Here is a 67,515-nt window from a genome sequence, read left to right as displayed (position 1 = left end):
AGGCGTTGTAGGTAAATTAAGGGAAGCAATCAGAGCTGTTTGAATGATCAGCACATGTAAGGAAGGCCCGTCTATAGAATTCATTTATGACATTATACAATTTAGGACTCTCAGCAGGACAAATTTAATACATAATATCTGAGCTAGGTTATCCCTAGTTTATAGAGAATATGAGGCACATGTGGGGCTATAGAAATACAGCAACATATGTTTGTTTTTTATAAAAACACTTTATTCACAAATTCCCCGAATAGTAAAAAATGTAACCTTTATTTAATTCTGTGTGGAAGACTGGATTGTACATTATCCACCAACGTACACTGTGGGCCTGTATAATAATAATAATAATAATAATAATTGATGAAAATACATGAACATATAATGTAAGTAATAATAACACAAGATTATATAAAACCAAAAGACAAACTGTGACCCTTTATTCTTAAGTATCCTGTTACGTATCCTATCACTCACCACACACACACACACACGATTTTATTTGGAAATTTCTAAAAAGATTCAAAAAACATATCTGGTGGGGACATATTTTATTTCTTCTTAAAAGGTATAATAATAATCTTAATGATCATATTGCCATGGACTGTTATGCCTGTGCGCTCAGCAGCAGTAGCAGCAGTAACGTCTTCTAACATCAGTCTGGATGAGACCCCATGAACGAGCCTCCGCATCCCACGCGCTCGTATTGGATAACATATCTGGAATAACCTATCCGTGCGCCTGACGTCAGCACGCAAACAATCACGTTCATTACCGGGGACAGTTTTGCGGCGCGCACCGGTGACTCTCGTCCGTGCGCACACGCTCTGCATTTCTGATGTTACGGAGCGAATTCAGAGGGTGTAACTCCGCACTGGGGTTGATGTTTGGCACACGGCCGTGCGCTCGGTTACGCACAGGGAGGAAGGAGACGTCGCAACACGTAAAACAACGTGACCCGCAGGAGCCCCGAGGAAGCGTGTGCGCGTGTTGGCGCTGCTGATGCTGCGGCAGCACCACCTCGCACACCACTGATGCTCTCACACCGCGGCTGCTCTCACACCGTCTCCAGCTCTCACACCGTCTCCAGCTCTCACACCGTCTCCAGCTCTCACACCGTCTCCAGCTCTCACACCGTCTCCAGCTCTCACACCGTCTCCAGCTCTCACACCGTCTCCAGCTCTCCTGCACCGCCTCTCTTTTACGCATCTCTCCTGCAGTCGAGCCTTATGGAAACTACAACATTTGAGTCTCTAGTCGGTGCTGGCTCGTGCCTCGGTCTGGCTCCGGCTCCTCCCGCGAGCTGGTCACACAGGTGCCTCGGTGAAGCAGAGGTGCACGTCTGGAGCTCACAGCTCAGTGTGGCTCCCTCTGCTGCCGGCTGACCGTGGGGAGACAGAGGGGCGATGGAGCAGGCGGAGGATGAGGAGTGAAGGTATCTTTTCTATGGCACCGCAGCACGCTGCCATGACGCGCGCTGACATCATATGGCGTCGAGCCTTTGAGCTGCCTGGTGGTGAATCTAAGTTTTTGGGTCTGCTGCGTCCGTCTCCCAAAGGAGCTCGGTGGTGCCCTCCTCCACCCTTCCTCAGCCACACCGGGCTGCGCAGCTCCCTCCACCCATCTCCATCAGATGCTGCCAGAATAGATGCTGAGGAAAAGAGGGAGACGCGTCATTCAAACCGAACAATAGGCACCGGTTCACAATGGTTAAATGTTTGGGCTTCTGTGCACGTCGTCCACAGAGCGTGTGTGTGGGTGTGTGCGTGTGGGTGTGCGTGTGTGCGTGAGAGAGAGAGAGAGAGAGAGAGAGAGAGAGAGAGAGAGAGAGAGAGAGAGAGAGAGAGAGAGAGAGAGAGAGAGAGAGAAGAGAGAGCAGGGGACCAGCGTCGCAGCAGCTCGGCGCACACTGTCATCCTGTGCTGCTGTGGAGGTGTGAGGATGCAGGAAGCTGGCAGCGGTCTCTCCTCGGCCTCGGCCGGTTTTTTGGTCAGTAGAGCAGGAGTAACAGCAGTGTTTTTTAAAAAACACACATGGATCAGAGAGAACTGTATAGTTTTTACTCTCAGACTGAAATAAGACTTGGCGTGACTGGCTCGCTGGCTTCCTCCCAGGACTTTGGGCTTTTTTTGTTTGGTAGAAAGTTGCGTAAAAATACTGAGTGGACTTGAACTGGAGATGTGGGATTTACTCGAAGTTTATGACCCGTAAGTATGTGTTTTTATTTGTATTAATAATTTATGGATTTGTTATGGTTTTAACCTTAACCTTAAGGCTATGAGAAATGTGAATCAGCTGCCATAGCGTATTTCCAAATATAATATAATATAATATAATATAATATAATATAATATAATATAATATAATATAATATAATATAATATAATATAATATAATATAATATAATATAATATAATATAGTATAATGTAATGTAATGTAATATGTTAATAAAAGTCTTGTAAAAGGAATAATATACATTTCAATTAAAGCTGACATAATGGTTCAAGTAAAATAGCAGTTAGACAGTGGCTGAGTGGCAGCAGGCTGCTCCATCCCACTCTGGAGCGTCCATTGAGGGAGGCGAGGCGGGCTGAGTGGCCCCAGAGCTGCGTTTAGAGAGCAAACAGTTGTGTGATTGTCAGCAGAGCCTGGGAAAATCTCCCCTCGGCTGGGAGGTGGAGGGACTTGACGCCAGAGCCTCTTGTTAAAAAGACTTGTGTGCTCCCAGACACCATTGTGATGCTAATGAGCACCAGCACGTTGTTGAACTTGATGTTGACTTTTTTTCTTTTCTTTTCTTTTCTTTTCTTTCTTTCTTTCTTTGGGCGTTTTTTTTCCTCTCACCCTCTCTCTCTCTCTCTCTCTCTCTCTCTCTCTCTCTCTCTCTCTCTCTCTCTCTCTCTCTCTCTCTCTCTTTAGTCACTTGTTTGTGGGAAAAACTTCTCCGGAGCTAGAGTGTGAAATTAATTAATCAGGCCCTTGCAGCTCGACACAATAGTTAGCTAACAAATTCTTGGAAACCTACAACTTTTATTCATCACTTCTATTCGTTTACTTTTGTACAAACCTGCTCTGAAGGCAGACAGACAACTTCTACTGGGATTATTTTGTAGGATTTACATTTACATGAATGAGAGATTATTTTTTTATCCACCGTCAAAAATACATTTTTGTATATGTTTTCTTTTTCAAAGTCTAATATTTAGAATTTAATATGATGGTAATATTGAGTTACATTATTATGATTTAGATTATTATTGATAAACAAAATAAATCCAACAAAGTTGCATTATAACTTTAAATAAATAGACTTTCTTTCTTTCTTTCTTTCTTTCTTTCTTTCTTTCTTTCTTTCTTTCTTTCTTACAGTGCAACAGGTGTAGGCCTACTGTAAATTGTACGTTATAATAAAAATACACAATTTCACATGTTATAAAAATCTAAAACATATTTGGCATTATATTCATTCTAGAGCCAATAAGCTGTATTTTAAAATGTAACTCACATCAACTTGAGTACACACATAGTTGTGTTATAAATATAACTAATGTCAGAATGATAAAATAATAGAATTTGATTTAAAAAAAACTGGGCTGATTTAATGTAATATTTACATTAATATTATAGAATGTTTTATGTATCTGTTTATTGTCCCAGTTATGGGGGAAAAAACACCTTTACTTCTTGAAGTCTATTGGATGGTCACTCACACTGTGGTTTATTTTATTACTTCAGTAAAAGTAACATGTAGGTTCTGCTTCACGCGCTCTGTTAAATTTTGGCAACTTCTCTTACAGAATATGAAAATGACTTTATCAAGGTTTAAGGCTTTTAAATCAGGTTTAATTTCCCATTGCGATTCAATACATTGTATAAGACTTTAGTGGAATTAGATTGACCTGAACAAACTATATACTCTATAAAAGCGTTTCTCTTGACGCCCTTTAACTTCAAACCAGCGCTGTGGATTCAGCACCAAGGACAGAGACCGTGCTTTTCACTGCAAGTGCTGAACTTCCGTCTCCGCCGCTGGTTCTCACACGAATCAAATATACAAACAGAATCTAATATAACTGCTTCTTAATGTATAATTATAGTTCTTCAGACTGAAGAAGTTATAAAACAAATCTTTAGTCTCTGCACGTGGGTATCATCTTAGTTTGGATTTTACTTTGACTTAAACAAAAGTGACCGGAATTTGAATTTGAATACACCCTTGATTTCCTCTGATCCCCACAGTGAATCACAGTATTTAGCAAACAATATCAATAAAACAGGGCGGCTGGTGAAAGAATCATAAGGTGGCTGACATTTTATTTCTGAGATGTGAATGAACAGTCATTTATCCTAAGAAGCAAAAGGGAAGTAAACCGGAATGAACGAGAACAGAACAGAACAGAACAGAATGTTGAGCTCGTTATTGTCACTGCTCACCTCAGTAGCTACTGTACGTCTGACAGGACGTGACGCAGCCAGGGGGCGTGTTCGCATGAATACACGTGAGGCTGATGAGAGGACCCAGAGTCAATCAGCATTAATGTACATACAGTACAATTATTTTACACGCGCTCACATGCATGCACCCACACACACACACACATATATTTGACCTTTACAAATATTCAAAGAAACGTCTTTACATCTAATGATTTTTCTTTTTCTACTTAAGAAGAGACATTTATAAATTATTATATTTTTTAAATGTTTTCTACCTCAGTTAATCGCTGTTTTCTACAAAATAAAAGCAATGTCAGTATCATGCAGTGAGAGCATTTAATGGAAGTCCAGCAGTTTGAAAATTGTATGAAACGAAAATGAAAAATGTTTAGCCTTTATTTTCTAAAATAAGACTCCTGAAGACTTTAAAATAATGGATTTAGGGATAATTTTCCTTGTGCCTAAGTTTGGAGTTTGAGGCAATAATTTCTCAATAATATTCCCTCCTCATTGCAAAAACCTTCCTTTGTATCCAGACCTCCTACAGTAAACCTGCAGAACTGATTAAAATTCTAATGGGTAAAAAAAGTACCAGACGGACGCACACACACACACACACACAGTGGAAATAGAGAGACTCGTCATTTCGTATAAAATCCACGATGGACAATAAAATTGTAGCACACAGTGTGAACTTTATTCTACACGAGCAGCTAAAGATGACGAGTTAACACACCTAAGGCTTTTTCGAATGCATGAAGTGCTGCAGGCTAATTCTTTCTAAATTATAATGTACATAAATAGTTGTAGCCATTGTGTACATTTTATTATTAAGACAATAAAAAACATATTTTATTAATAAGACTTGATAATCATCTCCCGGAAATTTCTATTATTAAAACACAAATAATATGCTTTTAGAAGACTTAAGAATAAAGCAGAAACATATTTACACCAAATAATGGGATAAATTGTTTTTTATTTATAATATATAATATATAAATAAATAAGATGGTTGATATTTTGAATAGTAAGTGTTCGTCATAAAACCAACCCTTACTGTTACTGTTGTAACCGGACCTGCAGTGCTGTCATTGTTCATTATTTGTTTCTTCAGGTCAACAAACTTTGTGTGCTTATTCATGCGGACAGGGTGTGGCTGAGAGACGTGTGGCTTATTGTCAGTAACTCCTTAAACATTGTGTGATGCATTAACAAAGGCCTGAATACACTCTGTATCTCCGCTTATAGCACCAAGTTAATGTGGTTATTGTTGATCTGAATATTATTAGGCCTATATCGTGGAGGCTATTGTACAGTGCTGGTGGTGATTAAGACGTGTTGGATGTTTTCTTGTGGATGGAGAAATTAAATTATTCTTCACCTTGTTGGATGACCTCTGGAGACCATGACAGTGGACCTAGAGGGGGCATGATACCTCACATCGGGTTCCAACAGGAACGTAGGAGATGTTTGTTTATGGTGGTGGATCCGTTTGTCACCTTTTAAAACCTTGTATCGTGACGTCTTTGTGGATCCATCATTAAGTCTCGAAATTGTTGCGCGTGTCCGTCATGTGGACCCATATCACATGTTCCGATCTGTGTGCCAATGAACATGCGTGATTCAGTGAGGGCACCGTGAGTTCCCCTCATCAGTGTGACCCCGAGGCCCCCGGGGCGGCCCTCCGCCTCCTGCGCCCCACATCTGACACTCGTGCAGCCCGACGCGCCTTCTCCTCACGCACATTTTCTCTTCCTCTGGCTTTGCTGCAGTGTCTGATGTTATTCCCGGCTTATTCCTCACGGATACGCGCACACACACACCGATATTGCTGTGCGTAAAAATGGGCTTTGTGTTCGCAATATGGTCGAGGACAGGGAGCACCACGCGCGGCTGGAGCGAGCCGGGGACAGAGGCTCCTAACCTGGACTGAGCCTGGAAGAATATGACAGTCCCGCTGGATAAAAACAAAATGATTTTGTCCCATTTAATATCGAAGCACAATCAGACTATGGGAACTGCAGTTTCTAAATAGACTGAACGTGTGAGTACACTGTATATTTATTCTAAATTCGTGTGTCCCAGTGGGTATTGAATAGAACATGTCGTTTTTAAGCAACATTTTTAGAACAATTATGAACTAAAAAAACATTGTATGTTAAGTAATCTGACTTAATTTGCTCTCAGCAACTCGTTAACATAGTAATTGTGCCAAAACAAATAATAGTTTAGAAAGATAAAAAATTACTTTATTCTTGAGCTGTATCTTTAATCTACAGCGTTTTAATGCTGCAAAGTTAAGATTCAAACGCTAAAAACATATTTTATGGAATGGAGCAATGACCATGTTTGAGATGATTACAGCGGATTGTAAAGGCCAGCTTGTCCTCCCTCAACTTTTCAGCTTGTCACCAACTAATCCAAAGTGCACAGTGACATCCAGGGAGGCTGGACTTGTTCCACTAGATCATGTCGTTGACATTTAGCCCTCCTGCTGCACTGTGCGACACATATAGGCTATATATAGGCCCGTGGTAGTTTGTCATGCTTTCAAACAATTCATGGATTAATTCACTCAACGCAGAAACAATGGGGTACGTTCCCGAAGTGGGTCGATGTAAGCTGGCATTTAAAACAACAGTGTCTGTGAGCAGCTGTATTGTTCTTTCAAGGAAACAGTGGAAGCAGCCATGACACTGTCTTTCCCCCTCAGCGTATGACTTATAATACGGTCCGTGATACAGTGTTATACATTAGATGCAGGCCATGTCAGGGTTGTTAGGGGCAGTGGGGCCTAGGTGAGCCTGTGAGTGGAGGACGGGTGGATGTGTCATCACTGCTCCTGCAGCTGGATGACTTCACCCTGCAGATGTTCCTGTTGGAGGGAAGTTCACAGGCTTTTTTTTTTATTTTTTAGAGATGATGGCGTGAATCCACATCTTCTCCATTACTGCTGTTTTTCATGCTCATGCTGATGGGTCCAGGCTATTGCACATCATTTTTTACACCACTGCCCATAGACTTCAATGCTGTTCTGATGACGTGGTTGGCATAAAAGACGCGTGCCAATGAAACCCTGTGCGTAAAAGACAACCATAAACAGGCTATTGCCTTGACTATGACGTTAACTAGAACCTGCTTCGTGCATGCGCGCGGTTACGTGTGTATATTGGAGGAGATAGAGACAGTGGGACAGGGAGAGAAGAAGAGAGAGAGCGGGAGAGGTAGAGGGAGGGAGAGGGAGAGGGAGGGAGAGAGAGGGAGAGAGAGAGAGAGAGAGAGAGAGAGAGAGAGAGAGAGAGAGAGAGAGAGAGAGAGAGAGAGAGGTGCGCATGCTGGCGGAGTGCAATGGCTCCATGTGACCACAACACCAGCTGCTCCAGCGGCGGCCCCTTTAAGAGACGTGGGTTAGTTTTTCTCTTTGGTTATCTAGCTGTATGAGTTTTGTAATATCATAAAGCTAGAGAACCGAATGTATAAACTAATTCTGCTACCATCGCGCCGGGGCTGAGCCGCCACACCGGGGACGGGCAGAGAAGGGGAGCCGCCGGAGCGGATGGATGGATGGACGCAGGCTGCGCGGAGAGAGGACCGGGAGCCCGCGGCGGCGTCCGCTGCATCGCACCGCGGAACCTTGGATGCAAAACGCTGCAGAAGAGATCCAACATGCGGATTCGTGCGTTTCTTCCACGGGGGATGCAAGGAGTGACAGCAGTTAGCAACCAGAGACAGGCTCCATTCATAGAGGGATGATGATGATGATGATGAGGAGGAGGAGGAGGAGGAGGAGGAGGGCCACTGGGTACTGGTGCCTCTGCTGTTTCTATTAATGGAACATAACCACCTCTCAGCTTAATATCTTCATATGTCAATGCTTTTCTGGTGATGGTGTAGTTACTTGGATGCTGGGAACGAGGAGGTGAGAGGAACATGGTGTGTAGCTGGAGGAGGCACCTGATTGGTCGACTCCAGGGAGTCACGTGTTCCCTCAGTAGCCCCCATATCAGCCTGCTTCTGGTCTGTGCATGCTATATATGAACAGGGGCTTAAACAGTCAAAGAAAAATGTATTTTAGCTTTAATTTGTATTTGCAAGCTGCTGCTCCTTTCCAGATTTATGCTGCTTTATTTTGTAAAAAGTTAGTGGGAGCTTTACTGCAGCAAACAGAACGAGTTTGTTCCCAGTAGGATCTGTTTTGATCATACTGTACTGAAGCTGGATGCAATGGAAAATAATCCTCCAATCCAGTGGATTCCCATGAGTTTATTTATCTGCGACTCCACTGCAAAGATCAGAATATGTCCAAGTTCATCGTAGGAAGATGTCACAGGTTACAGAGAGGAGAAAAGGGCGATATTGTGATTCAGTTCGTCATCTGGATCCTCTTAGATCCTTAGACTAGTTTGATCGATGCTCATATTAGCAGCAGCTTCAGGCCTCATGCACGTGGACGACAGAACAAATGGCTGAGACACAGATGTAGTCTATTCTTAACATTCACAGGATGATAATATAAAGCGTGTTAGGAGTTATACATAATAATGGTAGATATATTTAACTGATGCTGTCATGTTTACATACACATATTCTAGCCTACATTTCTTCAGTGTGTGTCCATTGTTGGCCCGAGCAGAGATTTTGTACGCAGCACTAAGGCCGGGTCTGCTGGGTCGTCCAGAAACCGTGGGCAGATTTTCAGGCTGGTTTTTTTGCGATGCTGTTTGGGGGCTGCTCTTCATCTCTTCTTTCCTCGCTCTACCTCTCCATCCGAGTCCGAGAGAAGCTCCTTTCCGGTGTCCTGGACTGCCTGAGTGATAGGTTGTACTCTGTGGTGGAGCCTGTTGAATTTTAAACAAGCCAGTCCTGTGTTAGCTGGTGTAGCTGCTCTGTGCGGTGGAGAAACGGCACAGAGCCTAGTGCTGCTGTTAGTACAGGCCCAGTGCTTACTGCGTCACAGAGCAGGGAAGGCTGGAGAAGGAGCTAGCTTTAGGAAATATGTCAGCTTTCCCATCAGGCTGTGCTGCATGTCATTGTGCCATATTGCTACATGTGTCATGGGCGCATGTGTGTGTGTGTGTGCCACACATGAGCAGGACAAATAACAATAGGCTGTAAACCTCAGTTGTATGAAGCTGTAATTATGATGGTATTAATATTTCCAGCTATTAATATGAGCTGTGCAGTTAAATAGAGCACAACACAAATGAATGTTTTCATTAGGAAAACACTGCAGGAGTGTCGGGATCCCCATGTCTCAGTTTTAATGTGACATCAAACAGTAAACTGTAATGTCCCATTGAGACAATAGATTTACGCAAAATCAAAAAACATTGAATATTCTGTGGGGTTTTTTTTGTCACAGTGTTGAGCCCATCAGCATAAAGGCAACTCCTGAAAATCTTCTATGATTTTAGTATAATGTGTTCCGAAATATTTTTGCAAATGCACGTCCCCATGCCGCATTAAGCCGTTTATATTACAGCACGTTCTCATAAAATTTGACAATGTCATTTGGGCCGTGCCAACACCACCCATCTTTTCCCCCAGCTGCAACAGAGAATTAATGCATTGCTGAGGGGTAATAAATGGAGGATATGGGGAAGGGCCCTTTGAGATTGAAATGCCGTCTGGCGAGTGAGTGAGGAGGCAGGCTAGACGTCGCCTTTTTCCCACATTAATATGTGTCTGTCTGGGCCCTCTCCACCATCAGGAGGAGGCCCTCAACACCAGATGGAGCCCAGTCTAGCCGGGGTCTAGCCAACCAGCACCTGCCATAAGGCTGCTGCATTACACTTCCTATTGTCTTGCTCAGTAATTTATGCATTTGTACATAAATTTGAACTACAACGGTTTCCCCGGCTCAAATGCACTCTACAGTTTCATTAGCGGAATTAACAAACAAATAAAACAAAAAGCAGGGGTAGGAATAGATAGAGTGCGACATGACGTAGGAGGAATGAGGAGAGAAGACAGGGGGAGCGGGAGAGCAGACGTGTTTTTACATGCACGCCATGCATTTCTAACCTGTCATGTCTGTAGCCTTTCCTGCGGAAGCCTAGATATGTCAGTATGTACCCCACCTCCCTCTGTTTCTTCCCTTACCACCCTCTCATTCTCTGCACTGCATTGATAATATTTCCATGGTTTAGTCCTGTGTGTTGCACAGGGCTGAGTGTTGCCTTTTGACAAAGATGTTTGAACAAAGCAGCCGCCCGACACACCGTCCCAAACACAGCAGAGCAGAGTGTTTTAGCTTCACAACCCTGCTGCATTTCCAGGCTATACCACCCTATAGATGTTATCTTGTTTGTGTCACACTTGGCCTCCAGATTGCAGAGCTCTTTGTGCACGAGTGTGTGTGTGTGTGTGCACATGTTATTGTTCATTTGTACATGTGTCTCCGTGCATGTGTTTACGTGTGTGCTTCAGCACGTTGTTATTGCACCCTTAGTGCCTCGTTTTTTTTCCCTCCACAGTTTACTATAAACACGACAACATGCTGTCGATTACAGAATAGATCTTTTTTCTACTGTGTGACATCAAGCTGCAAGGTTTTGTTTTTTTACTTTACCTCACCACTGTGCTCAGGATGCCGGCTTATGAATTGTATTTTTGCTGCTTCTGTCATTTCCAGCTTTATGTAGGAAATTACTGAATTTATGATTCAGAGTGGATGGTGGAAAGCTTTTCTTCTTTTTTTTAATAATGCTTGGAGATGCATCATTTCACATAACTGACAATGGATATTACTAAAATTGCTTTCTGATATGTAATGTACTCCTTATGTATATTACTTTTATTACTATTATTATTATTATTTTTATTGTTCAATTTTATATTTGACATAATTCATAATCCACAGTTTGGAGTCTATTTAATTCCATATCATAAAAAATCTGTACTCCAGTGTTGTCAGTGTTCTATTATAATTTACCTTCAATTTGCAATGGCCTACATAGACCTATTTTCTGAACTTAAGAATTCGGGTTTTGGTAGCCTAGCAACAGCCTCTGACCCATGTAAGAGAAAGAGAGAAAGAAAATTGGAAAGGCCGACATGCAGATGTTAAAGCCGTAAAGTAAGTCCGATTTCAGTGGATGTAATCTTTGGAGTATTTTGCGTAATTCCTTGTGTGTGTGTTTGTTTGTCTGTGTGTGTGAATGTGTGTGTGTGTGGAGGAGATGGGTTGTCATGCATGTACTGTAACTTTCTTTATGAATATTTTAGGTTACTGCAACTCTTATGTTATTTTCAAATATTACAACATGTAGTATTACCCTGTATAATGCAGGTTTTATTTTAATAACATGAAATGCACAATTATTTTAGATATTTTAAATTTAGCCATTTAGCTTGTTAATTGACTCTTTCAATATAAATTGTGAATCTTAATATTTGTCATGTAGTTTATTTAACAGGACCTGTGTCCACACAAGCCCTGAAAATAGAAAAAGTGACAAACAAAGTTCCGTTTCTAAAATGAACACATTATTTGTGATTCCAAATTTTATCAAATTTTAGTCAAGTCAAAAATGCAAAAGACCAGGATGTAAATATATACATGTAGGAATTATATCCCTTTATCAATATTTAACTTAAGGACAACATTTTTTCTCTAAACCAATGAAACATACCTTAAAGGGAACATTAGGATTTCGAGAGTGGCCCCAAAAACTTTATTGTGGTGAAATTCATATGTGCTCAGTGCTGCGGTGTAAGAGTGAATAAAGGGGCATCAGGCGCGTTGGGGGGGTGATGAGGGTTACGACCTGCTGCTGCAACGAACCCTCTCTTAACGGATTGATTTCTGTTTTTGCAGGAATGTGTGAAGTGCAGGCAGAAGCACAGTCACACACACACACACACACACACACACACACACACACACACACACATCCCATGTGTGTGAACCTGCAGGGCAACAGGTCAGCAGAGACACACACCTCTTCCTGCTCTGAAGGAACCATGAGTCAACGGCTGGGTCAGCGAGAAGCTTCATTACTCCACAGTTACAGGTGAGACTTTAAAATAACCCTCTTCAGTCGGTTTTCACACACTCACACTGCTATGCGAAGGATTTTTGTTGACGCCTGGACTTTATATGCTCTGCTTCAAAGTGATTATCCTTGAATAGATGTTATTCGTGAGGGCTGAAAAGTAACACAATTTGAAGCTTGCATTAAAAAGTTTTCCTCACCCTCTCATTCACTCGCCTCTCAATGCAACCTGAAGATGCCAGGTGACCACTGTATTGTCATCTATATTTAAACCAGTTTATTTCCCCATGCTTTTTATAAGGAAACAAGGGTTGGGAGTTGGGGGTGGTGGCTTTGGCCTTGCTTGTATGGGCATGTAGAAAGACTGATGGACTGGCAGTGTGGCTCTCCCTCACTCCTCCAATTCCCTCATTCTTTTAATTACATTTAGTAAAAGTACACAACAAGTAAAAGTATAAATAAAAGGACAAAAATGTGCTTAAGTAAAAGTACCACATTAACTTTTCTACTTGAGTAAAAGTACTTGGTTTTAGCATCCAAGTGTTGCTTAATTACCCAATGCAACAGTGTACTACATGATACTGGCTGAGTATTGGTGGAGGCCTCTCACCAGTGATGAAGGAGGCGGGGTTTAGTGTTACCAGCCCGTTCTGATTGGATCAGTGGACCAATTCTTTTATTTCCATATTATTGATTACCTTTAAATATATATATTTATATAAAACATTGTGAACATCTAACTCGTGGAGTAGAAAGTATCGATATTTGCTGATATATGTAGTGAAGTAAAGTAAAGTGCAATGATGAAAAATGTACTTTCATGTATAAAGTACAGTTACAAAGTAAATGTACTTGGTTACATCCCTCCACTGGTGAATGCGCTCTACTCTCTAATTTTCTTAGTGATTATTCTGAAGGCAGTGTCATCGTTAGCTTTTTTCAGAATGAGATACTCACCATCTCATCACTGCATGTTGTAAACTGGTATTCTTAAAGACGATTGTCTCGAGCCATCACAGCTACCACGCTGACTAGCTGGCAAAATCTAAAAGATTTTTATAGCGGTGATGGAGGTGCTGAAAAACCAGAAGCAGAAAGACTCACTCACTCTCCTCCCAGCATCCCTCTCAGTGTTGAGTGACATGACTAAAGATTAGCTTTCGCTACCCTAACAGCCGCCATAGCGGGGCTATCAAGGCCGAGGACGCCGCTCAGCTCGTGCATGTTCAACCTCCTGCGGAGAACAAAGTAAGACGGAGTGATGGAGGCAGTGTTGGGAAGTGGAAGAGAGGGAGATGAAGCCCCATCCACGGAGATTGAGGTCCGTCATCTGGGAGAAACAGTAGATGTGATTTTTTTCTTTCTGAATTTCCCTCCAGGGTTAGATGAGCGTTCTGTGACATTGGCCTAGTTCGATACCAGCACCCCCCACACCTCCAGAGAGGAGGTTGCGTTTGAGAATCAGACAAGGGAAGATCATAGGGGATTTCACAGCCTGTGGCTATCCTCCTCCATAGCGCTCGACCACCTCTTAAACCTCTTTCGCTTTGCTTCAACTCGTCGAGGGCCGCCGCTCTACTTAGTCAATATCATATCTACAAACTAGATAAATCGATGCAAACAAGCTTTGGTCGGACTTGGGCTTTAGAAGTGGAGGCATAGCTACGGGCTAAATTTGATGCAGAGACGCATCAATCCAGAAGTGACACTCCTCACGTCCTCTTTTTTTTATCCATAACAGCAATTAAGGCCTACAACACATGGGTCTGTACTCACGCCTTGTGTTGCCCTTACATCAGCCCTATATACAGTATGTGCACTTGCTACAATCGTTGGTATAGGGAGCCAGAGGATGTGTGATTTCACACGTTGGCAGCGTTGCTTGCACTGGCGAGCAGCTCTCATGTATATGGAAAGACTCGCGGAGAGGGAAGCAGTAAGCCGCTCATTTACTGTACCTCAGATCCTGTCTGTCTGCCACCTCTCTCTCTCTCTTTTATTCTCTCATACTCTCTCTCTCTTTCTCAAACACACAAACACACATACCTCAGTGTACCGTATCTCCTCCCTCCACAGCCCACCCCCCTCCACCCCCTCTCCATCCCCTATTCGGGCTCATCTCGCCATCACCTCTCCAGCTCCGCCACCCCGGAGAATCCAATTCAGCCTGCTGCTCCACACCGTCATGGCATGTTGGCCAAGGGAGATGGAGTCCTTTCAGGTTCTTGGCTTCAACCTCCCTGTTTTCTCCCCCTCCCCGTCTCTGCGCCCCTCGCCGCCTCTCAACATTTCCTCAACACGCCTGGTGTATCAGCAGGGGTGTAGCTTGACGGCCCGGTAGCACTGCTCCTGAGAGTCTCGTGTGGAGTTATTCTGCACGTTATGTGACCTTTGAAAGTTTTTGCTTTTTTTTTTTTTTTTACAAAATTGCATGTGGGAGTGTGAGTTTTTTGAGTTCACTCTCGGTGCCTTTGCTCGGTTGCACTGTCAGATTAGTGAGAGCATCGGAAACAAATGAAGCCTGCACCGTGAGTTTAAAGAGACTGATTGAAAAGTTTATCAGTAATGGGTTATATCTTTAATGGCACCCACCGCCCACCCGCGGCTTCTTCAAGTTGGCAATCTGCTTTTTAACAGCTCCCTGTTCGCTGTTTTTTTTTTTCTTTAACAGTCTTTCTGAATTTGTATGCGTAAACTGCGCAGCCTGGCTGTTCTTAAAAGTTGATTTAAAGTATAGCCCTCTGCATTATGCAGCTTGGTAGGAAATAAATCTCTTCAAATGAATACACTGGATGGAGGGAGGTTGTGAAAGGGGTTGAATGTGGGGGGGTGGACACTGAGCGTAGAGTGGTGGCGTATGTTAACATAAATTAAGTCTTTCTGCAGAGGCGCTCGGAGATGAAAACAGGGAGGAGGACGGGAAAGTGAGAAAATATAGAATTGAGCGTGAAGGATAAGAAGAGTTTTAAAAACAAGAGTTTGATTGTGTCAGTACAAACATAAGCAAATAAGTTGTGTTAACTAATTAAAATGCATTGGTGTTAGTTGCTTTATTTCAATAGCCGGTTAGCCGTGTTGTTTTTCTTCGCCTCCTTAAAGCACAAGAGGCCTTTTGGCATCTCAATGCACGCTGGCTGAATGGGCGAGGTGGCTGTATTAAAGGTTGGTGGTGGCAGTGATGGCGGGGTGACGAACAGAGCACGAGAGGGAGGGATTGTGTGGGGAGGGGGGTGTCCGCTGAAAGCCAGCAGGCTGCAGAGTGAATGGGAAACGGGGGAGGAAGGAGGGAGGGAGGGAGGGGGCATTAGCGGCAGAGGCAGGTTGGGGGTGTCGGTGGGGCGACCGCGGGGGCCTCCATTGGTTCAATGCAACGGCCGGAGCAGCTGTGAAAAGAGGTCTACCCTTTTTCCCACGCCCGACGCGACGCAGAAGCCCTGCCTCGGCTTGCCAGGGTCAAGTCACATTTCTAATATATACACCAGGCTGTGTGGACTCGCACAATGCATATGCACAACTCATTTGTTTTATGTATGCACACAGACAGACACACACACTTGTGCACACACAGCGGAGAAGACAGCCTCCCAGACAGAGACAGAGGAGGGGGCCGCTGCACAGAGAGAGACAAGAGTATTATGACACAGATTTCTATCCCATTGGCACCATTGTTCCGTCCGGGATCCTGCAAATTAACAAGGTGCAAGTGACGTGCACACACACACACACACACACACACACACACACACACACACACACACACACACACACACACACACACACACACACACACACACACACATGCACTCACACGTCTACATTTCACCACTATACCTGCCCTCTTCACAGTTTGAACTTCAGTTTTTCACTTGGTTAAAATATAGCATGAACATTTAAAATTTAGTGGAAAGTTTAAACAGCATTATGAAAATAAAATCTTCCACTTGATCGTGATTTTTTTCCCACCTTATGGTTGTTATAGTTACACTTTCATAAATATCCACAGTATTTGCTTGGACTAATATATCTTCACTGTACACACCAACAACTGTGTTGCGCACCAACCCACCCTCTGTACCCCAACCTCAGCCCCTTTCTTCTTCTTCTCCCATGTTTTACGTCTCTGCCACCATTTACAAACTATAATCATATTCCATGTGGGTGGGTGGGGGGTGTAAACGCTTTGTCCTGACAGACCCCTTCCCCTCTCCTCCACCCCCTCCTCAGTGCCAGATGCCCTGCTGTATTGTGTGGGTACTGGGGGGCAGACAGGCAGGCAGGCCCCTTCCTCGCTCTTTCTCCTTCTCTCTGTACGCACCATGATGTCACCCCACTTGTCTGTCTGTCTGTCTGTCAAGGCCGTGACAGGAACTTGAGTGTGGGAAGGAAAAAGCGTTGAGGATGGGAGGGGGGGAGGTGGTGGTGGTAGAGGTTCAAGGAGGGGTTGTGGGAGTGGGAGGGTGATTTTCTTTTTTTTTCTTTTTTGAGGAAGGGTGATTTTGGGGTTGGCTGTCTTGGCAGGAGAGTGTCTGAGAGGTCAGCGAGTGGACTTGAGCATGGAACAAGTATGCTTGTGTGTGTGTGTGTGTTGTGTAAGAAGGGTGGTGGGGGGGTGTCTCTCCTAGCAACTCTAAAGAGAGGTGGAATTTAGATGAGTCTGTTGGTCTATGTCGTCCAATAATTCAGTCCAAACTCCTCCGTTATCCTCACACAGAGCCAGAACAGAGAGAGCATAAAGAGGAGAGTGGAAACAAAAGCACCTGTTTTCACTTGGGTCGTGTCAAGTCGACAGTTAAGCACAGACGTAGTGAAGTCACATTTGAAGCAGGATTCAGGATATTATACTAAAAATAAGAGTGCAATCTGCTCTCCTTGAATGAATCTGGTAAAAAATTCTGATGTTTGTGAACCTGTGTAATAGATCGAGCCACAGCTCACTCTATGAAGTTACATTATTCAATTTTATTTTTCTTTTTATTGGGAGGTTATGTTTTCACATAAAACCTCCTCATAACCTCCTGCCAAGGAGGTTGTGTTTTCACCCCTGTGACTGTCCATGTGTTTTTGGTTGGTTTTATGTTTTGATGCAAGATGCAGTATGAGTCAGGCAAGAACCCATCACATTTTGGTGCTGATCCAGATCAGGGGGCAGATCCAGGAATATTTGTTATCACTTACTTTAACATGGTGAGACCAGGTGTGTTTTGGGACATTTTTACTAATTTACCGGGGAGAAATTCCTGGTTTCATCAGGTTTATTCAGTGGAATGATATGTGTGTGTGCAATATGGTGCAGCTTGACTGAATTGAAAGGGAAGTTCAAACTGGCTCAGGATTATGTCCTGTGGATTATAAAATGAATGTTGTTCTGATTTATATTGTGATTTACAAACTGTGCTGTAATAGTTCTCGAAAGACTGATCAAATATTCAGTAATAATCTAACCCGATATCATTTCCCCCCTAAAAAGTTCAATAATCTCATTCAAAATTTGTCATTTAATTTCTACTCTTTCACCCTCGTTTAAATAAAATCTAATGCAAATATAAGAAATTCAAAGAAATTAAATAACTCCATCACTACAAAGTAAAATAGTCACATCACACTTCTGTGATTAAAATATTGTACCGTGACCACCTTCTAAACTTATTGTGATGTCACAAATCTTTCATGAGTTTCAAAGAAACTTTCTCCTCTTAGCAGATAAATAAGAAAACATCCTTCTACGGTCAAAATTGGCACAAACATCACTTTGCAAAGACGTCCAAACTTTCAAGTGAAGTACAAATAGGGTAAATAAAGCAAACGCCCTTGGATCACATGGAACACAAAAATCTAATATCACACAATTGGGCAGCATGATGCCGGCTTAGATTTTTTCAGTGCAAACAAGCAAAGTCAGCATAATGACGGCTCTAATTACTGACAAAATGGCGGGATCTCTGTTGAAAAGATGCTTCACACAATTATCTAGTTTATTATCATTTGTTTCAAGGCTCATAGAGGCATCTAACATGATCTAACATCTGAAAATCATCTGAACAAATTTAAAACTTGTGTTATCATTTTTCAAAATAAGTCTGAACAACAAGGCCTCTTTTCTGATCCCTGAAATGACTTCATGCAGAATGAACATTTTCATCTGACAGTAGTAACAGCAAACACACACACACAGACACACACACACACACACACACACACACACACACACACACACACACACACACACACACACACACACACACACACACACACACACACACACACACACACACACACAGCTTCCTCTTTCAACTGGTAAACATTTACTAGGACACAGACACATGACTTTGTCATTCATCCTCTCTCTGTCTGGACTCCCGCCTTTGTATCTCTTCCACCTCTTGGCTCTTCCCATCTCTTGTTTTAATGCGTTCTCCCTCTGTGTGTCTCTTTTCTCTCTCTGGCTGTGTGAAGAGGTAATAGTATTGGGAGACAATGGGAAAGACTCACTTAATTAGCTGGATGAGAAGATGCATTGTGGCAATTACTGAGCACAAAGGGAGGGGAGAGTATGGGGCTCTGTAATGTGCTGCTGTGTGTATTTGCCTGCATGGCCGTCTTGTAGCCTGCAGGACAGGCAGGCCTTTATAGTGGAGAGTGAAAGCAGTAACAGACAGGATGTACTCCACATATAGAGCCATTTCCAGTCCTTTTACACACAGGGACAATGGCCACTACAGTCTCTTAAAGGCTGGAACTGCAGAAAGCATATTCTCTCTGCAGATGGATTATAGAGGGTAGAAATTACAGGTCTGGTGGTTTCGTGCAAAGTAACTTTTCTGTACGTACGTATGTACGTCTTTGTGTAGTTTTGTTGCACTTGCTAATAAGCCATTGTTTGTTAAGGTTTTATTAATCCTAACTAATGACTTATATCATAATATTAATCAGTATTTATCATCATGTAATACTAAAAACAGCTTGAATGCAGCTATCACTTCATAGGCAATGGGGAAAATCACATGTTCAAAAAGTCCCTCTCTCACTCAGCAACTGTCTAATCATAGCTTAGCAACAGTAACTAAATCAGGCCTGTGGAGCTTGGAATTTCTCCGTGTTGAAGCAGTGAGCGCGACGCTGAGATAAGAGCAATACAATACATTTAAAAGAAATAATGAATTAAATGATGAGTTATAAGCTTGATGATAAAATTAAAGAATTTAAAGAAAGTAAAAAAAGTTTTTCCTGGATCTGCCCCATGATCCGGATCTGCACCAAAATTTCAAGGGTTCGTTCATGCCCGACTAAATGCTTACAAGACAACCAACCAACCACCAACAAATGGACAGGGGTGAAAACATAAACCTCCTTGGTGGCGGTAATAAGCTGCGGACAACGTTTTCAAGCAACTCACAGATCAAACTGAAGCTCTACAAAAAACAACAACTGTATTACCAGGTTGTGAAAAGTCACTGGCTGGTGTTATTGCTCCTCCAGCATCACTTGCTGCGTCTTTTAAATGTGACAAATGATTTGTCAACCACTTTCCTTCTTGCAGAGGGCTGCAGTTTACTTGGCAACCCAAAGTTACTCTTATTAATGGCCTATACTGATCAATAAAGCTTAAGTAACTGAGAGCATCGGCACTTTTAAAGTCTTTATATAAATCATGGCTTCTAAGAAACAAGCGTGTTGGCTAACACGGGGACAAATTTTCTAATTTCCTCCATCTGTCCTCCTCATGTCTATTTTTGATTGTCCTGTTGCTGTGTACCACTCCGTGGACGTGCTACTTTCTATTTTTATTGCTTGGTGCCACTAGTGTATGTGTGTGTGTGTGTGTGTGTGTGTGTGTGTGTGCGCGATGCGGAGTTGGGTCTGGCAAGGAGCATCCTCCTCTAGTGGAGTGGCCTGAGGGGATTTCTTTCATGAAGTCAGATAACATCCAGATGACCCCCTCTTCCCTTTTTTATAAGAGTTCTTTAACCTTGATAAATGAAGTAGAGGCGGGAAGGAGCGAGGGAGGAAAAAGTTGTAGGGCTGTGTTTGGGGGATGAGGGTGTGATGCAGGGAGTAGATAGATAGATAGATAGAGAGAGAAGGGATAGAGCGGGAGAGACACCAATTCCCCGGCCGGCTTGCTCTCAGGATCAATAACGTTCGGAGAGCTGCTGAGCGCTCCTGTCTGGCAGCTCTACCATAGGGGATGGAAGGAACGGAGAAAGGGAGGGAGAGGGGGAGCAAGAAAAGGAGTGTTGACAAAGCCTCTCTATCTCCTTTTGTCACCCCTTTGCAAAGAGAGGGAATGCAGTCAGATGGCAATGTATAGATGGAAGGATAAACGGAGAGGCTTGGACCAACACACATATCCAGCTGCACCGTGCCACCCACCTGCCAGCCTGGGAGCAAAACACACACACACACACACACACACACACACACACACACACACACACACACACACACACACACACACACACACACACACACACACACACACACACACACACTCTGAGGTCTCCTTTTACGCAGCCACAAGGTTACAGAGTGTCGATACAAACGCGCACAACCCTCCGACAAATGGGATTTGGCATGTTCAATCAACAGTGCTGCCAAATCCCTGTTGTTAAGTGTTGCAGAGCCATATCTGTCTGCAGCGGGCCTGAGCTATGCTCCCCCGCTAACTGTCCCCTAAATATCCTCTATTCAAGTCCTCAGTAATAGAATTATCGCCTGCGTTCGTCATTGGATTTGAATAGGTGCGTGTGCCGAGGCATAAATAGGGAACAGAGTTTTCAAGTTGTGCACCTGTTAAAAAAAAAAGGCTGCGATTGACTCCCCCACTCGAGGTCATGGACACCACGGCTCTCTTCTCCTTCTCTTTCTTCCTCTTACTCCCCCGGCCTTTTTCCTGTTCTCCGTCAGGCCTGATCCTTTCATCTTCTCTCCCCTAATCCTGTGCGGGTGAAGCCTCTCTCCTCACCCCTCCTCTGCTTCCCATTGCTCTTTTTACAACTCCATGCCTCTTCTTATTTCAGCGTATCCCTCTGCTCCTTGTGCCACTTTTTTTCTCCTCCTCCCCTCTTTTTAGTCCTTATCCCCCCTTTTATCACCTCATCCTTTACCTCTCCCCAGCCTCTCTCTCTCTCTCTCTCTCTCTCTCTCTCTCTCTCTCTTTCTCTCTGCTCTCTCGCTCTCTCTCTCTCTCTCTCTCTCGCTCTCTCTCTCTCTCTCTCTCTCTCTCTCTCTCTCTCTCTCTCTCTCTGTCTTCTCCATCACCCTTTCCTGCTCCTGTCTCACTTGCCCCAGCCCTTAATTAAGTTTGTGATCAGTTGACTGCCCCTATCATTGGTAGAGAGCAGGTTGGTCCTCCCTTCTCAGGAGGGGGGCACATTGTCTGTGCTGGTTGACCGGTGTAATCCCCCCACCAGGGACAAAGGGCAGTACCCTCGCTGCCTCAGCCACCCCCGAACGGCATTAGCTCCATGACGAGAGCCGTGCCCTGGCCTGCCCCGGCCTGCCTGACAACCCAGCATCACACCACCGGCCCTTTCCTTATCTCAGGAGGTCAGTTTGACTCCAGACTGCTGAGAGTGAGTTCCGAGGACTATGTAGGGCTGCAAGTGCGTATATATGCATGTTAGTGTCTCCTTTAACCTGAGTTTAGATTAGATGTACCCATGCTGGATGCTTAGCGTTCTGCTTTTCGACATCAAAGAATCATGGTCCACACATATGAAGTTGTTTTTGCTGGAACCCGAGAATTAATGTGATCTCTTGATTCATGTTACTACACTCAAATACACACACTCCTACATGCACACACAGAGGCACATCTGTCGCAACAATATCACACCGTCCTACTGTAAACCTCCTCACAACCCCACATACCTCTCCGCTTTCTCTCTCACACATGCAGGGAAAGAGTACGGTTGCCATGGAAACGGCTGGTCAGAGTTTACCAGAGGGGAAACAAACAAAGTGTTCATGAGAGCAGGTTGAAGGAGCAGTGATACCTCTGCGTGTGCAAATGCGGGCTGTGTCACATGTAATATGAATCAGTGTATCCTGCATCCTTATATATCTTTTTCACTCTTGCTGCCTCATTGTAGATCACGGATCTGCTATCCTTTGCAGTGCCGTCATAAAATGTCTGAAGTCACCGCAGCTTCAAAAAGGAATTCAATGTGATGTCTGTGATGCAATACGACAGCATTATCAAGTTCATGCTGCTTTGCAACTTATGCTTATCATAATCAATTAATCTAGTGATTATTTTCTAAGTAAATCTATTAATATTTTTTTCTACATACACTCAACAGTTAAAAATGCCCGTCACAATTTCCTGGATTCCAGAAGAAGGCCATTAAAGATCCCAAACCCCAAAATACCCTTCAACTAAATGGAGAGATCTCTTTCTTTCTTTATTTCCTGTCTGTCTGTCGATTTTCTGAAGAATCCCTCACCGGATCAACTTCAAACGTGCGCTGTCACGGACCAGAGGAAGTGCAGTTCCAACTGTGAGGTGTTTTTCGACCAGTGGTTCTCTAGAAAATAAAAAAATGCAAACTCAAAATCATCTTTATTAACCCCACACAACCATATGACTGACGGAGAGTTTGACCGGAACTGGACCCATCATCTTCATCAGGCTGTGTTTGTAACAATGGCTCGCAGTGATGGAGGAGAAAAACACGGTTAATTATCACATCACAGACTTAAACAAAAGAATGTTTGGCCTGTTAACAACTTAGATGATGAATCCATTATGACAATAGTAAATTTCCTATTGATCAAGTTTCAATTTTCTACAGTTACGACTGTACTACACAGCCACTATGCTTCCTCTCTGGTATATTTCAGTCGACCGATGTGTCTGTTATCATAATAAGTCTGTAGCAGTTGTGGTTATGAATTTAAATCCAGCATTGCATGTTTCTTTAAAGGTAAAGTCTATTGATAAAACAATAGTAAAACATCATATGTGTATGGAGAAAGTAGGGAGACAGTTTTCTCAATGCACCAAAACAGAAAATATTCACATAACAGTAACTGTATTGATGGAAAGGAACACTGGCGCACATTTTCTTGTGCAAGTTTTCTGAAAATCCGATATGATTTGTTTTACATTAATATGGGGAAGTCCTCCTCTCCTCTCCTCTCCTCTCCTCTCTGGGAAACTGGGTCTTGTGGTATCTTGATGTCGAATCATCTACGTCATAAAAAGCAGCAGCCTCCACAGCTATTTTTTTTTACATCCCTCTTTCTCCAGTCTTCCCCGGTCTCCATCTTTTAGTGGCATATGAGTAAAAGGCATCTAAAGCACCATGCAAACCTGCCTCGTTTTTCCCCATAAAAAGCCAGAATGCCGTCCTCTCCCTTTCCTGCCTCTTCAGCCCTGCACTCGGCTGCTTGAGTAACATTTATGTTGTTCATATTATTCATCTCTTTAAGTCTCAGTTTCTCTTTTTACTTCCCCCCTGAAACAAACAAGTCCAATGTCATGGGGCAAGAATACCCCCAACGCCACTGCCTCTGCCAGCCCTCCCCGCCTCCTCCCCCCCCCCCCCCCCCCCCGTCTCCCCTCGTTCAGCAGTGACAGATAGACAAACGTGTACTTTTCTCTCTTTCTTTGCCTTTCACCTCTCAAACCTCCCTCCATCCATCCCGCTGGACGGGGCACAATGCAGGCGCTCTGTCCTGCGGCAGGGAGAATGCTGCCCTGAACTAACAATATCGCCAAGGCCCGCCTGAATGCCACCGAGTCCCATTGTGCTCTGTCAGAGGGGAGTTAACACCCATGTCTGAGCCCAATGAATAGTATTATTGTGTCTGAGACATGCACCGCACCCCCGGTCCCCATCCATGTCCTCCTAACTCAACTTTACCCCCCACCCACCCCTTCCAAACTTGCTTCTCTTGTCCCAACAGTGTAACCCCTCTACACACACACACACACACACACACACACACACACACACACACACACACACACACACACCACTCTCACCCCTCTCTCACTCTTTATTTAACAGACAGCTCTTACTTCCAAAGCCTTGCCGGCCCACCAACTCTAAACCGCTGCACTTTACTTCTCTATCCCCCTGGCAGTCGGCCCGTGGGTTTTAGTCTCTTTTTCAGAGGGCTGGAGAGAGCTGGATTCATCGGCTGTCAGAGCCGCTCCGCGGCGGCTGTGGCGAGGAAGGACGTTTTTTGGGGAGATTGTGCAGTTGGCGCGGTGCAATGTGGGGCGGTGGGGGTTGAATTTGGCCATGGCCCTTTCTCTGTTGAGGAACACAATGGGACCATGAAACCTCAAAGAAATGCCACGCTCGCCCCCCCCCCACAACTTCTTATTATCATAAGAACGGGGCTGCTGAGCCCATTTGAATAATTCGAGATGATACAAAAGCTGAGATGTTTTCTTTGACAAAGTTTCTATAGAGCACCACTGGTCTGGCCAAAACATTTCCATTCCTTCACACTGCTGCGAAGGGTGATGGAAGGGTAGTTTGAAACATCCCGTCAGTTTTAAACGTTGCTTTCTTTATTTATGACCATAAGGGGCAAAATACATATAAAACTCTGTACGCCTGTGCTGCTAAGGGAGAGCAATAGAGAGCGTTTCCCTGTAAATATTTTTAATGAATTCTGTTGACGCAGTGGTGATTTTTATAATGGGCCCACTCACGCTATATTTTGCCATCTGCAGCACATCAGAATCTAATAGCTGAGAGTACCTTTGGCAGGCAGTATCTCTCTGCCTGACACACTTAACTCTCAGGCCTCCAATCCCTGCAGTTTCTGCTCTCGGAGGTTAGTAGGTTCATATTACTGAGGGAGGATGCCAGAATCCTCACCCCTGACTCCTCGCTGATCAAAGAGCAGGACTGACATTCAGAGTGCGTGAAATTCTGAAAGTTGAGATTAACTTGTTTTTCTCTGTCTCTGTGTCTGTTTGTGTGCAGCAGGAAGAAGAAGAAGAAGAAGAGGAGGAGGCAGTGGAGGAGGAAGAAGAGAAGCAGAGTGGGTGGAAGGATGGAAGGAGAGAAGGATAGAAGCAGTTCGAGGAGGTGGTTCGAAGCGGGTGAACCCAGAGCAGGTGAACGCAGCTGCGGATCGCCATGGGCTCTCTGGCTGCCTTCCTCCCGTGGCCCCAGCGCTGCATACAGGGGTCCCGGGGAGACGGCAGGGGCCAGCCAAAGCTGCGGCAGAGTGGGCATGCTAGGCCATCCGAGCCAGGAGAGAGGCAGGTGAGGCGGGTGAGCCGAGCTCTCATCCCCGCCGGCTAGGAGCCTCCACGGCAGAGCGGAGCAGCAGAAATCAATACAGAGGAGAGAGGCTAGCAGAGGTTGCCCAGCACCGCCTGCAGGCCTCGGAGCCAAGGGACCAACCACCACCACTGCTCCCAGCTCCTCTCTCCATTTCTCTTTCTATCTTCCTCCAACAGTCTCAGCATCAGCCAGGGCCAGGGCCCTAACCTTATAACCGCCCCACACGCAGTGTGTGTGTGTCAGTGTGCGCACATGTGTGTGTGAAGCATAGAGAAAAAGGCAGAGGGAAGAGACAGAGAGAGAGAGTCTTTGTGTGTGGTTCCGCCGGAGGGGTTTCTGCTGCGTCCAACACCACTTGATAAAACTTTGTCAGGAAGACATGGAGACAGTGAGGAAGGGAGAGAAATGGAAGAAAAATAAGCATGTCGACAGCACGTTGAAGCTCTTTTCTTCCTGCTCCCTCCTTCCTATTACTCATTCCACCTTAACTGTTTGAGTAAGGATCCATCTGAGACGCTAGCACAGGACATTTCTGCTCAGTCCCACTTTCAAGCACATATCGCACTCAACGTTTCGCAAGATCTCCTGAGCCGGGATGAAAGGACAATTTGAACTTTTTCTCTCATTCACTGTATCAGACACCGCCTGTCTTTTCACCTTAGATTTTCTCACCCTCACTACAGCAGCTCCCATCAGAGGATATGGCAGGGCAGTATTGATCTATAAGGTGGGAGAGAGGAAGGTGGGCCCGGGCTTTCAGACCTCTCTCTCTCTATGTGTGTGTGTGTGTGTGGAAATAGCACCTGAAGTCCACTTACTGCTGTGCAGCAAGGATCCAATGGCAGCACAAGTGAAAGGCTGCTAATTGAATGAGAGATAAAAAGTACAGTGGTTGCACCTCCTCCTCATCCTCCTCTTCAGTTTTTCCATTTGACTTTTTTACAACAATCCTTCTCCTCACAAAGAAACTTGCCCTTTAGATGTTTTAACCAAAACTGCTGGTGACTCAAGAAAATTGGCCAAATCCTCAGAAATGTGTGGAGGTGAGAGCCTCCAAAGAAAACAGAGGAGAAGCAGTTTCTTTTATGCACCGACCCCCCTGAAACTAAAGTTCCTGCCGGAAGACGTGTTTGTGGACTTGGACGGACATGAGAGGCCAGACGGACGAACACAACGGGACTGATACCTCTTGGTGAGTGCAATATCCTCATTTAATCCTTCATTTTGAAATGAATAAAACTGACTTCATGATCAATCTGATCAATTATAAACAATAAACAGGGAATAAGAGATAGGAGAACTCTTCCCCCTCCAGTGTTACGATATGATACCATCTCGGCGTTTTCAAAGCGAACACACGCACACATTGTGTTGTGGTTGATCTCCGTCGCCAGAGCTCCGGTCTGTGATCACACTGTCACTGACGGTTGGAGGAGTTGGTTGTTGTTGCGTGTACCAGGGAGGGTATTAAAGCGCGATTACCTCCTCGCCTGCCAATCTTCCTGGCACACAGAGAGAGAAAGAGAGAGAGACTGGCGCCCCTCTACACACGCCTCAGCCTGGCAGCGACCCGAGCTTACAAAATGGCCGAATCCTGTCTGCCAGCTGTCTCCCTCAGCCAAGATGGCGCTCGGTCGCTTTCTTTTTTATGCCCGCTGTTTGCCATCTGCCCTCTAATTGTTAACGGCTATGCAAATATCGTGTAATTGCATTTGCATATGCTTGATACCTAACCCCTCCCCCTTGGTTGTAAATAATAGCGCGAGCGTACAAGAGAAAAAAGAAAAACAGAAAAGGAAACAGAAACCCTGCACGGTTGCTGATTGTATACACAGCAGGAACAATTAGCGAATGAATGTTGGCCTCCTCTTTACTTCTCTTTAAGCTCACCTTATTCTGTATGCAAATCACCGATGCTGTTCACTCGCTTTTGATGCTAGCTGAAAAAAAACAAAAAAAACGGAGCGTCACCTCGTCTCTCTGGCAGCGTTCATTTTGGAGACGCTGGTGTGTCTTCTCATTGTGCCATATGTGACATCTGTGGTTGGCTGCGTTACCCGGGCACCCTGCCTCCTCTGACAGGCAAAGCCCACACTGTAAAGGGGAGCAGGAGCGAGGGAGCGGCATAACATAATGACCTCATTAGCATGCTCAGCACTCCCCGCTATAGGCCCTGGTGCGCTGCTGCGCCGTGGGACCCACCGGTGTACGCCCTTCTCACAGCACTCAGCATGCAACATTGTGTTCTCCCCACACAATGCAGTGCTTCATACAGGCTTTATTACGCCTTGTCAAAGCACAGGGGGATCAGGGGTATCAGTGCAGGAGCAGCAGGGTACGGGCTGTGTACGTGGAACAGGAGATGTATCGGTGCTTTATGGTCTTAATGTGGTGTTAGTCGTGTTGATGGATCCACTGTTGCTACTGTTGTGCACTGACATGTGTGTGGTTATGTTTGCGTGTGGGTGTGTCCAGGCGCTACAGTTGTGTGTGTGTGTGTGTTTGTGCAAGTGTCCGTTTCATGGTGAACTCCTGCGGCATTCGTGGCTGCTTTCACCCGTCAGTGCTAATTATTGCCGAGTGTTTTGGTGAAGTGTCTGTGTCTTGGAGAAACGCTACCGTCCACTGTGAATACTCACTGTGTGGCAGCTGTTGTCAATCTGGAGCGGGGCAGCATTGAACTTCACAGCAAGGATGAGGATGATACACACACACACACAAAACACACATGCACATACGTTCCCTCAGGAAGAACCCGTCACAGATGACCATAACAACATGTTAACTTTATATTACATATTATATATTATTATTTTATAAAACACAAAGCCCTGGTCAACCTGGTATTACCATCCTCTATAATCCCATTTACAAGTGTCCGGCAATTTATGTCAGTCCAGTGAAAAGTTCACATACATACTTTTTAGTTTATAAAGACTAAACAGTTTTTTTTTTAACTGAATACACTTCACGTGCTTAGTCTGCTGGAAATTTAAAGAGGACTGTTTGATTTACCTCTGTGTTCTCCAGGTAAACCAAACTACACAAGATGTGTTACACACATCATGTCCGAGATTCGGACATGATTTGAGAACCAACTGATGATGAACGAATACGTCTCCTGTCAGTTGTGTAGGAGGTCCTACGTTTACGCTGCTAAAAGAATTATTATGTTATACCTCTTTTACAGCTGAATCGGTGTTATTTAAACATAATTTGAAGTAAATGCAGTGTATCCATTCCCATTGCTGACAAAAGCCAGATGTTAGCGGGTGTGAGTGGGGTTTTTGACTAATGGAAAGGGGCTTTCGACTGAGTACGTCTCCTCACTACCTCCTTGAGTAGGAGGTCCTTCAATATGACCCAGGAAAACATTTAAGTTTATGCTACTAAAAGAATGAGGCCATACTGTTTGCGGCCCAGACCACCTCTGAATGAAGTCTGAATGATCAAATCGCAATGTTCTACCTCTTTTACACCACAATTCGCTGGTATACACAGGTTTCTTTAAACATGGGTAAACCTCCTTAAAAAAGGGGATTGATTCTTTGCCTTTCTGTTTTTTGTCGCACTCTGAGTCACGTTCAACGACACAAACGCGCCTGCCACCAACATGTCGTAAACCACCGTGCCGTAAGCGGGAAAACACAACACGACAGAAGAAAGCCCCATGGAGACCAGTGATAATGTTACGGGTGCACTTTTATATCTTTTACTTTTACTTTCAATCTCAGCAGCGACTGAACAATTTTAGATCTCGGAACATTCACACCTGAACTCAGAGCTTGCAGCTTGAAACTTGCAGCAAAACACATTATTTCCCACATTTTAAGGAGGAATTACCGCTTACATGTTTTATTTTTCATTTTTAAAACGTTTCATATTGTACGGTTTCATACAGGCTATATTTTCTCCTTTGTAAATCTCGTGAGATATTGTGGCGTAAAATGATCAGTTAAAGTTTAGTGTTAAACCTTTGCTGTCATTCACTCATCTGAACCAGGCTGGTCTCCCCCCCCCCCCTGTTATCGTCTTCTCAGGCAGTTTTAATCAGGCCCCTCCGTCTAATCAGCGCACTCTGACACTGATGAAGCTGAGGTGCAGCTAAACAGGTTAGAGCCCACACTGGCTGTAGTCAGGCGGGAGGAGCTGCAGGCTACTGTATCCCTTTGTGGGGGGAAATGGATAGAACACAGACAGGCACATATATAGGCATCAGTAATTCAAGGAGCTAGATTGGATCGATTTATCCATTTATTTGTGTGCGTTTTATTTAGCTGGATTTCTCCAGGTTAATAAATCTTGTGGAAAAAGGGATCTGCTTTATGGCGAGAATCTGATTTTATATTCTTTAAACCTGTCATATGAAGTTGAATGTGATGTGGAAGTGTGTGAGAGCAATACAGGAGGGGGTTGGGGTTCCTCTTGGTGGAGGGATGGAGGACCCGTCCAGGATGTGTTCAGTTTTTATAAAGAGTAGTTTATCTGAATCACGGGGAGCAAGGGTGGGGCCGTTCTATTTCTTTTATTTGCATATTCAAAACAACAAAGAGGAGAACGTTGTTTTATGAAGCGCCAGATGAACATAAAATCCAATCACGTATGCTTGTCATGTATGTGTTCGTGCACATTTACTGTGAGTGCTCTCAAGGTAATCCATACCACAGGCGCATGAATGTGTCCATTCACACTGACTCACAAGGAAAAAGGAACACGGCCCCTAACATTATATCCTGCAGAAAGCTTTTATGCTAATGACGGCTGCAGCCATGTGTTTTACTGTGCTGCTGCATACGTGCTTTCATTACATATGTGCCGGACATTTACATCATGTAACATTTGTGGGGCTGTCTATATAAGGAAAATTTATTAAAATTTAGTTAAAAACATAAAGTGGATGTAACCCCAACCATGCAAATCGGACAGTTTTATTATATGAACCTGGTAATTTGGGGTTTATTTCTGTGATTGTCGTCCGGTCTGCTGCAGCTTTTCTCATTCTGACTGCCCACTGCTTTTGTGTTTGCTTAGCTATTGATTGAAACTGTTCCACCCACTGAAGTAATAGTTGCTGAAAGCATTTACAGCCATGCTCAATTCATCCTCGCCCGGTCCACGTGTCTCTTTCTCTCCCTTGTTACCGCACCAGCGACCTGCTCTCTCTCAAACCACCTCATCAGTGAAACTGAAATAGACATTTAAAATAGAAGCGTGTTGATATCTTTCAAATATTTCCCAAAGGGTAAATCTGTATTTTTTTCATTCACCTTTCTCAGGTATTTTCAGCATTTGAACACACTCTTTACAATGCGGCCCGTATTTAATTTTAAGCTCCTTGTCGGCACATGATTTTTCCGCACAACATAATCGCTATATATATGTATGTATGGGGTATGTATATCCAACACATTTGTTTTAATACTTTCTATTATTTATTACAATGAGAGATGTTATTTGTTAAAAATTAAGTCATTTAATATTCCTGTTCAGTTATATCCAGTAATAATCGGAATCATGATAATTAAGGGTTGGCAGCCTTTTCAGCACAAGCCCTTCCTCTTCTCCTGCATTCGACAAGAACTATTTTATTTTTTCAGACCCAAAATAAATTCATTTCACTGATGCTCAAGCACATCCCCTATGTGAAACCGTCCTCCTTAGGAAGTAATTCCTGAGTCAAGTGTCGCTGCTGCTGCTGCTGCTTCCTCAGCGCTGCAACACTGAGCCCCAAGTCTGATTATAGACTCAGGGAAAAACAGTCAGGCATTTATCCAAGTCACTGATTATGTCATTTCAACATGCTGCAAACACTCAGACAGGCCAGACAGCTCTGAGGGGAGAATTATGAAGCTGGAGTGGAATGGAGGCTGTATGAAAAGGAAATGAAAATGGAGTAGTGCTGTATGTGTGATTAAACTGCCTGCTCGCCAGCAAAAGGCCACGCTGGTGTAGCACAGGCCTGAGATTTGGCCGTAATGAAAATGTGAAGGTGGAGGGGTTTGAACCCCCATAATGGCGTTTACGAGCGTGCGCGCACACACACACACACCCATACACGTACATTATACAGTGCATGTATGTGCTCAGGCCGAATGGTTTATACGAGGGAGCCATTGAGAGGGGCTGCAGATGCAATTTGTGTCGCAAAGCGGAGAGGGATATCACTGTGTGCGAAGGAAAAGCTTCCTGAATTAAAAAAATAAAACATTCAGATTAATGTGCAGCGGGTACGTCGATATAAAATCACAGAAAATCCTGCTCGGAAATTGTCGTTGCCCTTAGAAACAGATGAGACGGGAACATGGCGGCCACATAAATATTAAAGTGCGCCATTCAGATGAAGAGACGGCATCCCAGTCGCGAGGCGTGGGAACGGGCTGCGTGATTAGGGGATGAGGGGTCCGCAGGGTGGAGGGGGTTGCTGCTCACGGCTAGACGGCCCAGCTGCACTGACTTCCATTCAGAAACAGGTTAGGATGGACCCCAGGGGTCAAGGTCAGGGGTGTGTGGGGGGTGGTAGGGGAGGTATCAGTGCAGGGAGCAGAGCTGTGGTGTGTGTGTGTGTGTGTGTGTGTGTGTGTGTGTGTGTGTGTGTGTGTGTGTGTGTGTGTGTGTGTGTGTGTGTGTGTGTGTGTGTGTGTGTGTGTGTGTGTGTGCCATTTCTATGATGTTCATACCCGACTGGCTGGCTGACTGGTCTGTAAGCTGCCTCTGTGTTTGCTTATGTTATAAGCTGCTTCTTATTGCTTTGCTCCGGGGACAACTTCAGCAGAGAAGCAAGGGGAACCCAACCCCCCCCCCCCCCACCACCATCACCACCTTCAGTCAGCCTCTGGCCAGACTCCAGCCGGCCCTGAGCCAAATCAAGGCAGAAATCAGTCCTGCAGCCCAGTCAGCCCCCTGGTCAAACAACCCCCCATCCAAACACATGCAGCAAACCCAGTCAGACACTTGACAGACACCCCACCCACCCACACACACACACACATGCACGCACACCCGTCTGTCTCAGTCTGCTGCTTCCTGTAATTTAACATGTCGGCTCAGGGTTCATCGTATGTGCACATTCACCACGTTGACAAATGTGTGTCACTCGTCACATGCGCCTGTTTCAAAACGCTTCAGCTGCCCGTGAAAAAACATTTTAAATCATCACATGAAAAAATTCTGATTTAAATTCCGCTCTTAGTCGGAGCCATTTGCTAATTTCACAAATGTTTTCCACCACATTTTCTTGATGAAGCCGTCGGGTCAATATAGCAATCCTTTTTATTTGGTCACTTTACATTGGTGCCATTTCATCAGTCCATCTGGGAGGCGCATGCATGAGCTTGCGGCACGCTGAAATAAACAGTGTATAAGCCCTTTAAGAGGAGGGACTGCAGGGACACGAGGAGAAGAGGAAGGGAGAGGAAGGAGATGAGGAAAAGAGAGAGGGAGAGGAGGAGAAGAGGGGAGAAATGGTGGAGAGTATCCGAGGCACAAGCTGTAACCCACCCTGCGGTAGCCTGCTCCCATTCTTCATCGGGGACTTATGCTTCATTAGACTGTCTGAAAGGAAGACCCGCTTTCCCTCATCACCTCAATAGACTAGTCCCCCTTCTCTTCCACAGCCTGGAGGGTCCTCCTACAAAAAAAAAACCCCGCCTCCCTCGCCCCCCGTGTTTGCCTCCTCATTGCTGCTCCCCGTCTCCTAATCGTCTCAACTCGCACTGAAATCAAGCTTAGTAACGGCAGTTTTGTGAGCCCCTCTGGTGGCCCCCCCACCACCACCACCACCACACCCACTCCACCTCCCCCGTCCCCCTTCCTCGGCGCATTCACTCACCTTGGTCAGGCACACCACCCACCCACTGCTTAAATCCCTATCAGCATGTCAAGTAAATGTCTGCCCAGCTGGGGTTGACACACATATACGCACAGCCACACACGCCCATGCTGAAATATAAATGCACTGCACACACAATCTTTTGCTTGCTTCTGGGGTTTAGCCTTCCTCCCCGCTGACCCCTTTCACCCATGTTTTGCTCTCTCTCTCTCTCTCTCTCCCCTTCTCGCTGCCTCTCGTTCCCCCTCTGCCTCTCCTCGGGCGTCAATCTGACAGGATGGTTTGGTGAGCTGACTGTATCTGCAAGAGGTTTATCACAGGGGGCCTCTGTTGCCTATCTGGTTTTTCATTTTTCAAAATTAAAGTGCTTTCTTCCCCCCCCAAAAAAAGCTGCACTCTCTACCTCTGGGTCAGGCTCATGCACCTTTACAGTGCCGTGTATTCATATTAAAAGGTTAGCAGGAATCCCATCCTCTAAATTTGTTACAGTAGAATCTGGTCGGTTTATCATCAAATGCAATCTGCAGCTGGAATTTCTGTGTGCTCAGAAATAAGGTCTCATATCTGCAGTATTTTTGAAGTCACTCAACTACCAAATATCCTTGCAGGGTTTTTTTTTTTTCTAAAGAGGAGGCAAAAAAACCCCAAATCACCCAGAAACAAGTTTTTGCTTTTACCTCAATGGTTTTTAAGAAAAATTACGATATCCTTGAGTTCTTTTCCGCTATCTTCCACAGGTACAACCTCCTATCACTGAGATGTTTTTATTTTACGATAAGGGTAAGATTACATTGTGATTAAGATTTTACATCCAGATATCGGATTTACGTTTATCTCCCCAGTGTTTGCGAATCTTCTATTTTTCACCGAAACTGTCACCAACATATTTTGGATCTAATCTACCAGCCTGAGTCTCATGAGTTGTAAAGATTATACGAGTAATTTGTGTTCATTTTGCGGCGTTACGTTTCTCTCCTCTGCATTCTTCCCCTGCATGTGTCTCATAAACTGCTGATAACATTAAAAACACAGGGACACAGGGAAAACTGCAGCTCCCAGCAGACTTTCAAAAAACACACACAGCTCCCCCTGTTTCTGTTTCTTCTCAGAACAAAGTGACCACTTTTTTTTTGGGGGGGGGGGATAGACAATGATGACCGTGGTCTATTCTCAGCAGCAGCTCGGTCAACGCAGCAGCACAATCTTTATGTAAATGTATTCAGATGCATCCTCCGCCCCGTAAGGCCATCATCTCTGCTGGATGGCAGTGGAGGCTGTTCAGTCACATTTTCCCCCTGTTGCAGACCAGCAGGTTGGAAAAACGTTCTGCACGGCGAGGCGGACCCATGCCAACGCAGCCGAGAACCCCCTATTTAAATCCTACGTTCATATTGGGGCTGTAATCTACCTATGTGCGATTTCCTGCCTTTAGGCGTGTGTGTACCCCCCCTATGCCATTTAGCTTTTTCATCAGGCGCGCAGCAGACAGCAATAGAATAGCGAGGATGGGGTCCTTGCTGCATGTGCACGGCGAGATGGGAAGGGGAGGGGAGTGAGGGAGCGAGGAGAGGGGGTGTGTGTCTGTGTGCATTTTCATCTTAGTGGGTGCTCTTCTGTGGCGCACGGTGCTCGCTCATATTGGGATATATCCTGAGTGTGTTGACGCAGTTATACACACACACACACACACACACACACACACACACACACACACACACACACACACACACACACACACACACACACACACACACACACACACACACACACACATGCTTTGTGCACGGCTCCTCAGCTTTTGTTCATCTCTAATGTTCTGAACTTGACTCTCAGCAAGTTCATTGTTATTCATTTCACTGTCATCCTGAGCGCCCTGTGAGACTGACTAAGTCTCCGGCCCAGGTTTCCCAGGCAGGACTGCGTTTGTCACACACACACACACACACACACACACACACACACACACACACACACACACACACACACACACACACACACACACACACACACACACACACACACACACACACACACACACACACACACACACAGACCTATTGTTTCAGCAGCGCCGCCTGTTCGGTCCTCTGGGTAAACGTGTGTGCTGACTGTATCAGAGGACACAGTGAGACGGTGCACTTTGTCAATGACCTGGTTCTGCTGCATCCAACTACTGCAAAGTTCAGTCCTCAGGTGATTAGACGCAGCGGGAGCAGATGTACAGAATCCTCTGCGTGGGATCATATTGTCTTTGTTTTGCCGAGGCGTTGAGGGCGGATTTGAAATATTAAAATGTGATTTTCGGTGTGAGTGCAAATATTTTTCATTCGTGTTCATTTCGTATCACGTAAAAACAAATAAAAAACTTATTCCATGCTTTAACTTTACTTTGCCGCTTGTTATCATTGCCTTAAAGTTTTCTCATATCCCAAGAAAACTAAATAACAATATCTTAAAACCTTTCTGTAGCCTAGAATTTTTACTTTCTTTCTTTCTTTCTTTCAGTTTTTTTTCTCTACTTTCTCCGTCTGGCGTGACAAAACCAGGTTTGCAGTTTGCTTAGCTGACTCCATAAAGAGGCGCTTTAAAAAGCTGTGTTAACAGACCAACAAAGCTTTAAATGTGTCCCCCTCTGTGAGGGGGTGGTTCCCGTTGGGATGTAGTGTGGCGCTCCATTGGTAGGCCTCTATCCGGCCTCTCATTCAGCCCAACGCTCAGTCACGGTCACTTATGGTAGGAGGGAAAAATCACACAATTCAGCCGGGGCCTGATCCAATGACATGTTTTTTTAATGAGGTGGCTCTATGTCTTTGTTTGGGCACCAAATTCAAGTCCAGACCTGAGCAAGTGCTGCTGAATAAGATGCAAGACCGGCCAGGCACAACTTACACAAAAAGCGCACAGAGCCGGGTTTCTGTGGAGCCACTGAACAGCCAACTGTTCCGGTGCCTCACTAGAAACCATTATGATTATTGCCTTTAAGTTGTTATTGCTCATGACAGTTGTATGCTGGTTTTGTTGTGTGTGATGAAAGGTGTGAATGGGCTGCAGAACAATCTCAAAACTCTTTTTTTATTTTTTAACAAAACAAAGTGGTGCCTGTTAGTCGTCTGCAGCCCCTCCAGATATTTCTTCCAGGGTCATACACAGAGGGAGTTTTTTTTTTCTCTTTCATTTTCCCCGGCCCTGGTGTCTTTTTCAGAAAAACGCCACGCCATATATCACACATATATGTGCACATGTCAGCCGGTGTGTGTACATCTGCGAGAGCGCCAGCCGCTCACTGGCTTGTATGTCCAGGGGTGAGGACTGTCATTAAACTGTCTGCCTGCATCACCAGACTCAACCATCACCCTCCCTGGCTGTCTGTTCTGCTTCTCGCTGGGCGTACGAACAGCACACACACAGACACACACACACACACACACACACACACACACACACACACACACACACACACACACACACACACACACACACACACACACACACACACACACTCCACACACAACCCTTTTTTTCTCGAAGGCTGACATTAATACTGACATTTTGATATTAAAGCTGCAGACTGACAATACTGTAATAATCTTTTTTTCCCACAATTATTATACTGCATTTAATTTAATTCCTCTTTGTCTTTGATGCATTTGTTTACATCAGTGTTTCCAAACCTATTTGGCTTGTGGACCCTTAGAGTAAAGTAGCATCTACTTTACCTGTAGTTCCCAAATATTTGTTTGGTTTGGATTTTTATGTGCCCAAAGGAAAACAGTGCATAGCGCACATATATGTGGCCTTTAGATTATTGTAGGGTTCCCAGGTTCGGGTCCACTGTGTAAATGATAAATGGTTTGTAACACTTTTCTTGTCTTGATGACCACTCACAGGACTTTACAGTACAGTATTTCCATTCACCCATTCACTCACACATTCTTACAGTGCATCTATGAGCAGCACTTTCTCTATTGTACTTCACCCATACACAGTATTTTGCTCAAGGACACTTTGGCACGCAGTGGACGACCCGCTCTACCTCCCCCTCCTTTCAGTTAAATCCCAACAAAGAACAAAGTCTTTTACGGTGGATTGGTAGTTTCAAAAACCCATGGTGGTTTATGCCTTTATGCCTTTATTTGCCAAATGATAAGAAACTAGAAAGTCCAAGGCCAAGCAGTCCACTTATGAAACTACATTTAAATTCACTAGATACAGATTTTTATTTGGATCTGCACTAGATTGCACAAATTCACAAATATCAGTCTCCAAAACTTGCCAGATTTTTTTTTTATCAAGATCCATGAATTATTCTCTAAGAAATCATATTATTCTGGATCTGCTCTCTGATCTGGATTTAATGGGTTCCTCTCTGACCCTTACTGCTTCCTTCCACCAAGTTTCATTACATTTTTTTTTTTTTTTAAATCAAGCACTCTGGTTTTAAAGACTCCATTCATATCTGCCCACTGGGCTAACGCTTACACCCCCCGCCTGGCCTGCTTGGCTACTGAAGCCTTCTCCTAACCCCTCAGCCGACACATCAGACGGGTTACGTGTCTCTGATTGAGTCCGTCTCTGTTTTTTGCTCACGTTCGGGGCTGTGCTAATGGGGAATCAGTATGCAGAGAAGCAGACGGACGGCCCCGTGGATCTAATAGGTATGGCCAGACTGGAGAAGAAGACTGGAGTGGGGGGAAAGTGCATCATCTCGAGCAGAGAGGGGCTTAAGAATGGCCTCTCCCTCACTTCTCCTCCTCCTCCTCCTCCCTCCTCCTCCTCCTCCTCCTCCTCCTCCCTCAGCTTTTCCCTTTATCGCCTCGTTCCCCATGCCCTGTCCCGAACCGTAATGGGACGTCAGACGGACAGCCTCTGCCTGAATGGAGCAGCCTCCACCCCCTTGTTGTCTCTCCGAAATATAAAAAAAAAGAGGCTCCCCCATCCCCCCCTTCCTTCCCCCTGTGTGCCTCTCTCGCTCTCACACCGCTAGCACCCATAGCTGCTCCCCTCGGTTCTCAGGGCTATTGAGGGGGTCCCAGACACCCCTCGGCCTAACTCTGCATAAATTAGGCACGTCTCCCTGGTGTCTCGTCAGCCGGTTGGGGCACGCCTGGCCCCGGGTCTGCCGTCTCCCAATCTGCTGCTCCTTCTCCCTCAATGCTGTCACCTTCTGTCTCCCTCTACCTCCCCCCCCCCCATTTCCTCCTTCCACTGTCTTCTTTTTGGGGTTTTGGCCCAGAATCACCCATGGCTTCCTCCCCTGCTCCTTCTTCTTCGTCAAACCTCCACTTCCTCTCCGTCTTTTATTCTCTCTCCTAAATCCCTCGACGCACTCACCTGCTTTATATTCTCCACATTCTCTCCATCTCTACTTTCCTTATCCTTCCAGCAGCACGTTACCCAGATCAACCGAGCGCCCCTTCTCTCCTCTCCTGTCCTCTTCCTCTCCTCCTCCAGCCAGGATATTGTTTACATCTGTCTTGCTAATCACTGGCAGAGCCTCTATAGACCTCACAGATGTTGCAATAATACAGGGGATTAGCAGGCTTAACACTCTGGGCTTATTTGGGGGAGTTTTTTTCCCAGTGGCCTGGCGGTGAAGCCCGTCAGCTCCTCTGCATTTGACCTTTTTTTGGTTTCGCTCTGTGCTGAGATCCTGCAGTTCCGCTTCTCTTTGATTTCTTTTTTTTTTATATACCAGCGTCTGGCATGCTGATGTTATTTTATCCAGAGTGGTGCACCGGGCTCTCACTCCCTGCAGCTACATCAGCGCTTGGGTTAAATGCAAACTGCTTGACATATGACAGGGAGTACATAGCTTTAACAACAGCACCTTTTTCAGCAGCGTGTTCACCTGGCTTGTACATATTCATCCCTCACATGTTTTTTTTACTTTCACAGCTGCCTCACTGATCCTTATCTGTATTTCCCAGGTGTCCTCTATCCGTTAGCTAGCTAGCACCGTGTTCGCTCCATCGTAACGGTTGAACCTCCCCTGAAAGATAATTCGACGGCCTCCTCAGACTCAGCATCTTTGCTGCTCCTCCCTGCGTCACGAGTCCTGTTTTATGACCAAGCAGATCCAGTGTCTGTGTGTGTGTATTCGAGGTTGGGAGGGGGTCAATGTATTTCTGTCTGGATCCTAATCCCAAAGGTGATATTAGTCTGGTAAGGGGGCATAACCCATCCTCCCCTCCATTGTGTGTGTGTGTGTGTGCTGCAGGCATCGGGGTCAGCCCGGGAAACCCAGACAGGCTCTGCCTCGACCTTTGACCCATGGCTGTCTGCGAACTCAGGGGTCGTGCACACACATTGATGCAGACAGCTGATAGACGCGCAAACAAACACACCCTCTGCCTGTACCATTAACAGTTTTGGTTTGTCTGGTGAGTTGGTGATGTCGTATGCGTCGTCCCCTCGAGCTGTTTATGGTGACAGCTCACGTGCATGTGATTCCAAGCACAGACAGTGATTCCTCATCATCAGTGAATTAGTCCTCATCTACAGCGAAAGTCTGATAGTCAAGCTTTGACGTTTTAAAATCCCTGCACAATAAACCTGTCATATTAATTAAGAACGGTCCAACCCCACATAGCAAAGTCGTTGCCACACTGTCATCCGGCCCACATACCGCATGGAATGATGGCACTTGTCCGCACGTCACCCAAAGGTGACAAAGGCACAAATTAGTTATTTGCTATTTAGGCCATATTCACCTTCTACCACTTGGGCCTCTTTAGGTCTACTTTCAGATTAGACCTTGCCTAGAGCACCGCATGTTTGCCAAAAATGGCACATCCATGGCTCACATCCATTTTGTTCGGGCCACCAGAAGGCCAGAGGTGACGCATCTTTGCCTGAAGTGGCCCACATCCGTACGCTTTAATTAGGAGAATATCACCGCTCAGATTTAAAGAGAGTAAATGCATGTGTGTATGTGTACAGATTGTGTGTTCTTCTTTCCATTAATCGCTCTTTTTTGTTTCACTATGTTTCCACAGACCACATCAGAAATCCTCCATGAAAAGCTGCGATCAAGCCTTCATCACAAATCACACGCTGCCTGGCACCAGATTCTCTTTGCACGTTCAACCTTCGGCCACGTATGGAGAACGCTGCATATGCAGGAGCAGTCAGTGAGACCCGTCATTACAGTGTGATTATCAGCAGTGCTGTCTTCGCTCTGTGTGGATGTGGACAGGTAAGTCGGAGCCGCTTCTAAAAGGTATGTTTAGAGGTTGAATCAATTTAGAGCCGTATGAAGTGAACACTGGAGCTGGCAAGCAATATTTCCCCCCAAAATTTGTTTCATTAGATCCGTATTACTATATTTGAGACCAATTTCAGGTCGGAGATTGAATGAGACCCCGAGGGGTCCCTTCTTTTCAGTTGCTAATTCACATTCAAGTATTTGACTGGAAAATTGTTTGATGAGAGTTTGTCGCTGTTGAATTACTTTCCTCTTGTCTGAGATATTCCGTATACATATTTATTTGCAATCTTTTTCATTATGCTATGAACCTATTTATTAATCAATGAGATTTCAAAATGCCAAAAGTATTGACATGATATATTTTCAATAAAACTGAACTTTGTGAAATAAAAACTGCCTCATTTGTTTGTTTTTTGCCCACTAACAAGTATTTACTATGTAGTCAAAGCTTTTTATACTGTGTTTGTGTGCATGTGTGGACAGAGTTTCACCAAACCTGGTATAATATTACTTGGTGGGGTCAAAGGTCAAGGTCACTAAGAATATAATCCAACAATTACATCTTCCAGGAAAGCTCAGCAAATAATCAGGCTATAGTGCCATAATGCGTCAGAAAGAAAATACATCATGAATAGGTCAAATTCAGTCTATGAGGTATTGAGGTATAGTAACATTTGAATTATGATCTCTAGCTTATTTAAATTAACCAATCATATGGTGTAAATTACATCATGATGATGTCATGATGAAATTATTACAATATGAATATACAGCACGGTGCAGGGTATGTATCACCCCTCTGATGCGTTGACAGCTGAAAATAGTTCACATCAAATGCACTGTTTAAAACAGTTTTCTACAGAGGTTGAGGATTCTTATCAAGTGTTTTTTTTATTTTATTATTATTATAAATAGTAGTAGTAGTGATAATAATTAATGTAGCAATATATCTATGACCTGGTTAAAAATACCTTCACAAGTTAACTATGGGAGTCACAGGCAGGGTAGGAAAAGTTGTAAAGTATTTAGAGACTGACTTACACACTGTTGGTATTTCCTCGGGGTTAATTGTCAATAAAAATATAGATTCTTACCAACCACCGAAGTGTCATGGAGGACGTGGGCATGAGAAGCTGTGGGAGCCTGTTCATTTTGATTACTCTGATTTTTCCAGCGTGGACTGAGGGGCTGGAAGGGGAACAGTTAAACCTAGTGGCCTAAATCTGGGGTGTCAATTAGGTGCCTTTGTGTGTGAGCAGCAGGGGTGTTGAAGCGAGTTGCTGGAGCTGAAGGAAACTCTGAACAATGATACACATTCATAACCTCACACACACACACACACACACACACACACACAGGTCCTGTGTTGTGTAGGGGCCTATGTTTTGTATCACACCTCCTTTTGTTTTCCCTGAACAGCTCGCTGGGGTGATGCCCCAGTGTCTCCTGTGTGCTCCACTGCCCTGGCTGAAATGGGCTCCCCGCTCCCCTCTGTCTCCTCCTCTGTCCCTCAACAACACTGCTCTGGGCTCTGCCCTCGCCTCCCCCTGACCGGTCCTGACCTGGAATTAGGGCCAGGCCGAGCTTCCATGGCTAGTCCAGCAAAAAAGCAGATCCCTGTGTGTGTGTGTGTGTGTTTGCATGTATGTGTGTGTGCGCACAACGTCCCTGAAAGACAGTCGGAGATTATCCCATTCTGTGTGTCCAGTCACCAGTGCAGTATTGACCACAGCGGGCCACCCAGGGAGCATCCAGCCAGCCGTGAGATGGCCTGATATACATGCTTACTCGCCATGCTAGATTCCCCCACTCTCACCGGGGAGAGGGCCAAACCCTGCAGGCTGGACGCTTTCTAAAGAGAGTTTGTACGCGGAGTGACCAGCTCCACACACACACCCACACACACACACACACACACACACATTTCAGTATACCCTCTGTACAGTGAAAGACTTTGCCATCAGGTCGTTTTCTGTGTCCTGTGAGGCGAGGCGGAGGTCATTGGGAAGGTGGAAAACCTCTTTAATGGTGGGAATGATACCATAACACCTATAGATAGAGTTACGGATCATGTCACATGCAGTCTGTATACAGTGTACGACTCTGACAGGAGGGCCTGCTCGCTGCTCATGGGGAAGACGAGCGTAAAAAAATGTAGCTTGTGTTAAAAGATAAAATTGCTTTTCCCTTTTTTGGCCTTTTACTCACCTATTTTTATTCTTCATAGTCTTATAAAATCCCTTCAATTACTCTTAAATTTATTTCAGGGAATTATAGTAAATTTTCTTGCACTTTTCTCTGTGTTGTAAGGGCCAAGACTGTAACACATTAATATCAGAATTTTTATAAATCTGTAAATTGAAACTTTCAACCTTTTCTTTTTTAATTAATAAAAGTCATTCTAACCCCTCCACTGCACTGATGTGTGACAGCTCATTGAGTTGTAAAAACAGCCTCTCACTGAGCTGCACAAAGCCTCGGGGGGGTCGGCTAATTGTCTTTTAATTGCTCACTTGTTTGTTTGTCGATGGAGAGTCTCTAACATCCTGTCTGTTAACAACACAAAGGCCTTCAACAGCAGGACCGAGCTGCCCACAGCTCATTAGACATGAAGACAACCGGGAGGATTTATGAGTTTTAGCAAAAAGAATTAACATCATGTTATTTATTCTTTCTATTTTAATTCTAGGGTGTTGAGATGTAATGTTTTTTCCTCGTGTGCATAAGATAAAAAAAAAAAATCACCTTTCAGGACTTGCTGTTGTTTTTGTTATGACAAGCTAAATGTGTTGGAATAAACAGGCTGAATAGAATAAAACAACAGCCGAAACATTCTAAATTATAGCCTTTTTTTGTTTAAACCAATCCAAATAATTTATATAATTTTGCTGTCATAAACGTTGGCCTTTTGTTGTTCATTTACTTTACACTCACATCCTCTGATTGGTTCAATTTGCTCATGAGGGATATAACATAAACAGGAAGATGCACGAATCAAGACAGTTTTAATTTATTCTACAGCCGGAGAAGAAGAACTAAAGGAGCGGAGCACGTTATTATATCGTTCAATAATAACAGGGCAATTATGATACTGGTTCAGATGAGTAAAAACTATAGCGCTCAAATTATTAGCCATGATAATAAAGCCTATATTTTTTCTTCCTGACATCAGAAACTATGCTTTCATTATTGTTTTTAATTGAACAGTGGTTGTTATTACATCTTGTGACATATTAACATTAAAAATGAGAATCTGAGGGGTTTTATTTATTTACTATAATGTGTTCGTAGATACTGTAAATTCCAAATCGGCTTCATTAAATAATATCTTAATTGTCCTTCGTGAGACAGAGTATTTCAGTATATTTATGATGTCATTCAGTGCTGATGTGTCCTTTATTTTTTATGAAGACAATTTCCGCGACAACATGGAATTGCTGTGTATCTATAAAACACCAATAAACACAATACAATCCGGTGTTTATTGTACTCATTTATTTAAAACGGTCATTATGGTGATGCGGACTCTCTCTTAGTCCATTAACACAATGAGCTCATGTGTCAGATCAACAAACGTGACGAAACAACAGAGATGTTCACAACGACTGGAGCCTGAGGATTTACACACAACATGACACAATGTGTGTGTTCCTCCCTGAATCAGCACGTACACGATCACGGGTGTATGGTGTAAAATAATGAAGCCGAGCAGGAGCGTGTGTTTTTACATTGCAGACGGTACATGTATTTATGCAGCACGTGTGTGTAGTAGAAATGTGCTTCGGCCCAGTGATGTGCCCGTACAGCATAAATCATCACAAAATGAAACTTCCGATTTTTTATTTCATACCCTAACGACTGCTCTCATGCGGAATGAAACGCTGATTTTGGAATCGTGTGTGATGTTAGAGTGTAAAAGATTTAATATGAACTTAATGAGTCAAATTCATGTGGAGCTTAAAATTCTTTTTTGAACTCTTTGGTGAATTAAAAATGTAAGAATAACAGAGATAAATCCACCATTGTTGTTTTCTTTGTATATATATATATATATATATGCATGTGTGTGTGTGTGTGTGTGTGTGTGTGTGTGTGTGTGTGTGCATGCAGGCCTCGTCTCCCCAGCTCCCCCTGAACTTGGTCGCCCTCCAGACACCTCACAAAAAGTGTAGGCTCAGCCCATAGTGCATACAGAGGAGCAAGTTGAGGATGGGGGGCGTGGGGGGGGTCTGCCAAAAAAAAAAGGGTTATAGTGGTGGAGTCAGGACACCGATAGGGGACGGGGGGGGGCCCAAGGGGTGGTGGGGCCAGGCTGCATTGAAATGTCCGAGAACTTGGAGCCTATAGTTTGTCATGCTAACTGCTGTGATGCCATTGAGTGTGGACACAGGGAGCAGAAGGTTCACAGGACCCCGGCCATTCTCATGCAAAACATATATGTTTATAAATGGGGCAGGGTCCCCCCCCTTTTCTCAATGCATGCTAAGTGTTCAGAAATGTGAAGTTGCGTGGAGAAAAAATTGAATAAAATCTTTAAAAAATACATGAAACACCTTCACATTGACTGACTGATATCAAAAATGAATACATAACAATGTTGTCTTTTATTTGTGAGATGAATATCAAAGTTATATCTTAAACATGAAGCAAAATGAACTAACACCTGGTCATAGATCTGAAAAAAGACAATGCATGCATTTCAGAGAGAAGCAGAGCGGCCCGGGGAAAAGGAAAATTAAGGCAGATGCATATTAATCATAAGGTCATTGTTGCTAAGTGTGAGAAAGGAACGCACAGTAACTCCCATTAACACTCATCTTTAGCTTCCTATGACCTTCACACGCAGTGGCATGAAAATGACCTGAATGGAAAATAATTTTGTTCTGCATGTTCCGGCAAACACAACAATTCTATTTAAGTTTCCATTTTGGCAGCAGCTGGACCTGCTGCTGCTGTGGTCCTCACTGCTCAGCCCTCGTCCGTGTCACCTGCTCTGCAGATTCAAGCAGGAGTCCCTCAGGGTCAAATCTGCCCAAATGCCAAGTGGTGAAAATGCAGCACGAGCATGTGCACCTTTACATTTACTCTCTATAAATGCAAACACTCCATGCAAATTAATGTGTTACCCCCCACACACACACACTCGTCCACCTCCAGTGAGGAGAGGTGTGTGTGTGTGTGTGTTCAGATTTATGTGCTCAGATTTATGCGTATACTATACTTTCACAACCAGGCGTTCAAGGAGTCTCCATTTGTGTGTGTGTGCGTGTGCGTGTGTGCATGTGTGTGTTTGTGCCCCCTCATCTGCACTTGGAGCAGCCATTTGGAGCCTGCATTTGATTGAGTGAAGGCCGACGCAGCCTGAACACTCCCTCTAATGGAAGAGCGGAGCCCAGCAGCTCAGTAATGCACTGACCCCCAGAGCTTTTACAACGCTGCCAGCCGATAAGTGGCAATATGCTGGATCTTATAAAATTAACAAGACTCAGCTACGGGGGAGAGAGAGGGCTGGTGACAGGAGAGGATGACGTCCCTATAGCACCTGTAAATATCCCGCATGCGTCTGATATTACTGCAGCTCTTCAGTGGGTTTTATAGTCACGGCACCGTAGGTTTGATATTTTCTCACTCATTTCTGGGCTTTTTTAAAGGGTGGTTTACGGGGGAAACCTTTACAGGCCCGTTTCTGTTGGATAAAATGTCTCTCAAGGCGTTTTTTTAACACTGCTGGATTTACGAGGGGCCAGGTGCTGCAGGAGCCGACTCTGATGCAGGCCTCTGGACCAGATTCTGGGTTTCAGCATGGAACCACAAAAGGGTGTGAACATGTGTGTGTGTGTGTGTGTGTGTGTGTGTGTGTGTGTGTGTGTAAGTGTACCATATGTTCCCTCCTGCACCTCCTGTACTATGCCATCTACCATAAAGCTCAAAGTTAAACAGCCCCTATGCCTGGTTATGCACCATCTGTTGTGTTTTGGGGAGAGATGGCCTCGACCAACCAGAGCAGAGTGTTTTTTTCCTTTTACGCAATCTGAAAGACACGCAAAGCGATATTACAGCCGCAGCCACTGTCTCAATGCATCTGAACCTGATTTAGCACTGAACAAGGCTTTATTCCTGTGTGTCTCCCAGTTTAACCTCCTCACCTTTCTCACACACGGATCAGGCGTGGTTTGTGCATGTGAAGGGCGTAATTGTGTGCATTTTTCGGCCATATACTATACGTCTGTGTGTGTGTGTGAGCAGCTATTGTCTGCCCGCGCTCCAGCAGGGGCTTCAAAGTGAATTATTCATGCGAGATTTGAATACATGCAAATGGTTCACCACCCCTCCCCTGGCACAGATCCAGGTTACCTATGGCAACGCCGCCTTCAAGAAGCATCTTTCCATCCCTCCTCCTCCTCCTCCTCCTCCTCCTGCTTCTTCTCTCAGGCACCCGCCCTCCAACCATGTTATCCACCCATGTGGTATTGTTGCAATTGTTGCAATACCAGGCTGGGTGGCTGCACACTGTAGGGTGGCAGGATATCCCATAATTCACAGTCAAGGTCATTTGTAGGCAGGGAGGATGAGAGACGCAGGGATGGACAGATGGACGGAGGGAAGGTTCCCTCCATCCAGCCACTCGGATGTGAAGTTCAGGAGATGGCGTGGTGAGGGAGAAGAAGAGCTTTCAGGTGGTGAATGATATTTAACCAGTGCAACACACTGGGCACATACTACTCCCAGTTTGTCACAGCTCATGCACACGATCCAATGCAGCAGAACAGGATGAGGACAGAAAGAAATAACTGGCAGAACGCAGAATACCATATACTCTTATATATTGAATTTATCTTTTTTACCATACTCTTCTTATTTTAATAGATATGAAACAGAAATGATTGATTAGTTAAAAAATACAAGATATATTATTGATCTGTGTCAGTCACATTTAGGTCACATTTATTTTATGGAATTATAAACCATGCAATCTAAATCCTGTATGTACTGTATATATGTAGTGCGTGATGGAAACATTTCAATAAATGAAAAAGAAAAATATGTATTCTGTTTTTTTTCTCATGTTTGTCTTCAATACAAAGGCAACTAAATGTATAGATATTTTTGTTGCATGCAAGAGTTTAAAAAGAGTTCAAATAAATGACAAGAAATTATAGACAATACTTAAAAGAGGGGTATGATTTGATTCTTAAAACATGTATATACAATTATTGTACTTTACTTTTAACTGCACTTCCGTCATAATTTTGTTATCATAATACCTGTGTATAAAATATTTTTTAAAAAAACACAATACATCAATTGTAATATACTATCTATTAGTGAGTAATTTGTCTTGGTGGCATTTTGTAGTTTTCTGTTTCACATCATTTTGTTCAGCATTAAAGATAGATTAGTTAAAAAACAGTATCAGCACTATTGAAAAATGTGCAGTTCTTCGTTTACACAGGACGCTTGAATGAAAATGCAGGAGTGGAATGAGAGTAAGTGTCTCAGTGAGCAGAGGGCAGGTCAAGTTCAGGCCACGAGGTGATCAGAGCCTAACTAACCTCCATTACGGGCCAACACACAGGGAGAACCACAGCCACTCAATGCTGCCATCTCCTGCCGAAGAAAGGAAAGGCGGTGTCGCACCCATGTAGGTCAGAAGTTATCAATCGAATGGGTAGTGGTTGGACTTTTACCCAAACAGATATGATATATTAGAGATATTGTTCATTGATGGGTTTTTTTTTTTTAAATAAAGCATTATTTAGTTTCAAGCTGAAAAGATGCAAAGCACTGATTCACTTTATGTTTGTGATATTGTTTTGTATGTTAACTGTTATTTTTCAGCTGAATTTGAAAAGGAGCACATTTGAAGGCTGCAGTTCGTTGTGCGTCTCGTAGAAACCTACTGTAACTATACAACCTGGAATTTAGTATTTCACATTTAAGACCACTGTCACTAACGATGGGAACACTTTTGCTTATCCCACTGCTCCCCCAAGTGGACAAAAGGACTCGCTGCTCAGTGTTGTGGATGGACACTTTATTGCACGGTCATTTAAGCTTGAGACAACTGTAAACATCTGTAGAAGTACTACGAGTACATTAGTAGTGATAGTATGATTAACCTTTACATAACATGAGATTCACGACTGTGTTATGTGCTTTGGTATATTTAGTTGCTTTAAGTAAATGGTGCCTAATAACAATCCAGTTAAAGCAATGATAGACCATGCACAACAGTGTAAGAACAGCACAAAAAGGAAATATTTATATTATTTATATAAATCAATTTCTGTGATATATAGATTTATTTTTCATATTTGATTAATCTCCATTGAGTAGACTTTATAATACTTTACCACACTCAGTGCTGGGTGGACAGTGAAACTGTGCAGCCCTGCTGACATGATCTCCCTACGACAATCATTTGTTCCATAAATCAATTCCACATTAGGCACAATCATACAATTTTAACTTAAAAACAAAAAAACAAAACATTGTATAGTCACCCTTTTGTTACCAGGCACAGATCATAAACGCTGCATGGTCAGGTTATTGGAAAGGAAAAAGAATAATAAAATAATCAATGTTATAAAAAAAGAACTGATTAAAAACGGTGTTCTCTCAGTTGATAGATTAGGCTGAAAGAACCATTCAGTTCTTATAAAGTGCGAGCGTAACTTATCAATGCGACACAAACAGTCCTCCTCATTTAGCCATCAAAAACAAAACAGCCGTTATCCACCCGTCAATCACTTTAGTAACCTCCATCGTACCACAATTCATAACAAGGTTGTGATTATGTGAATGAATATATGAAGACCGTCCTCACTCAGCTGACGTGTGCGTTTATCAAAGCTTGAGATGCCGTGTTTCGGTGCGCACTAGATCTCCTAACCCACACTCCTCAACCCCCTGTGTGAAGCGGACAGGAGTGTGCAGCAGGACGGCCCTGCACTGGCTGCAGACACTTATTATTGCCACGTGACAGACTTGACAACCTCCGTCATGCCAGTCTCGTCTGTGCTTGGTGCTTCCCCTCAGTCACTGTCAACTAATTCAGTGGGTGAAGTAGTCCGTCTGATGCAATTTGAGCAGAAGGCCGTGTGTGATGTCAAATGTGGTGAAGCTGATGCCCACGGCTATGGGCCCTTTAAGCCAGTTCATGCTCAGGCCTTTGTATAGTCCTCGTATAACTCCCTCCTGTGTTACGATCGCACGCATGGTCCCCAGAATTGTGCCGTAGGATGAGCCGGTAACGCCGGCTGTCTGCATGCGCCTGCGCACCACGTCCAGAGGGTACGAGGCCGACTGTCCAATCAGGCCTGCGCAGGCACCAAAGGCCAAGCGCTCATATGAGTACGGTTGGGATCGCTTAGTTCTTTCTACAAAGAAGGAAAAACACAAAGGAAGAATGAGCTAAACCCACTGAGCTACTGTAAATATTTAAAATTCAACTTCATGAACACAACGCAGAAAAAAAAATACTCCTGTTCGTTACCTGTGTGGAGCTTCTTGAGTGTCTCATATGTAAAGAATGTGATGCCTGCGTATGGGATGACGCCCAGAATAGTGGGGGTGAAACCTCTGTAAAGGGTCTTCACACCCTCCTCTTGGGAAATGCGCACAAAAACGTGCATGATGTTGCAGTACCTGTCGGAAAAAAGAGCAAAACATTATTTAACAACTGTTTAATATGAATTTCATTTGTGTGTGACATCATTTGGTAAATAAATAACTAAGATCCAAATCTGAACATTAAATGCATCATATCAAAGAAAGCTGCGACTTGTAAAAAACACATCATGTAGAATTTGCAGGAACTAGAAAACAAACGTAAACACCAAACTGCACTGCAGATTCTATAGTTCAGGCTAACTCGAGTACAATCACAGCTAACTTTTGCTAAAGCTAATTTACCTACGTTTTCCCGTCTGCTTTCCTGTAATTGAAAAATGTATTTAGTTGCACAACATTTTAGTAACTGAGTTTGTTGGACCCACTAAATTAGCCTGTAGCTAAATATGTATGAGGGTACAGTATCTACGATGGGGAGAGATTCAGCATGGTGTTGTGAGACATTCAGAAACTACTTCAATGGACTCCATTCTGTTTCAACGCAAACGACAATAGGACTAGTGTGTGTTGTGGTACCAGGAGATATTAGCTTACATTTCTTTGGCTGTGACGGCCATCCTGGCTCGCACCATGTCCAGAGGGTAGGTGAGCATGGCCGCAGTCGTGCCGGCCAGAGAGCCAGCCAGGAAACGTGGGAAAGGAGGCAGAGCCCTGAAACAAACAACACAACTAATTAACATGAACTATTAACTATTTCATTAAATGTGTAATTAACTCACGTAACATAGCAGTTTAAAAAACATGACTGTGAGCTATTAAACATTTTCACTTAAATCTGATTGGGCATTTTTGCAGTGTACCAAATGCTAGCATGCTCATGATTATAATGACTGCAGATATAATATTGACCATTTTTTTCTCTTTGTTAGCTAGGCATGTTAGCCTGCTAGCATTCTGATGATAACAATGATATGCCATGTTCACCATAATAGCTTAGCATGTTAGCATGCTTGCCTTCTAATGATGACAATGATAGCAGTTATAATATTCACCACTTCACCGTATGAGCGTGTTAGCATGCTAGAATTTTCTGATTAGCACCAAGTACAAAACATGCTGTGGCCAATGAGAATGTCGTTAGTTTTACAGGTTTTTGGTCACAAACTATAATATCAATTTTTGGAGCAAATGATATTTCAACCTGATGATGATGCTGCTGAAAAAACGAATTATCCTCCAGGGACCATGAATGTCTTTAAGTTAATATCAATGCATTCCTTATTTTCAGATTATTTTATTCAACTGACAGACCTATACTGACATCTATAGCGCCACACCACCAGCAGGGCTAAAAAAACAACTCTCCATGATGTTTTCATAAATACAAATAAATAACTGGATTAAGTCATTACTGCTGAGACGCATTTTCTCTACTCACTTTCCCTGGTAGCCGTAGTAGTTTCCCAGCTTTTTTTTGTACTGATCATGGGAGCAGAACTGGATGGCAGCGTAGGGCATGACCCGAACCATGGTGGCAGAGTTTCCCCTCCACAGACTGAGGAGCCCATCCTTCATGTATGAACAGTAAATGAGCCTGAAGGCCTCCTGGATACACAGTGAAAAAATATATATAAATATATATATATACACACACACACACAGTATGTTGTTAGGAGCAGTAGATGCTGTAAAATTCTAATAATCATAACATAAAGTGTAGACCCACATATGAAGTTTGTTTGTCTGGGAAATAATACTACAGATATACTGTTCCTCCTTGGGTTGAAACCTAAAATGATTTACTTTACTTAACATTAACAATTATTTATCAATTCAATATACTTACAAATCAATTGTTTGGCACCAAATGTCAAAAATAATGACAAAATGTGTTAAATGTGTTGACAATAGCTAATTACCAGTGTATTTATATTGTTTACTGTATGTTTTTCTTGCTTTGTTGGTCAAAATATTGGGGATCTAAGGATATATAAGGAAAGTAAGTAAATACACAAATGTGTGAAGCAGTAATAATCAACTGTTTGATATTAATATTTGCTGAATGAAATCCAATCAATTGTTTATCTTTCATTGATAAATTATTTTATAATGAATACATTCTACCATTACAGCTTCATAATCAGGGAGTGATTTTCCGATAGACAGACAACTGAACTCACCTTAGCAGAGAATCTGTTTGAGGACACTGTGAAACAACAAGGAACAGAGTGACTCTCGTGGTTGAACAACATCCACCTACACACACTGTCCCATGTAGGCTAAACATCTACTAAGAGGATTAACAATTAGTTAAGAGCAGTTACAACAGTCAGAGAATTTTCTGGTACAAACAGGGAAAAACTGTGTTAGCATTTACTGTTCGAAGTATGACACAACAGCCTATACATAGGTCACTGACATGTGGCCTATTTATTAATACACTATATATTTAGAAAGCTGTTCTTGCCTTGGAAAATGATCTTAGTCCGATCCAGCGGTGCAATGACGGTTTTGGCCACCGCTCCAGCGAACGCACCACACAGCAGTAGGTCCAGAGCTGTGAATCTGGGCCTCAGGTCCTGTTTGAACACACAGACACACTTTACAACACACAGGACAACTTGACCTGACCTTCCAGTGGTTACCTTATTAAAGTGTGGACAAAGACCAGTGTCTATCCTGTGTCTTATCACTCAGCAAAATTAACAACAGAACAGCAAAATCTGCATGTAGATTAACAGAAGAGTGACTCAACTGTTTGTGATGAAACCACAAGAGATAACACAACTGATGTAGAAACGTGTGTGTGTTTGTGTGTTTGTGTATTGTGCAGGTTTACACAGTCACATTATGGGGACTTGACTTGCTCATGGGGACGAAAAGCAAGTCTCCAAAATGTTAATCATTACATTTCAAGGTGAAGGCATATTTAAGGTTATAGGTTAAGGCAAGTAGTCACTATGGTTTATGTTATAATAAGTCTTCAGGAAATCCATATAAGTCAATGTAATGTGCTCAGTCATGAAGACACAACTGTGTGTGTGTGTGTGTGTGTGTGTGTGTGTGTGTGTGTGGCACACGTGAGCCTTCGTGCGGCTGGATGGGAACGTTGAACCCGATAAACAATACCACTGACTGATAAGAGAAGCATCTGACACAAACATGTGTCACAAATTAAAACAGAGGAGGGAGGTGGACACGGTTTTGGATTTCATTCATTCGCATTCATAACCAGTTCAATGCGTCATAACTATTACAGCTCTGCATATAACCTGTTAATCTACCTACGTACAATATCTGTCTAAGGTCACCTGTAGCTGTAACTTCATTGTAAAATCTGCTCTTATTCAGTCCTCAGCTCATATCTTGTATATTTATTAATACATTTATTCCCAAATATAATTTTTTTCATCGACAGTGCAGAACTCAGCATTCAGGTTTTTAACCACAACAAACAGGCTGGAACACATCACCCTGGTTTCAGCCCCTTCACTCTGGCTTCCAGTATGTTTTAGAAACGATTTAAGGCTCTTTTAAAACACTGACAAGTCACTTCATGGTCTGACTCCTCAGTATATTGTGGATCTTTTACCACTATATCACCTAAGTTACACCCTCTGGCAGGGGCCTTTTAACTTGTTTCCAGATTGTCAGCTGAAGACTGAGGGGAACAGAGCTTTTGTAATAAGAGCCTGAGGCCCCGGAACACCCTGCCCGAGGAAATACAGCAGGCGGAGTCAGTGGCTTCCTTTGAATCAGGTTATTCTGGCTAGTTCTTGTTTTATCATTTTTATGGGTGGTCATGCGTTTAAAAAGTTTAGTGTTGTTCTTTTATGACTAAGTTTTTATTTGTTTAGTTTATTTTACTTCAGTTTTTTCTTTATTTGCGAAGCCCTTTGTATCTTTATTTTGAGAAGTGTTGTATAAAAATGTATTGTTAATATTATTTATCGTAAAATAAGCTTCATTCATGAAAACTAGAATATCATCTGTAAGGATGCGTTTCATTCATTCATTGCCACCATGCTACCTGCTGCGTCGCTTTGTAAACTAAGTGCATTCTGAGATTAGCAGGCACCTCCCTGCTATTTAAAGCTATGCACCGGGAGAGGCCTGTCCTTCAGAAGTATGTATAGTACCAGGACGGCTTTACTGCATGACACAACAACAGCCACATGGCGCTGAGCCAAGCTTTGGAGTCCCAGCAAGGAGTGTAAGGTTCGTCTTATGAAAAGAAATCAAACAATTACAAAAGGTCCAGTGTGTAAGATTAAGGTGAAAGGTCTGTTGACAGAAATTTTATATAAAACCATCCTTGTGACGTTTTCACGAGCGTGATTCATCTAAATTATACAAATTGTTTGTTTTATTTACAAACTAAACACCCTTTGAGTTTTTTTATGAAAACTGAAGACTGCCACAGGTTCTCTCTCACGTTTGGAAGGGGAGGATGAGGTGAGGGCTGTTCAGCTAAACTCTACACACTCCCACTTTAACGGATAAGGAACAATATCGGAGATGGTGACATTTAAAATGAATTGCTCTTTAAAGTATTACACAAAAGAATGATAATTGGCTGCAGGCCTGCTTTCCAGCTCTTTGGCCCATGACTATAATTTCCCCCAATTTCCCACTTGAGCTTGAATTAATAAGACCCTTACAATGCAGCCCATGCCCGGACTGCTCTTACATGAACAGATGCCACATGAGCTCCAGCAGCATAACGTGTGAGTGGGTCGTTGTGGTGTAGGAGCAGCACCCACCTTGGCCTGGCTGGAAGGGGGCAGAGCCAGCACCGTGGTCTGGGGCACGGGCAGGCGGCTCTGGTGCTCGTGCACACCGTGGGCCATGTGTGCGGCTCACAGCTTCTCAGACACCCAGCCACTCATTCAGGGCGACACGCTGCAGGTGAGAGAACATGAGGAGGGCTGTTAAAAAACACTGTGACAGCCCCCTGCCACGCACGGCCACGCACGGCCACGCACTGCCCGCGCATCCTCATCACAGTGCGTGGCTGCGCGCACCCAGCAGCCTGACTTGTAAACACGGTATTACATTTCAGGAAAACAACAACAACAACACATCCATTAAACAAAGAGACGGACACATTGTTTGTAATAATAAATCAATCCCACTTGATCAACTGTCGATGCCCTGAATGGGCGCAGTTAAATAACTTGGTGACCACACCTCAAATAAATAAACTACACAGAATGAAGAGACAGGCCCGTGCATGGTTAGTGCAGTTAAATCCAGTGGTGCACTGGTTCTTTGTGTTACCTTGGGTCGTGTGGAAAAAGGCTGTCGTGTTGACAGAGCTCGGTTGTGTTGTGTTGTCACCAGTCTGCTGCTGCTGCTGCTGCTGCTGTTGTGTCCTGCGGATCCTTGCACACATTTCTTGTCTGCACTCGCTGTCGTCAACTTGCCCCAGGCTCCGATGTGTCGTCTTGTTGTGTGTTTCTGAGGAGACAGGTGTGGAGCCGCAGATCGCTGGGTTGTGTATTTATAGACGAAGGCCTCCGAGAAAACTCTGTAGCTCGTCGCCTCTCTCTCTCTCTCTCTCTCTCTCTCTCTCTCTCTCTCTCTCTCTCTCTCTCTCTCTCTCTCTCTCTTCTGCGCACAGCGCTGTTTGTGCTGCTCAAGGTCTTGAAGGAATTAGGGCAGCGTACTCTGTGTTTTGGACTACAACTCCCACACGCTAATCCCGTCGACGGCGTGAGATCTCGCGAGTTTATCCGGAACATTGGGTTGCCAGGTTGGCGTTATCATCAGCATACCAACTTTCCATTCTGTTAACATTTGTTGCAGAACTTTTGGACTCTTGCAGAAGTTTCCCCACACAAAAATAAATAAATAAATAAACTAAATTATTTCTATTATTTCTATCCCCCCCAAAAAACCTGACCTACAGTTCTCCTACAACTCAGCACATATTAGGTTATTGTATATTTTCCACAAAATATTATAAAGTGAGCGTATATTAGACTAAATATGAATCACTCAAAGCAAAACTGTCTAATTACAAAATAGTGCTGGTCATTGAGAGAATATGTTCATGAGTCCTGGACTTGGAATTTAGTCCAACTTTCCTTTCCTTTGTTAACATTTCTTACAGAACTTTGAGACTCAGAGCAGGTTCCCAGTTAAATTAGTTTTAAAATTTCTGTCAAAATAGTCATTGATTATTTTGGTTAGCTTTTATTGTTTTTATTAACTAGAATGGCACTAAGTAGAGTGTACGGGCTCAACATGCCCTTATGAAACCATATTTAAATCCACTAAATATATTTTATTTTGGATCTTCACACACAAAACAGTTCCCTAAACATGTCTGATTTGTTTTCATCAAGATTTATGAATTTATCCTCTAACAAATCAATATAAAAATAAAAAATGCATTGTTGAAGACAGTGAAATACAATTCCTGGATCCTCACCAAAAATTGAATGGGTTCTTCCTCTCATCATGCCTCAACCCTTCATTCAATTTCATGGAAATCTGTTGAGCTCTTAAACATTCCCCAGCACATTTTAGGTAATTGTATATTTGCCATTAATTATTATAAAGTGAGAGTATATTTGACAAAATATAAATCACTCATAGTACTGCTGTCTCTATGTTCATATGTACTTGACTTAAAAAATAAGTACGATAATAACTGAACACACTAACAGGAGAATGATTCTTCTTTTGTGCTCAGTAAGTATGGAAGAAAATAAACCATTTATCTGACATATTTTCAGAGATGATCCCTGTCAATTAATTAACACAAATACAAAAACTTTTTTTTTTTAATCTTTATTTAATGAATAACGACAGTCATAAGATTCATCAAAAACATCAGATAGTAGTGATTTAAAATCTCTAAGAGGAACACAAGACTGTAGTTTGAGGGAAGTTTGTAAATCATAGTAAGTGAATCCAGTTCTGACCAGATACTGGTGCGAACGATGTCTAAAGTTAAGCAGTTACTGGGTCTTGTGCTGTGTGTACTGGTTTTAAATGAGAGAGCTGAGGTCATTTGTAATTAGTGATTAGTTTGTTTACAAAAAGAAAACAATCCAACATAAGGTACGGACTTGGGTCTCTCGACGCTTTGACTGGGGTGGGGGGTGGGTATGTACCGGAGCGAACCTGGCAACCCGGGGATCTGGCTATACCGCTGAAAAACTTGTTGTTGTCGGGTAAAATGGCGTCAAACGTCGAGGCCCCGGAGCGCTGGTACCTCGCCCTGCTCGGCTTCGCGGAGCATTTCCGAACCTCCAGTCCGCCCAAAATCCGGCTCTGCGTGCACTGTCTACAGGCCGTGTTCCAGTTCAAGCCGCCGCAGAGGATCGAGGCCCGGACACATCTGCAGCTGGGCTCGGTGCTCTACCACCACACGAAGAACAGCGAGCTGGCCCGCAGCCACCTGGAGAAAGCGGTGAGGGGCGCTCGCCGTAGGAAAGAGCGGGGATGCGGCGGAGGAGCGGCCGGCTGTAGGCCGCAGGCAGCGAGAGCAACTTGCGGCCAAAGCCGTTAAACAGCTCGGTCGCATTTGTAGAAAACATGAAAAACCCCCACACGTTTAGAGCCTTTTTTCATTCGGCCTGCTGAAATGTGGAGTGCTCGTCCAGCCTCGGCCCCTCTCGGTCCCTCTCTGGACTGTTGCTCCTGTGTTGGGATTCCCACTGCTCCATTGATGACATGTCTTCTCTTGTGTTCCGCAGTGGTTCATCTCGCAGCAGGTCCCGCAGTTTGAAGATGTTAAGTTTGAAGCAGCCAGTATTCTGTCAGAGCTCTTCTGCCAACAGGTAACTCGCATTCAGGGGGGGGAATTCATTCAGAGGGGCATGTTAGCTTAGCTTCGCACATTCACCACCTCCTCGCATCAAGTGACACTTCAGGATCAGGAGAATTTGTTCCTAACTTCCTGGTGCGACGAGCAGAGAAGAGATGGAAGTCTTGTTCCACGACCACAGTGAACTAAATGATCGGTGCTATCGCGATGTTGTTTCAAATGTGATCAAAGTGTCCCAACAAGCACTGAAACACACCAAAGTAACATCACCAACTTTTCTGTTTAAGAAATATATCCATACTAAATATTAAATAGCACCATATTACACTTTGTCATAAGTGCAACATAAACACCAATATTCTATCTCATTTAGAATAAGACCTTTTATTTTGATGATGGTGTTTACATGAGTTGCTCATAGAACATTCCATTCATGTTCCTGTTCACATGATCCAGAGCATAGTCAGATTGTGACAAAGTTAGTACACAACTTTTAAACCCCATCCTGAAAACCTGAATACTTCAATGCATGACGCTACCTAGCGCTATTTTGGCTGCTGTCGTTCAAATCCTGCAGAAAGCTACAGCTCTTTTTTTTTTTTATTATCTTTCCATCTTGTTTACACCCAGGAGATGTGTGGTCACGCAGTTGGTAATTGTTGTGTGTCAATGTCTCAAAATGCAGTGCAAACTCCAATAGGATGCTATAATGTGATTTAAGACGTGTACATGTTTACATAATGTCACGAAGGTCGGAATACTCCACATGTCTTCACTTGATTATTGCTTTTCTCAAGCATATGCTGTTTACATGGCAGTGTCTTTAAAAATTAAACCTTAAATAAGTCACTCAAATGTGCATATTATTACACAACCATTATGAACAAGGTACGTGCATGTATAAGAACAATACGACTACATGTAAACTAATCTGATGACAAATAAAGTAACAACTCTAAACAAGCAGAGCCCCAGGAGAGACGGTTCTTAACTTGTTAAATGCCGATGTCGACCCCAAATGTCTGAGAGTGAGGACAAAATATCAGTGTCCATTAAACACAGAGTTTGGAAACAGTGGATGCTTTCAGTAGCCAGGAATTTTAACACCGTTTACTATGGAACCAGTAACCATTTCCTTCTTAAAGCAATGTGGGATAGACATTGGTATTTATTATTGACCCTTGTTATCAATTTTCAGAATTTGGTGGACTCTGCGAAGCCCCTACTGCGCAAGGCCATCCAGATTTCCCAGCAGACGCCATACTGGCACTGCAGATTGTTGTTCCAGTTGGCGGTATGTATGAGACCTCGATGTTCCCACTCAGCTCCTTTTCACATGCAGGTCACACAGTTGAAATGTGAGCAGGGTCACAACAGCTTTAATTAAAACGTGGTATCTAATCTCACTCCAGTTTGCTGACACATGCACTTTGTGATTTTTTTTTTTGTTATATTCTGCATTTTAGGGTTTTGACTTTGTGACAAAATAGCAAACGTTGAGCTTCAGGTGATGACAGCAGTGTTTTGTATTGTCTCTTCCAGCAACTTCATACACTGGAGAAAGACCTGGTGTCAGCGTGCGACCTCCTGGGTGTTGGAGCGGAGTACGCCCGAGTGGTGGGCTCAGAATATACCAGGTAAAGGTCAAAGCTTTTTGTGGTTATTACAGCACACCTAAATAAATCAAACAACTCACACACTGCAGGGCTCCAATGTTCACTTATTTATAGCAGCAGTTTGGTGTTGGGATTTCAGTGCAATAAATAAGTGAAAATTGGAGTCTCACATTGTGCGAGCTGGTGATTTTTTTCCCCTTCATTTGCTTGTTTGGTACCTGTACCTACCCCTTTTAGGCTCAGATATGTGTGTACATCGCAGGTTTATTGTGTATGATGCCTCCAATTTCATCAAACCTAGTTATTATTCTGAGGCACACAAAAATAATTCATACCGTTGCTGATCCATTTTGCCTCAGTTTCTATGGTCATGTAGAGTATTTGCTGTTTTAAATGTTATTGCAAATCAGATAACGGGGAAGTAGACTATGAAACTCGTGGAAAGCAAGTTTCGTTCACAGAAGAGTCCCAGAATACATGAAACATCATATGCCTTTTTATTAAATTACATATTGTAAGTCAACACGCTGATTAGCTGCACAGCAAATTCAAATTGACCTTTATGGTAAAAATAATTACATTTTCTCCACCAATTTCTTTTATCAGGGTTTCAGACAAATCACCTTCACACATCACAAAGTTCCCATTGTATAGAAAATAATCAGTTCTTTCTACCAACCATGTTAAATAATAAAGTGAATGTTAGAAGGTATGAGGGAGAAACACTGACTTGATGTTTGTTCTTTTTCAGGGCATTGTTTCTTCTCAGTAAAGGAATGGTGAGTCCTCTGTTATTTTATATGTGCCGTGACTACATAGCAGCATTAAAGCTCCGATGTGTTCCAACACAGGATTATTATATTTACTTAAGTTTTTTATGTGAATGTTTATGTGAAACACCAACATTTAACAATAATAGTGTCATTATATAAATAATAAACAACACTCTTCTTCTTTTTTAGTTGCTGCTAATGGAGAGGAAGCTCGGCGAAGTGCATCCTCTGCTCACACTGTGCGGAACTATTGTAGAAAACTGGCAGGGAAACCCGATCCAGAAGGAGTCCCTCAGGGTCTTCTTCCTGGTCCTACAGGTCACACACTACCTGGATGCTGGACAGGTAGGAAGCCTAGTTTGGAAGGTTCTGGGTTTTTCAAAGAAAAAAGCAGGTAAAAACAATTTTGTTTATCGTGTCCTCGTCTCTCCAGGTGAAGAGTGTGAAGCCGTGTCTGAAGCAGCTGCAGCAGTGTATCCAGACCATCTCTACACTCCACGACGATGAGATTCTTCCAAGCAACCCAGCCGACCTCTTCCACTGGCTGCCCAAGGAGCACATGTGTGTCCTCGTCTATTTGGTAATGCCACAACATCACTACACCAGAAATCATCAACTGCCAAAATAAGCATCAAAGCTGGTGTGGCTGAGATTTTTCTCCAACTTAACACGTGTTAGCACTGTTATTTGTAATTAATATACAACTTATAATTAAGTGTTAATATATGAAACAGTTTTTCTTTATTCTCATGGGCAGCTTCACACCTGTGTATTAATTCAATTCAATGCCTATATTGTCATTGCACACTGTACAAAACACAGAAGTAGACACATGCCAATCCAATAAATATATTTAGAAAAACACAAGCAATAAATACATAAAATGTAAGGTATTGAAACAGATGGAAGGAGTATATGAACTCTTAGTTATTTTGCACATAGTACCAGTGCACATTATAATATTGCACAGTTGGATATTACATTTAGTTAAGTTCTCTAGTGGCACTTGGATAAAAGCTTGCAAAGTGCCAGTTGTGTCGTGTGGCTTGAAGTTTTTTTTATCAGGAATTGTTTTTTCAGTGTTTAACACTTACTCCCTCTTGACATTTTACAGGTGACAGTCATGCACTCCATGCAAGCAGGTTATCTGGAGAAAGCCCAGAAGTACACAGACAAGGCTCTCATGCAACTAGAGAAACTAAAAAGTGAGTTTTATGTCATGTGTTCTTCACAACAAAATGTCATCTTGAGTAACTAAATATTAACAAACTGTGCCTCTTTTGTCTTTGTGTGCGATTCAGTGTTGGACTGCAGCCCCATCCTCTCTACCTTTCAAGTCATTCTACTGGAACACATCATCATGTGTCGACTCGTCACGGGCCACAAGGCCACTGCGTTACAAGAGGTATATTGTTTCTTTTTCTATGGACACTTATCGAGTTTAGCTGCGTCTCATTTGCTGCAACGTGCCAAACATACAGTCCAGGAAAAGGCCAGCTGCGTCAGGAGCTCGATTTTATAGCATCTCACGAAAACAATTTGCATGCTTTAACCATCATGTGAAAGTGAACACTGGCTCTTGTGTCCGTCCAGATCTCACAGGTGTGTCAGCTGTGCCAACAGTCCCCCAGGCTATTCACCAACCACGCTGCTCAGCTCCACACGCTCCTAGTGAGTATTTTCAAACCTTAAACCCTCTTGGACATGTGCTTTTGTATTTGCAACTTTAAGTGCTTGCCAGAAATTGAAAACCGTGATATCGACTAAAATCAAATATAATTCAGAAAAGTGGTTACCGCTCTCTTTTACAGTGTTTCAGTGAGAATCAAAGCAATTGGTTTTATGACAAACTTTTTTAATTCTAAATACTCGCACCTTAAACCAACTGATATTTCAAAGGAAACATTTTTTGGTCGACAAACAAATGATAAAAAACGAAAGCTAGCATGTCAGCAAAAGTAAGAATTAGACAAAACGTATGATGTAACCTGAAGTAACTGTTATCGGCCACTCAAAGAAACCAAACCATAACTAGAACTAAATATATTGAAATGCGTCTTTTAAATACTTGAAACACAGAACCCGACGTTTCTATTTGTCAGTCTAAAAGGTGTGTTTCTTCCTGCTCCTCTCACATCCCAGGGTCTGTACTGTATCTCAGTGAACTGTATGGATAATGCTGAGGCACAGTTCACTACAGCTTTGCGGGTGAGTACGTGGTGACTTTGCTGCATCCGAGACACTGTTACTCATATTTTTCTCCTCATTTATACTCCTCTTCTTATTGTCGCTGCTGTCGCTGATTTCTCCTTTTGTCTCAAACACGTCGGTTTTTGTTTTTGTTTCAGCTCACCACACACCAGGAACTGTGGACATACATTGTAACTAATTTGGCCAGTGTCTACATAAGGGAAGGAAACAGACACCAGGAGGTCAGTTGACTAACAATAGGTTTGTGTCACTACTTAAACAGTGTAATGTTCAGTGAAGTAGTTCACTTCTGCAGGAAGTGCTCTGCTCAGACAAATAACAAAGGAACACATGATTAACATTAGGAAAATCTTTATTTTATTTCTTTGTACAGTCAGTGTTTCAATTACACAGTTTGTCCACCAGAGAGCACTTCTGTCAATTTTTCAATAAAATGTCTCTTACCCAACCAAGCTTTGATAACTAAATTCCAGTGACCCTTATCTCAGGTTTAAGAACACACACGGGTTATCCAGGTGACCTTGGTTATGCCTTCACTTTAAGTTTGAAATTAAAGGCAACATGATGAGTGGAGACAACCTTGTAAACTTAGCGACTAAAATCTGTTTTAACATTTTTCCATTGCATTTGATCTCCAGCTGTACAGCCTCCTAGAGAGAATAAATCCAGACCACAACTTCCCAGTAAGGTAAGATGCACAGGAGTTCTACAGAGTGTATCAATAGCACAAGATATTAGATTAAAACTATGCTTTTTGTTCAAACTTGTTCATGATATTAACTTGTCTTTGTTTTGTGATTCAGCTCCCACTGCCTCCGCGCTGCAGCCTTCTACATCAGGGGACTCCTGTCCTTCTTTCAAGGACGCTACAACGAGGCCAAGTATGACAGCATTCAAGTGGACTACAGTGAGCAAACTCACAGGTCCACCATGCACTGACGCTCATATGTGTTTGTGTTGCAGACGTTTCCTGAGGGAAACCCTGAAGATGTCTAACGCTGAGGATCTGAACAGACTGACCGCCTGCTCTCTGGTTCTGCTCGGCCACATCTTCTACGTTCTGGGAAACCACAGGGTAAGACGACATGTACCACAAATGGGTCTAATGTCTGATTTTCACCTTACACTGTTTAGGCAATGAATTGGGTGTTTTACAAGCTGTTATAACAACCATGTCACCAGAGCAGAAGATTTTTTTTCCTTTTAGTCTTTACTTGATTGGGGACAAGGAAAGACAACATTTTCTACTCCATCAATCTGTTCTTGTTTACTCTCTTGACATGCCATGTACAGCTGGGGCCTTATTTATACATCTGTTTCTACATTCTGCCCCAAAATAGCAGCATTTAATTATTCTCTTTTGTAAAAACAGCCCATATGATCACTTTTGATAATATATCACTGTGAATTTGAACAGATCTGCATTTACATCGGCCGCATATCCCAGTAATTAGCTCCGATTAATTTACATTTGTTGGGGGAAACAGAAATGACTTAATTTAAACAAAAACAATAAATGGAAGTTGATTGGCAGCATGTCACAGCAGAGTTTTTGCAATAAACAACATAATAATGCGTACACATCCCCACCCACCCTCTCTCCTGTCCCAGCAGCAGAGGTACAAAACGAACCACCACAATAACGACACAAAGTAAAAATAACACGCAGAGAGAGACTAACAATGATCTTTAACACAAGGATCTTTGGTACGATCAGTTCAAATGGAATTTAATGTCGTCCGGCAAAAGCTGGAATAATTAAAGATGATCTGAGGCAGGTTCTTATGACATTGAGCCATAATGCAACAAGAGCACTGAGATAGGACAATAAAAGCACCAACAACAAGAATGCTGAGACTAATAAATACCAAACAAACAAACAGAAAATAAAATAATGGCGATAAAGAATTACACGTGTACGTGCATGTGTATGGGGAACATGATCTGTTATCCTTTCATCTGGGGTAAGTGTAGGCTAAGCCACAGCTTTTCAGTTTCTCATTGAGCTTTTAGGGTAAACTTATCTCTAACTTGATAGTGTCACGCATCTGTGATCCATCTGCTATGGTTAGAGAAAATAAGTATAAGGTTTCAAAGTAGAAGAGAGGTAAATGATATGAATCTATTAAGTAACAGTGTGTTAGTGTTGGTCCTGGGGGGGAACACAGAAAAGAGCCGTAAGAGGATCAACACTTTTTAATTCTTACACTGTTTATAAAATGAGCACCTTCACCTGTGTGTTTTGTCTTTTTGCTTCTTTAACAAGTTGTTGTGTCCCTCTAAAGGAAAGCAACAACATGGTTGTACCTGCCATGCAGCTGGCCAGCAAGATCCCTGACATGTCTGTCCAACTGTGGTCGTCAGCTTTGTTGAAAGGTACGTAATCGCCTCACGAACATTTTAAAATAAAAGCACAGGCTTTGCAGACCTTTGTAAGACTGTAAGAATACTTAACCAACACAAAATCTCTGTCCTCGAGATACAAGCTGTGGTCGAGGATAAATCTTGTTTGCGTGTTGTGCTTGCAGACTTGAACAAGGCTCTCGGGAACACTATCGATGCCCATGAAGCAGCTCAGATGCACCAGAACTTCTCCCAGCAGCTGCTGCAGGACCACATCGCTGCCTGCAGCCTCCCAGAGCATAACCTCATCAGTGTATGTCAAGGAGAATATATTCTTTTGATTTATTAAATATCATTTGTCTCAATTATCTGTATTAAGCTCTTTTCATACATGAAGTCCAGAAAATGTCACGCAATGGGGGTCCAGAGTTTGCCTGTCATATATGAGGAACGCAGCAGGCGAGTTCAGACTCGCTAAAAAAAACACAGACATCTCCAGACCGTTCAGGCGAGTGGTGACGCAGAAGGCAGGACGTGATTCATAAATTCTGCCCAGGAAATCGCTTGTGTGTTTACAGCACATCGACACATTTTTTTTTTTTTTTTAAATAGTTTTGCATCCATTGCATGTAAGAAACGTCATCAACGCGCCCACTACCTTGCGGTGAATCCTCTGGACAACCGCCTGCTGTTTTCTCACACGGGCTCACTCGGACATTATCCAGAGTTTTTCCTAGCGGCCGGGCAGGAGATACTCTGGAGAATGTCCACACCAACTGACTCGGACATTCCTGTTCTCACACACAGCCCCTCTGATTCATTTCAAGAGATTATCTGGAGTTCAGTTCATGTCTGAAAGCAGCTATATACTACCCTGTGATTGGTCTGTTTTCAGTGTCTGTACTGCAGTGCTGTAATCACAGTATTTCTCTCTGTTTTCCAGTGGACTGATGGCCCCCCTCCTGTCCAGATCCAAGCCCAGAACGGCCCCACCACCAGCCTTGCGAGCCTGCTATGAGGAGCCCTCTGTCTCTCATGTCACAGTAGCTGGTACACGATCACAAGCAACAGACTGATTCATAACAACCTGCTGTCAGACCATTGTAGCTGAGCTTTGAGAGGATTGGAACAGGTGACAAAAGTTTAAGCCTTCACTTTATTAGCCTCGCAAGATTGCTTCCTGATTGTCTGCCATTCCATTTCTAAAACTTTGTTCAACAATTACAGCCACTGTTAAATGTATTCCATCGTCTCTGATGGCTGACAGGACATAGGGGCAGGGTTGGACTCCTGATTAGAGCAGTGGAGGACACGCAGCGACTTGTAAAAGGGCTTCTTCACGTCTCTGACAGGTTTCTCTTCCATTGCTTGGAAAAAGAGGCAGTAGATGGGCGGGGCAGTAAAGAAATGTAGAAGAAATTAATTTATTCATGTTGATATTTTTATAATGTTGGTAAATATTTTACATCTTGCCTTTTTTTTTTTTTTGTATGAATGCAGTTTTTTTCTGTTTTTTTTCATGCATGGAAGTTACTGATGTGGACCCTTTGTACAATATTTTCTGACCTGGGTTGCGTATAATAAATTCTTGGTAGATAATTTTTGTACAAAATCCATATTAGAAAAAAAATAGAGACCTCTTGTAATATATTTTCACAGATTAATCAGTTGGTGAGTTGGCAGTGTACATTGTTTGGGGACAGCGCACAGTTCATTGTGTGCAGTTCATGTTTGGACCAGAAGATGCCTCTGTTGAGTCTGTTAATGAGCAACGTTTCATTACTTCTGGATTTTATATCATTTGGTTGCAATGAGGGCTCCCTCGTACCTTTTTTTTTTTTTAACAACAAAAAAAACACATTCAACCTATGTATTTTTCGAGTTCCATAATATATGAATCCCCATTGATGTAATTTTTACAAATCACATTTAGACTTTTGGAGCTTACAATAATCTTCAGATATTCAAAAATTGAAATTATTTTATTTTGTTATATTTTAATTTGTCTGGATAGATCTACTAACTTGTTTCTTTACAGTATGTTTGTATAGACTCACCACTTGTTGAACCTTTATTGTACAGTGACTTTTTATAAAGTCAATTTAGTAAAGTGTGTATGTATTTTTAGCTATCCTATGTAGAAATCTCAACGCTTGGTATTTAAGGCACTCTGTAAGGACACAGTTTAAACTTGAGTACTAGCCATATTCTATCCAATGCCTACGTTTTTAATGCTTATGTTGTTTTCAATAATTTTCCAATAAAATATGATTGAAAATTTGTAATGTACTGATTTCCCTTTCATTTGTAGACAGGATAGTGAGTGTATTGAATGCGGTGTGTTTTTATTTTCGGCCGTATGCATTAGAGTAATGCTCAGTTAATTATGGTGATTTTACCTATATAAACATATACTTATATTACTGTCTAACTACAGTATATTCGGAAATCCTGCAGCAGGTTCTGTTCCGACCGGCCCTTTGCTGTTTGTCTTCC

General features: G+C 43.3%; 2 protein-coding genes and 1 long non-coding RNA gene across 3 annotated transcripts; 2 read left to right on the top strand and 1 right to left on the bottom strand.

Moving 5' to 3' along the window:
• The first annotated feature begins 11,658 nt into the window (after positions 1–11,658).
• Positions 11,659–41,116, top strand: LOC124854657. The gene is made up of 3 exons (XR_007034810.1): positions 11,659–12,453; positions 25,383–26,880; positions 40,512–41,116. It is a non-coding gene; the product is annotated as an uncharacterized LOC124854657 (long non-coding RNA).
• A 7,627-nt stretch (positions 41,117–48,743) lies between these two features.
• LOC124854781 (mitochondrial coenzyme A transporter SLC25A42-like) lies at positions 48,744–55,970 on the bottom strand. Its single transcript, XM_047343155.1, has 8 exons — positions 55,577–55,970; positions 55,060–55,198; positions 52,764–52,875; positions 52,477–52,502; positions 51,735–51,901; positions 50,891–51,007; positions 50,220–50,371; positions 48,744–50,103 (listed from the first exon to the last, which is right to left on the bottom strand). The coding sequence occupies exons 2-8, from the start codon at positions 55,144–55,146 to the stop codon at positions 49,778–49,780; spliced, it is 987 nt and encodes a 328-aa protein (XP_047199111.1). The 5' UTR covers positions 55,147–55,198; positions 55,577–55,970; the 3' UTR covers positions 48,744–49,777.
• A 1,469-nt stretch (positions 55,971–57,439) lies between these two features.
• Positions 57,440–67,299, top strand: LOC124854737 (MAU2 chromatid cohesion factor homolog). The gene is made up of 18 exons (XM_047343057.1): positions 57,440–57,719; positions 58,006–58,089; positions 59,275–59,370; positions 59,619–59,713; positions 60,444–60,471; positions 60,655–60,810; positions 60,899–61,045; positions 61,580–61,670; positions 61,767–61,870; positions 62,059–62,136; positions 62,608–62,673; positions 62,814–62,897; positions 63,315–63,364; positions 63,480–63,557; positions 63,640–63,751; positions 64,962–65,052; positions 65,205–65,332; positions 65,963–67,299. Exons 1-18 carry the CDS (start codon positions 57,486–57,488, stop codon positions 66,035–66,037), a joined length of 1,797 nt encoding a protein of 598 aa, XP_047199013.1. The 5' UTR covers positions 57,440–57,485; the 3' UTR covers positions 66,038–67,299.
• The last annotated feature ends 216 nt before the right edge of the window (positions 67,300–67,515 follow it).

This window comes from Hippoglossus stenolepis, chromosome 14, assembly GCF_022539355.2.
Source record: "Hippoglossus stenolepis isolate QCI-W04-F060 chromosome 14, HSTE1.2, whole genome shotgun sequence".
In the NCBI taxonomy this organism is placed as follows: Eukaryota; Metazoa; Chordata; class Actinopteri; order Pleuronectiformes; family Pleuronectidae; genus Hippoglossus; species Hippoglossus stenolepis.
Note: the sequence above shows the minus strand (reverse complement) of the source record. Positions and strands in the feature narration are given on the sequence as shown.

Excerpts from the sequence above, each read along its gene's own strand:
- LOC124854781 (XM_047343155.1), bottom strand. The coding sequence starts at position 55,146 with ATGGCCCACGGTGTGCACGAGCACCAGAGCCGCCTGCCCGTGCCCCAG. Across the intron at positions 52,503-52,763 it reads GACTAAGATCATTTTCCAAG|TGTCCTCAAACAGATTCTCT; the intron begins GCAAGAACAGCT and ends GTTGTTTCACAG. Across the intron at positions 51,902-52,476 it reads CAAACAGATTCTCTGCTAAG|GAGGCCTTCAGGCTCATTTA; the intron begins GTGAGTTCAGTT and ends CTGTGTATCCAG.
- LOC124854737 (XM_047343057.1), top strand. The coding sequence starts at position 57,486 with ATGGCGTCAAACGTCGAGGCCCCGGAGCGCTGGTACCTCGCCCTGCTC. Across the intron at positions 59,371-59,618 it reads GATTGTTGTTCCAGTTGGCG|CAACTTCATACACTGGAGAA; the intron begins GTATGTATGAGA and ends TGTCTCTTCCAG. Across the intron at positions 60,811-60,898 it reads ACTACCTGGATGCTGGACAG|GTGAAGAGTGTGAAGCCGTG; the intron begins GTAGGAAGCCTA and ends TCGTCTCTCCAG.